Raw genomic sequence first — 72,089 nt, forward strand, 5'->3', positions numbered from 1 at the left:
AATTACTAAATATAAGAAAAAACATCTCGTTGCATCTCTGTATATAGTCGTATTTTTGCAAATGTACAGTGCAGTTAAATTTAGTGTGAGAACTTTTCTTCACTAGACTCACAGAACCCAGACTATCCAAAAGATATTGAGATATACTGTATTATTTCCTGCTATAGTTTGGATGTGGTTTTTCTCTGCTAAAACTCATGTTGAGATTTGATGCCCCTTGTAGTGGTGTTGGGAGGTGGGGCCTGGTGGGAAGTGTTTGGGTCATGGGGTAGATCCCTCATGAATAGATTAATATCCTCTCAGAAGGTTGAGTGAATTCTTACTCTTGTAGGAATGTATTAAAGATAGTATGGCTTCTTTGGTTTCTTTCTCTTGCCTTCTTGCTAGCCATGTGATCTCTGCACACTCCCGCTCCCCTTCCACTTTCTATTACGAGTGGAAGCAGCATGAGACCCTCACCAGATGCAGCTGCCCAGTCTTGGACTTTTCGACCATCAGAATTGTGAGCCAAATAAACGTCTTTTCTTTATAATACCTAGACTCAAATATTCTGTTATAGCACCTTAAAATGAACAATTACATTTCCATAATTATGAAGAACAACAACTGAGCTCCTAAGGAAGAAATGCACTGGGGTTCAAGTATTTTTGCTAGCCTCAACTCACTGCTAGCTTATACATAAGGTTACAGGAATGTGCCCCTGGATTTTCTCTACTGGCTCCTTCATTATCAATACAAAATCAGTCCCCTCGTGAATGACACTGCCATAAAATGTAACACAGAACTTACTCTTCATCAATTCACTATGTAAGCTTTATATTTCATCATAAATAGTATATCTAGGCCGGGCGCGGTGGCTCACGCTTGTAATCCCAGCACTTTGGGAGGCCGAGGCGGGCGGATCACGAGGTCAGGAGATTGAGACCACAGTGAAACCCTGTCTCTACTAAAAATACAAAAAAAATTAGCCAGGCGTGGTGGCGGGCGCCTGTAGTCCCAGCTACTCGGAGAGGCTGAGGTGGGAGAATGGCGTGAACCCAGGAGGCGGAGCTTGCAGTGAGCCGAGATTGTGCCACTGCACTCCAGCCTGGGTGACAGAGCAAGACTCCATCTCAAAAAAAAATAAAAAATAAATAGTATATCTATCGATATAAAATATTGTGTCCATATTATTCTAAGATCACATAACTGCCTGGTAGCCTGGTAAGGCATCCTGACACTTGGAGATATTTTTAAATGATATAATAATTTATCCTTAATACAAATACTAACATAAATAGTAACTCATATAAATCTCAGAATTTTTATTGATCATAAAGTAAATTCCATGTCTTTACTTGGTGAATTTAACCATTCCTAATGATTGGTCCTGTGGGAACACCATTCTTTTTTTATATTTTTTTGAGGCGGAGTCTGGCACTGACACCTGGACTGGAGAACAGTGGTACGATCTCAGTTCACTGCAACCTCCGCCTCCTGGGTTCAAGCGATTCTCCTGCCCCAGCCTCTCAAGTAACTGGGAGTACAGGCGTCCACCACCACGCTCAGCTAATTTTTTGTATTTTTAGTACAGACAGGATTTCACTATATTGGCCAGGCTGGTCTCAAACTCCCGACCTCATGATGCACCCACTTTGGCCTCCCAAAGTGCTGGGATTACAGGCGTGAGCCACCACGCCCTGCCGGGAACACCATTCTTTAAAGAGTTAACGAAGAAGATTGAGGAGTAGCCAGGAAGTTGAAAACTTTACTGCATACTTTACTGAAAATAGAAAAGCAGGGCATTTCTAGAAGAAGGTTGACCTACAGCATCCACCACTGATAAATCAATTAGGGCAATAAACCACAAGTTACTCATACATTTTGAGAACCATTCAACCTCTAACACTTCAGTATGTTTCTCTAAAAGTGATACATTCTAACCATGCAGAATTGAGTTAAAGTACCCACTGCTGAACAAGACCTAAACAGTCACAATTCATTCTTTCTTTGCTCATTGAAAACAAAATACCTAAAGACAGAAAAAAAAAAAAAACACAGTGTTTTTTGTTTCCCATTTAGTGTTCTTCTCACAACATAGCTCATTATCTTTGTGAAAATATTAATCGGTACCTTAATCTAAGTCTTACTTACTTTACCAACAGATGTGGAAAATAATATTTAAAATTATTTTTAAAGTCTTAAAATGTTGTTGTAAGGATTAAATCAGTGCAGTTTGACTGCTTAAGAGACTTTGAAACAGTGAGTACCATCGAATTGGATGTCGCTGCTGCTGTTGATGATAATGATGATTATAAAATAATACTTATTATAATAATGTTATTTCAATGTCATTATGAGGATGCAGTACATGTGTTGCTTCAGATTATTTTATTTTTCTTTTCTGAGGAGGCCAACAAGCCTCCTCATCAATTTAATGGATCATTTTAAGTAAATGCTGAAAAATGGAATAAGAAATCCTGAGAACATCACAGTTTTTTAAACAATGAAATATTAATATTTACATTGCTGAAAAGCCTTGCTTTAATTTTCCCATTGACCTTTTGTTGGAGCTTTCAGTAAATATATGTAATTTTGTACTCTAAATTTAATCAATTTTGACCTTAACAGTTCACTAGAAAAAGAAATTAAACTATTTTGGAAATTGGATTTATAATACTCTTAGAGCATGTCATCATTGGAAAGGAGGGAGGAAGGAAAATGGAGAGGGATTCTATTTTAATATGAGTAAAGAAAACAATTTATATTTGACCTATTATTCTGTGATTGGCAATACATTGAATGACTGTTAATCATGTATAATGTAACACATAAGCAGCAGTTTGGATTTAGAATTTTCAGAATCTAATTTTAGTAATGTAGCTAACAAGAAGAAATACTTTAAATTTGAAACTCAATATTTTAATGTTTTCATTTGAAATTAATGTTTGGACTATTTTAATACATATGTCTATTTGTAATTAACTATTTTCATCTCTTTTTTTTCCCTTACTAATATCTATTTCTTAAATAATGTCACACTCTGTCTATTCCACAATACCAACATTTTCATAAACTGGATGTAAATGGTTTCCCTTCAGTGATATAAAATAAATAGGCTTCTGTTTCCAGTAGAGGAATTCACTGCCCCTAAAGTGTTACTTTTCCTCCTAAATTTTTCACTTCTATAGCTTTAGCAGAATCTAAGTGACTAAAAGGACAATATTTTAGATCATTACACCTTCCTTTCAAATTGAAATGCCACCCTACTTTCCTTCTGATTGAATCACTAGTAGTTTGTGTCCAGTTAAAAGCTGAACACCAAGTGCAGAAAATGTACTGTATACTCCTTCTGTCTTCACCCTTACAAGAAAGCTATAACTTGCACAACAAGTTATACCATAAATCCTAACATCTAATCTCATTGAATAGCTGAATGTATCAAATGAAAATTGACTGCAACTATTTTCTGAGGGAATTCAATCTCAATACAGAGGAGCATTTCTGGTAAGCCAGACAATTGCAATATATTTAGTCTCTCAAGTTCATGCAGCATAAAAAAGTTTTTGATGTAAGGCTTTTATCTTTTAAATTTTTTCCTACCAATTTATCATGCATTAGCTTATAAAACATGTACCAATTATCACAAATGCAAAGCACTGGATTTAAAGTATCAGCACTCATTGAAATTCACTAAGATATTTGATATTTAATGTTGGTATACTTTTTGCTCAGTGTTCTTAAGAAACCAAGTGATTCCTTTTGAAACCTAATATCAAGATTTCCCACTTGTTAAATGAAATGGTTGCAGGTTATTTTCAGCTTTCTAATGTTAGAAATATGACATTTTAAAAAGTAAATATGACTTTACACAATAAATATGAAATGAAGAATATCATCATGATAAAGTAATACATAATAAATCAAAAGATTTGAAAATATTCCAAATTTTTCTGAAACAAACATTAAAAACTTCAAAGTCTTAATGTCAGGAAAAGGTCAGAACACTATAAAACACATGCCTTGACAATGTTCTCAAATAGAGATCAGGAACATTTTTTAAATTAGACTTTCTGCATTTCTTAAGACAATTACAAATTTGATTCTCTGCTTATGGTTTCTTTCATTTTGTTCTTTTCTTCTCCCACTCCTTCCTTCCTTCCTTCCTTCCTTCCTTCCTTCCTTCCTTTTTTTTTCTTTCCCAAGAGCCATGAATTCTATCTTGTCAGGACAAATTTTATCTAATTTTTACTAAGACCTTGTTCACAAAAAATTAAACTAACATTTATAAAGTGCTTAAGATGTGGCAACATTGTTTCAAGAATGTTAAACAGTAAATTTTAAAAAAGTAAACATAGAAGATTATCTCCACAACATAAAATTTAAAGCTAAAAGACAGACATTACAAGTGCTAATGAGAATACGCTGCAAATAGAATGCTCATTTACTTCTGGTGAGAGTTAATATTGGAGAAAACAATTGTGAACACCTTTATATTGCATCTAATAGAGGTAAATGCTAGCTGTTAGCCTAGAAATTTCACTGCTAAGTACATTCCATCAGGAATGTAAACATATGTTCCCTAAAAGAAATGCACAAATGTGTGTATACACATATTTCTCATAATAGCCCAAAACTAAAAATCAGTGCTAAACAACACTAGAAAAGGTAAGTAAGTTATCATATATTAACATAGTGGAATTTTTGTCAGCATTGAGAAAGAACAAATTACCACTTTGCAGGGATAATATTTTGCTTGTGCGAAAATATGATAGACTCTCACAAATATAATGTTAAGCAAAAGAAACCAGGTATTAAAAAGTGCATACTGTATGATAGTGATTTTTACAAAGTTTAAATATAGGCAAACAAATATATGATATTAGAAGTCAATTGGGGCTGGGCATGGTGACTCACGCCTGTAATCCCAGCACTTTGGGAGGCCTAGGTCGGGGGATCAATTGTGGTCAGCAGTTCCAGGCCAGCCTGGCCAGCATGGTGAAACCTTGCCTCTCTTAAAAATACAAAAATTAGCTGGGTATGGTGGTTGGCGCCTGTAATCCCAGCTACTCAGGAGGCTGATGCAGGAGAATCACTTGGACCCAGGAGGTGGAGGTTGCAGTGAGCCAAGATCATGCCACGGCACTCCAGCCTAGGCGACAGAGAGAAACTCCGTCCAAAAAAAAAAAAATCAATTGGCAGAAGAACTGGAAATCGATGACATGGACATATAGGAAAATTCTGGGATTCTGGGGTGCCAAAATAATATTTGGGAGCATTCTATTTATTGGTTTATTTTTATTATTATATAATAGTTGCACATATTTTGGGGGTACATAGAGTATTTTGATACATTCATACAATGTATAATGATCAAACCAAGGGAATTGAAACATCCATCACCCCAAATATTCACCCCTTCTTTATGCTGGGAACATTCCAAATCCTCTGATCCAGCAATTTCGCACTATACAATGAATTATTGTTAACTATAGTCACTTTTACTATGCTCTTGAGTGCTAGGTCTTATTCCTTCTATCTAATTTTATGTTTGTATTTATTAATCAACCTCTCCTCATTTCCCCCTCTTCCCTACCCTTGCCGGCTTCCAGTAATCATCAATCAGCTCTTTATAAGATCCACTTTATTCAGCTCCCAGATATAAGTGAGAATATGTGGTGTATGCCTTTTCCTGCCTGGCTTATTTCACTTAACGTAATAACCTCCAGTTCCATCCATGTTGTTGCAAATGTCAGATTTTTTTCTTTTTCATGGCTGAATGATATTCTGTTGTGCATATGTACTGCATTTTCTTTATTCATCCAACCATTGACGGACTTAGGTCGATTCCATATGTTGGCTATTGTGAGTAGTGTTGCAATAAACAGGGGAGTGCAGGTATCTCTTCAATACATGGATTTCCTTTCTTTCAGATGTATACCCAGGAGTGGGATTGCTGGATCATATGGTAGTTCTACTTTTAGTTTTCGAGAAACCTCCTTTCAGTTTGGGAACTTTTAGGGTTGTAAATAGTAGAGATTACAAGGTTCAAAGATATACTGGGAGCTGTTACTGTACCATAGGGTGATGTGAACATAGTCTATAGGAGCCAACTCGACGTTTGTGTGTCCAGATTGCCATGCTTAGTCCATCTGGTGGATTTTAATCCATGGAAGGGGACTCTAGTCCTGGGATATCATTAAAGTTCCACTTCCACTCTGCTGGCATGGATTATTTGCATTGAATATCAGCAATTGTGTGTGCCTGCTGCTTTGTTACTGGGCCTCTGACTTTAAGGGTACAGAGCCCACTCATAGTATTAGGGAATTCATGAGGAAACTTGATTTCCTAAAATTTTAATGGAGTCATCTTCTGCCTGTAGAGAAGCAAAATGCCAGACACTGCTTTAATCTTAGCATCACTTTACTACATGCCTCATGCTATTCTCTGCAGCACTTTGACTGAACCCTGCTGCTCTCTGGAAACTTATCAAAGAAAATGACTTTTTAAGAATGAGCTCAAGAATCTCATCATTAAATGAGATTTTGAAAGTAATCCTATTAGATTATACTTAGGTATTTTTTACTAACAATAATTAATTTACCTGTTGATATTTTAAAATTGTGTTATAATTTTATGTTTTAAAGCACCACTTTTCTACTTATTCTGCTTGATAACAAAAATGTCAGGTGTTTAAAATAGGATTTCCTAAAGGTTTCAAGGCATGACTTTAGTTAAGAAATATAAAGCAAATTGGAATAATATATTTAAGCTATTTTGAATGAGTCTTTACATTTTCTGTTATGTGTAATCTGACAGTAAATGTCAGCTGAGTTTCTGATGTTCAAAATATTAATTGGAAATTTATTTCAAACTTTCTTTATAAAAGTTTGGCTATGGCATTATTTTTAATCTTCAGATTTTATTGTCATTAAGGAAGTTATGAATATGATCTATAACATTGAATAAAGGTATCCTAGCACACATGAAACATTCCATAATTTCAAAACAACATGAAATGTATACAAAATGAAATAGTAAGCAAACATGCTGATTAAATATGCATCAACACAAAATGTAAAGCCTGCATATTATTTTCGTTACTTGGAAGGAACAAATTGACTTTTTAGTCTTGGAAAATAAGTATTCTCTCATATATTTGTTGAATAATAATCAATGTTAAATTCCTAAGTGTACTTTAGTCTCGTATGGTTAGATTTAGTATAAGGAAATAGAACATTGGAGAGGCATTTAGTAGACTAGAGGATAGTTAACAACACAGACTCTGGAGTTAAAATGTCAAAGATGAATCCTAGTTCTAGCATCACATTGGGTGCCTGAGTCTACAAATGAACAATTATTTCATAAAGCTTTTGTGAGGATTAAATAAATTAAAGTACAGAGTGATAACAGTGTGTCTAGGGTATAAGAAGTGGTTAGTTGGCATAACTGTTTAAAGAAACACTCTCCTACCCTTCTTAAACACTCTCCTCTATTATGACCCTTGGAAGATAATGGCTTAGTTCAAATTGATATTATATATAAAAAACTAATGAGTCTCTTGAAGCGAATTAAATGTGAAGTCAATATTCCATTTAAATAAATCTTAATGATGTATTTCAGAGAAGAAAAGATTCTGCTCTAATATCTCTAAGAAATCTGACCATTGACTCAATAGCTATTTTGTAATTTAGGCTATGCAGCAATGTTAATTTTTATAACTCTAGAAACATATGAGACTGTTAAAGCTTAATGAAATACTGCATTATAAGACTTCCATTTTAGCTGTTGAAGATTTCATAAGATTTTATAGGAGTGTTTTCTATTAAACTATAGAAATGCCTGTGTAAGTCTTCAATACATTTGAGTGTGAAGGAAGGAAATATATCATGAATGTCAACTATTAACATATTATGATAATTTTAACCTTTTTAAAGGATTTTTACTTTATTCTCCATTTACTAACATGTTTAATCATGTTTCGCTCTTTTATTATGGTCATTGTCACTATTGTCTATATTAATCTTCTTATAAATGTTCCCAGCAGCAGTATTCAAACATGGTTTGCCACTCACTCACAGAACATGATATTCATTAGGAATAATCAGTACTCATCCTGCATCTAACCTAGATAGTCTCTATTTATGAACATATATTAAATCTAAATATCATTTAATAAAGAAAATTGTCTCAATCCTGATCAAGATGGCCGAATACAAACCGCTCTGGTCTGCAGCTCCCAGCGAGATCCACGCAGAAGGCGGGTGATTTCTGCATTTCCAGCTGAGGTACCCAGTTCATCTCATTGGGACTGGTTGGACAGTGGGTGCAGCCCACGGAGGGTGAGCTGAAGCAGGGTCGGGAGTCGCCTCACCCAGAAAGTGCAAAAGGTCGCAGAATTTCCTCGCCTACCCAAGGGAAGCCATGAGGACTGAGCCTGAGGAACTGGGGACTCCAGCTCAGATACTGCGTTTTCCCCACAGTCTTCACAACCCTCAGACCAGAAGATTCCCTGTGGTGCCTACCCAACCAGGGCTCTGGGTTGCAAGCACAGAACTGCTTGCAACCCAGTTTTGTGCTTGCAACCCAGCACTGGGCAGCCGTTTGGGCAGACACCGAACTAGCTGCAGGAGTTTTTTTTTTTTCCATCCCTCATTGGCGTCTGGAATGCCAGTGAGACAGAACAGTTTACTCCCCTGGAAAGGTCCACTGCTCTCTTCAGAGCCGTCAGGCAGGGACGTTTAAACCTGCTGAAGCTGCACCCACAACTGCCCCTTCCCCAGGTGCTCTGTCCCAGGTAGATGGGGGTTTTATCTCTAAGTCCCTGACTGGGGCTGCTGCCTTTTTTTCAGAAATACCCTGCCCAAAGAGGAGAAATCTGGCAGTCTGGCCACAGCAGCCAGCAGAGTAGCAGTCTGAGATCGACCTGGGAAGGTGGAGCTTGGTAGGCGGAGGGGCGTCCACCATTGCTGAGGCTTGAGTAAGTGGTTTTATGCTCACAGTGTAAACAAAGCCACCAGGAGTTCAAACTGGGTGGAGCCCAATGCAGCTCAGCAAGGCTGCTGTGGCCAGACTGCCAGATTTCTCCTCTTTGGGCAGGGTATTTCTGAAAAAAAGGCAGCAGCCCCAGTCAGGGACTTAGAGATAAAACCCCCGTCTACCTGGGACAGAGCACCTGGGGAAGGGGCAGTTGTGGGTGCAGCTTCAGCAGGTTTAAACGTCCCTGCCTGACGGCTCTGAAGAGAGCAGTGGACCTCCCAGCACAGTGTTCAAGCTCTGCTAAGGGTCAAACTGCCTCCTCAAGTGGGTCCTTGACCCCTGTGTATCCTGATTGGGTGACACCTCCTAGTAGGGGCTGACAGACACATCATACAGGAAAGCTCAGACTGGCATCTGGCAGGTGCCCCTCTGGGACAAAGCTTCCAGAGGAAAGAAGAGGCAGCATTCTTTGCTGTTCTGCAGCCTCCACTGGTGATACCTAGGCAAATAGGGCCAGGAGTGGACATCCAGCAAACTCCAGCAGATCTGCAGCAGAGGGGCCTGTCAGAAGGAAAACTAACAAACAGAAGGAAATAACACATCCACTCAAAGACCCCATCCGAAAGTCACCAACATCAAAGACCAAAGGTAGATAAATCCACAAAGATGGAGAGAAACCAGCACAAACAGTCTGAAAATTGCAAAAACCAGAACGCCTCTTCTCCTCCAAAGGATCACAACTCCCTGCCAGCAAGAGAACAAAACTGAACAGAGAATGAGTTTGATGAATTGACAGAAGTAGGCTTCAGAAGGTGGGTAATAACAAACTCCTCCTAGCTAAAGGAGCATGTTCTAACCCAATGCAAGGAAGCTAAGAACCTTGAAAAAAGGTTGGACAAATTGCTAACTAGAATAACCAGTTTAGAGAAGAACATAAATGACCTGATGGAGCTGAAAAACACAGCACAAGAAATTTGTGAAGCATACACAAGTATCAATAGCCAAATTGATCAAGCAGAAGAAAGTATATCAGTGATTGAAGATCAACTGAATGAAATAAAGTGAAAAGACAAGATTAGAGAAAAAAGAATAAAAAGGAACAAACAAAGCCTCCAAGTAATATGGGACCGTGTGAAAAGAGCAAATCTATGTTTGGCTGGTGTACCTGAAAATGACAGGGAGAATGGAACCAAGTAGGAAAACATTCTTTAGGACATTATCCAGGAGAACTTCCCCAACCTAACAAGGCAGGCCAAGATTCAAATTCAGGAAATACAGAGAATGCCACAAAGATACTCCTTGAGAAGAGCAACCCCAACACACATAATCGTCAGATTCAGCAAGGTTGAACTGAAGGAAAAAATGTTAAGGGCAGCCAGAGAAAGGTCGGGTTACCCACAAAGAGAAGCCCATCAGAATAACAATGGATCTCTCTGCAGAAACCCTACAAACCAGAAGAGAGTGGGAGCCAATATTCAACATTCTTAAAGAAAAGAATTTTCAACCCAGAATTTCATATCCAGCCAAACTAAGCTTCATAAGTGAAGGAGAAATAAAATCCTTTACAGACAAGCAAATGCTGAGAGATTTTGTCACTACCAGGTCTGCCTTACAAGAGCTCTTGAAGGAAGCTCTAAACACAGAAAGGAACAACTGGTACTAGCCACTGCAAAAACATACCAAATTGTAAAGACCGTCAACACTATGAAGAAACTGCATCAACTAACAGGCAAAATAACAGCTAGCATTATAATGACAGGATCAAATTCAGATATAACAATATTAAATGTAAATGGGCTAAATGCCCCAGTTAAAAGACACAGACTGGCAAATTGGATAAAGAGTCAAGACCCATCGGTGTGCTGTATTCAGGAGACCCATCTAATGTTCAAAGATACACATAAGCTCAAAATAAATGGGTGGAGGAATATTTACCAAGCAAATGGAAAGCAAAACAAAAAAAAAGCAGGGCTTGCAAACCTAGTCTCTGATAAAACAGACTTTAAACCAACAAAGATCAAAACAGACGAAGAAGGGCATTACATAATGGTAAAGGGATCAATGCAACAAGAAGAGCTAACTATCCTAAATACATAGGCACCCAGTGCAGGAGCACCCAGATTCATAACGCAAGTTCTTAGAGACCTAAAAAGAGAATTAGACTTCCAGACAATAATAGTGGGAGACTTTAACACCCTACTGTCGATATTAGACAGATCAACAAGACAGAAAATTAACAAGCATATTCAGGACTTGAACTCAGCTCTGGACCAAGTGAACCTAGTAGACATCTACAGAACTCTCCACCACAAATCAACAGAATATACATTCTTCTCAGCACCACATCGCACTTATTCTAAAATTGACCTCATAATTGGAAGTAAAATGCTCCTCAGCAAATGTAAAAGAATGGAAATCATTACAAAGAGTCTCTCAGACCACAGTGCAAAAAAATTAGAACTTAGGATTAAGAAACTCACTCAAGGCCAGGCATGGTGGCTCGTGCCTGTAATCCCAGCACTTTGGGAGGCTGAAGCAGGTGGATCACGAGGTCAGGAGATCAAGACCATCCTGGCTGACACGGTGAAACCCTGTCTCCACTATAAATAGAAAAGTTAACTGGGCAAGGTGGCAGGCGCCTGTAGTCCCAGCTACTCGGGAGGCTGGGGCAGGAGAATGGCATGAACCTGGGGGGCGGAGCTTGCAGTGAGCTGAGATCACACCACTGCACTCCAGCCTGGGCAACAGAGCGAGACTCCATCGCTAAAAAAAAAAAAAGAAACTCACTCAAAACCGCACAACTATATGGAAACTGAGCAACCTGCTCCTGAATGACTACTGGGTAAATAATGAAATTAAGACAGAAATAAAGAAGTTTCTTGAAACCAATGAGAACAAAGACACATGTTCCAGAATCTCTGGGACACAGCTAAAGCAGTGTTTAGAGGGAAATTTATAGCACTAGATGCCCACAAGAGAAACCAGGAAAGATGTAAAACGACACCCTAAAATCAAAATTAAAAGAACTAGAGAAGCATCAGCAAACAAATTCAAAAGCTAGCGGAAGACAAGAAATAACTAAGATCAGAGAAGAACTGAAGGAGATAGAGACAAGAAAAACCCTTAAAAAAAATGAATTCAGGAGCTGGTTTTTTGAAAAGATCAACAAAATAGATACATCGCTAGTCAGACTAATAAAGAAGAAAAGAGAGAAGAATCAGATAGATGCAATAAAAAATTATATAGGGATATCACCACTGATCCCACAGAAATACAAACTACCATCAGAGAATACTATAAACACTTCTATGCAAATAAACTAGAAAATCTAGAAGAAATGGATAAATTCCTGGACACATACACCCTCCCAAGACTAAACCAGGAAGAAATCAAATCCCTAAATAGATCAATAACAAGTTCTGAAATTGAGGCAGTATTTAATAGCCTACCAATCAAAAAACATCCAGGCCCAGACAGATTTACAGCTGAACTCTACCAGAGGTACCAAGAGGAGCTGGTACCATTCCTTCTGAAAATATTCCAAACAATAGTAAAAGAGAGAATCCTCCCTAACTCATTCTATGAGGCCAGCATCATCCTGATACCAAAGCCTGGCAGAGACACAACAAAAAAAGAAAAATTCAGATAAATATCCCTGATGAACATAGATGCAAAAATCCTCAATAAAATACTGGTAAACCGAATCCAGCAGCACATCCAAAAGCGTATCCACCACAATCAACTCGGCTTCATCCCTGGGATGCAAGGCTGGCTCAACATATGCAAATCAATAAACATAATCCATCACATAAACAGAACCTACAACAAAAATCACATGATTATCTCAATAGATGCAGAAAAGTTCTTTGACAAAATTCAACGCCTCTTCATGTTAAAAACTCTCGATAAATTCAGTGTTGATGGAACATATCTCAAAATAATAAGAGCTATTTATGACAAACAAACAGCCAATATCATACTGAATGAGCAAAAACTGGAAGCATTCCCTTTGAAAACCAGCACAAGACAAGGATGCCCTCTATCACCACTCCTAGTCAACATAGTATTGGAAGTTCTGGCCAGAGCAATCAGGCAAGAGAAAGAAATAAAGGAGTATTCAAATAGGAAGAGAGGAAGTCAAGTTGTCTCTGTTTGCAGATGACATGATTGTATATTTAGAAAACCCCATCATCTCAGCCCAAAATCTCCTTAAACTGATAAGCAACTTCAGCAAAGTCTCAGATTACAAAATCAATGTGCAAAAATCACAAGCATTCTTGTATACCAAGAACAGACAGAAAGCCAAATCATGAATGAATTCCCATTCACAATTGCTACTAAAAAAATAAAATACCTAGGAATACAACTTACAAGGGATGTGAAGGACCTCTTCAAGGAGAACTACAAAACACTGCTCAAGGAAATAAGAGAGGACACAAACAAATGGAAAATCATTCCATGCTGATGGATAGGAAGAATCAATATCGTGAATATGCCCATACTGCCCAAAGTAATTTATAGATTTAATGCTATTCACCTAAAGCTACCACTGACTTTCTTCACAGAATTGGAAAAAACTACTTCATATGGAACCAAAAAAGAGCTAACATAGCCAAGACAATCTTAAGCAAAAAGAACAAAGCTGGAGGCATCATGCTACCTGACTTCAAACTATACTGCAAGGCTACAATAACCAAAACAGCATGGTACTGGTACCAAAACAGATATATAAACCAAGGGAATAGAACAGAGGTCTCAGAAATAACACCACACATCTACAACCATCTGATCTTTGACAAACCTGACACAAACAAGCAAAGGGGAAAAGATTCCCTACTTAATAAATGGTGTTGGGAAAACTGGCTAGCCCTATGCAGAAAACTGAAACTGGACCACATCCTTACACCTTATACAAAAATCAACTCAACATGGATTAAAAACTTATACATAAGACCTAAAACCATAAAAATCCTAGAAGAAAACCTGGGAAATACCATTCAGGACACAGGCATGGGCAAAGACTTCATGTCTAAAACACCAAAAGCAATGGCAACAAAAGCCAAAATAGACAAATGAGATCTAATTAAACTAAAGAGCTTCTGCACAGCAAAATAAACTATCATCAGAGTGAACAGGCAACCTACAGAATGGGAGGAAATTTTTGCAATCTATCCATCTGACAAAGGGCTAATACCCAGAATCTACAAAGAAGTTAAATTTACAAGAAAAAAACAACCCCATCAAAAAGTGGGTGAAGGATATGAACAGACACTTCTCAAAAGAAGACGTTTATGCAGCCAACAAACATAAAAATGCTCATCATCACTGGTCATTAGAGAAATGTAAATCAAAACCTCAATGAGATAACATCACATACCAGTTAGAATGGCAATCATTAAAAAGTCAGGAAACAACAGATGCTGGAGAGGATGTGGAGAAATAGAAATGCTTTTACACTGTTGGTGGGAGTGTAAATTAGTTCAACCATTGTGGAAGACCATTTGGTGATTCTTCAAGGATCTAGAACTAGAAATACCATTTGACCCAGCAATCCCATTACTGGGTATAAGGATTATAAATCATTCTACTATAAAGTCACATTCACACATATGTTTATTGTGGCACTATTCCCAATAGCAAAGACTTGGAATCAACCCAAATGTCCATCAATGATAGACTGCATAAAGAAAATGTGGCACATATACACCATGGAATACTATGCAGCCATAAAAATGGATGAGTTCATGTCCTTTCAGGGACATGGATGAAGCTGGAAACCATCATTCTCAGCAAACTCACAAGAACAGAAAACCAAACACCACATGTTCTCACTCATAAGTGGGAGTTGAACAATGAGAACACATGGACACAGGGAGGGGAACATCACACACCAGGGTCTGTCAGGGGTGGGTGGCCAGGGAAGGGATAGCATTAGGAGAAATACCTAATGTAGGTGATGGGTTGATGGGTGCAGCAAACCACCGTGGCATGTGTATACCTATGTAACAAAACTGCACTTTCTGCACATGTACCCCAGAACTTAAAGTTCAATAAATAAATAAATAAAAGTGTAAGGGGACCCAGATTAAAATATCGTTAGTATATTTCCTTTCACTAAGAAGCACACAATCAAAAATAAAAGAAGAAAGAGATTCTCCCTCTGTTAAAGCCAACAGCATTGGCAGCTAGGAAGCTTTGGTTTAGACTTTGACATTTTAGCAAATGTTCATCTTTACTAAAACTAGGCTCTGCCAAGAAGTTTAGCTTGAGATATAATCTCTGGTTTAGTGGTTGGGGATTCATTTCTTGACTGTGGGCAGTATTTTTGAATTTGCTACTCCTTTATGATTTAGGAAATATGCTTAAGTTCTATGGCCTGGAATTTATTATAAGTTATTCTCTTATATTTCCATACCAGAACTATAGAGAAATAACCACAGGATAAGTTTGGCAATCTATTGTACCCCCTGTGAGAAGAACTTGAGCTAAAAGTCCACTGAGCACCTGACCTTCTTAAGTCCCTATTCTCACTGATGGACCACAGTAGTGTTTTGGGCCTCCTGGAATAAGTCTTATGTCAGATTCTGTATATAACAATTTTCAAAAGTTTGATTATTTTTCTTTAATCTATGTAAAGTCACCCTGGCAAATGCCCATGGTTGTCTTCAGGGAAGGCTAGGAAAAGATTAACAGTAAAAAGTTCTGGCAGTATACTTCCTCAGGGATTTCTAGCTTGCCTTTCATTCAAAAGGTTCTGGGTCTCCAAAGTGGCTTAAATCTGAAAATTAATTGAGGGGTGTGATACTCAGTTTTTAAGCTACACTTTTGTTCACTTGACCTGGAATTCTTCTTCTCATATGCAGATCAAGTAAGGATTTAGGAGACAGCCCATCTGTTTTAATTCTAATTACACCATGATTAAGTAGAGAATTCCATAGACCTTTGTCTATTTGTCTATTAGACTATTTTGGTTACTGTTTTGACTCCCCTGTCCATTACAGTAACCATCTTCTTGTCTTTGGTGATTAATTGCCATTATTTGACACCTGCTACCTCAGTATCCAATATCCATATTGCCTTTAGAAATCTCAGCTTGGTGGCAGTCATCCCCACTGTAATTTCTGACCTACAGAGAAGAATGGCCACAAGGCTCTTGAAGAAATCCAGGGCTCCCTTCACAAATTTATTTCCCACAGGTATGGTAAAAGGTATATCCTCTGGATTGTCCCAGGGTGGGAGAGTAAGTCTTACATGATAAATCCACTCTAACATTCTAATATCCCTAAACCTTTGAATAACTTCCTCTACAGTATACAAACGCAGTTCTGATATTCCAACTTTATTTACTGTACACCATTTTTGGTCCATATTTTAGCTAACCAACCAAACCATTAGGACCCATTCTAACTCCTAAGGCTAAAATATTCAATCCAGAATCTTACCTTAGTTGGCCCATATCCATATATCAAGTTTGATACAACTTTATGTTTCTTCCCTCATTGTCTCACATATTTACTACCAGCTCTTATACATATTCCTATTGGAATAGACAGAAAAATCATGCATTTCTTTGGTGTGTGATGATTTGCTTTTCTTGTGAGCCATACTTGTATCTCACCTTCTGAGGCATACTGGGACTTGAGTCTAGTTATAGATCCAGAAGCAAAGAAGTGTGGTATAGGTGTGTCCTTAGAATAATCAGCAGTGCGTTTCAAGAAAACTCCATAATGGAGGCCATTATAGTTTCTGCAGGAAATGGCAGGGTAACCTCCTCAAACAGGAGGAGAGATGCTGCTTACACTAGCAAAGACTCAGCAAAATTTTGGGTTTTCCATGTTCCCAGCTTCCTAAACATCTTCCCCCACGTCCTCATTCTAATTTTCAGGATTACATTTCTTTCTAATCAAAGCCCTCCTTTAAACAGTAGTCAACACATAGGTTGGGAAGTCAATTTGTATTCTAACCCTGCCTCTTGCAAGATGAGACTCTAGGTATTGTTTTCAGAGATTTCAATCCTGTGGCTATAGGAAAGCAGGGTTTCTTTCAGGACAGACCTAGAAACTTTCAGGTTATTTATGTGGAGCTAGACACTGAGCTCATCCAATTATTCCTCTACTTCTCCAGTGCAGTTATGAGCACCCAATCTATCTTACTATATACTTTAGTTTGACTAAAATGTTCCAAGGTACAAATATATGCCACGCACATTTTATGAACTACAAATACATGTCATTCAAAACTTTTCCTTTTATGGATATTTGGTTAGGAATATCCAATGATGGTGAAATTTTGCACATATTTATTGCCACATTATGCCATGCACTGTCACTGGAAATGAAGTCATTAGTGCTTTAAGTCTAGGCACACTAGAGAACAAATCCAGAAAACATAGAACCAATTCAGAAAAATCATGTGTAAGATTCTATTCTTCTGGAACAATTGTTGGTATCAACATCTGTATCAGGCAAGGTTCCATTTGGGAAATAAAAACAGTAGGATATATATACATGTGTGTATGGAGAGAGAGAGAAAGAGAAGGGGAGAGAGAGAGAGACGTATTTAGCAGGCACAAACAGTAATAAAATTAAACTCCAGGAAGCTTAAATGATATCTGACCCTAAGATGGTGAATATCTTCTTAACCATGACAATCGGAAGTAAAGAGGAAAAAAAATTTAACATAAACATGTGTTTTTGTGTTTGCGTACATATATAGTATATATAGGTACATATACATATTGTATATGATATATACAATTTCATTTACATATACAGTTTTCTAAAGAAGCTTTAGATATAAATTGATATAAAAATCAATAACCAAATCTTTTAGTTAAAATATGTGACAGATGTATGACTAATATCTAAATTATATGAAAAATTTTTAAATATTGACTAAAAAAAACTCCAAAAGAAAAATATATAGAAAATTCATTGGACATCAGATTCAAATTTCTAATGTAAAAGGTATCCAAGGTCACAAAAGGTATTCAAGGTCACAAAATACTCATAGAAATAAGAATGAGACATCGGTCACATCCAAAAGGGCAGGAAAAGTTAAGATAGAAAAATATGACTATTAGTGACTTCGGGAATGCAGGATCATGGACACTGTTGCTATTGACGGAGGACTCTTAAATTGTTATACTTTTGCAAAAGTAATTTGGCAGCATCTCTTAAAACTAATTTTGAAAGTACACATATATTTATATAGCACAAATCCATTAATAGTCACTCATACAAACCCAAAGACTAGGATGTAAGTATATATGTTCAATGATATTTCATGTGCATTTTTGATAATGGTGAAAAATAAGTCAATGGAAAAAAATGAATGAGTGACTCTACCGAGGTACAACCACTTTATGAACTGTAGCTCTTACATTGAAAGTCTAATTTGATTCGTTGGGGTTTTGTAAGGTATGGATGAGTGAGAAAAACAAGATGAGAAGTGTCTAACCCCATGTTGATAATATTGCTGTAAAGCTAACACTGATGAAATTGTGTGTGTGTGTGTGTGTGTGTGTGTGTGTGTGTGTGTGTGTGTGATGAAAACATAAGACCATCTGTGAATTATATGTATGAAGTGTTTATGATATAGGCAGTAAGGGGCTTCCACAATCAGAGAAGCTGCCGCTTGATGACTTTTTGAGCCTGAATCATGAAGGTAGTGGTCCACAAAAGCTCAGGAAAAAGCAGCTGTGCAGTTTATGTCTTTCCACAGTCCCTTCTACACCTGCAGCGAAAGAATAAATGGCCCCTAAGAGCTTTTCTTCAATCTTCCAAATATCATGCCAGGGCCTCACATTGGCAGTTTCTCATCTAGAAATTATATGATAAATGTAGATCTCAGCTTCTCATCTGGAATCAGCTGTAACGTGTATAGAGCATGGGAGGATAAACACCATACCTATAGGGGATAGGGTAGGTGGTAATGGTGAATAAATGGTGAGTCAAAAAAAGAGGAAAAGGAGACAGATTAATATGAGGAGAGAAATGTTTGCTTTAAAATATACAGTGCATAGTTTCATAGTTCAATCCCATTTATCTAAACTTTTATGTATGTGTTGTGTATACAAACACAAGCACATATGCAGACTATATGGGTGTTTAGGCATGCATGTTGTTATCTAGTGTACTTTTTAATTAATAAAGAGGCATTCAAATATTAATATGTAGTATATATTGTCCAGTGAAACAAATGAATTTCAGACTACTGTCTAGATTAATTCTACTTTGCAAAAACAAAGATGTGTATGCTGTGGCCGTATAAACACATACATGTAACAGAGGAGAGAAGTGGAGATGTACTAAGGTATAAATCTTGTAAGAATACCTGCAATAAAAATTATGATTTTAGGGTACTATTTTAATGTCAATATTTCTCATCCGCAATAAAAGAGAATATTATACCTCTACCCTTGGATTTTTAGATATGTGTTCTAATCATCTGTAATATAATAAGAATTATTATTAAATATCAAAAGAAACTATAAATCTTACAATTTATAAACATATACATCATAATACAAAGGTTCTGGACATATCAATTTCTTTCCTTAATTAAGTTCTTATTAAGTGCTAGGCACCATGGCTTTAAGAACATAAGCTCATTTGTACTGAGAAGAATTCTGTTATAGATCAATCTAAAATTTTATCCAAGATGACTATCTGATACCTGAGAATGAAAAGAAAGATGAATTTCACAAACAGAGATGGCTGGTTTATTTTGATTTGGGAATTGATGATAGAATATCCAGTTAAAATATCCGGCTAAACAGATAAAGACTAAGCAGCTAAGCCAAATTTCTTTAAGTGCTATTACTATATCCGCAAAAGAAACGTGAATGAGCCCACCTATGGTAGCCATTACTGTTTACTCCAGTTTCAGAGACACAGTGATTTAATAGATGCTTCCTCAATTAAACCAGTTCTGGTATCGTATTCATGAATATGTTTTATTCATCTGAGAGCATTATAAATAAAATAACCTCAAGTAAACAAAATAAAGTAATATTGATATTGCATTGAATACAGTTGTGGTTCTGTAATGATAATCTATTTTTATCTATTATATGCATGTTTTGGTACATATTCATGTACATTATTTAAAAGATATATGCATGCTTTCAAATAGGTTATAAAAAAGTTTGTTTTATTGTCATAACAGTAATCAATGTCACTTTAGGTCAGACATTCATATATGTGGCAGTAAGTATGTATGTCTGTCTGCACACCTCTGTGCATGTGTGGTATAAATCCATTTATTTTTACGTATTATACATTAATATAATTTCTAAAATAACGAAGAAATACAATTTCTACATTATTGAAATTTTACAAAAATTGGTGCTGTATAAAGTTGGAATAGAGATAGTCCTTAAGTTGTTTGTAATCTTAATTACAATGTATCAGACACTTGAACTATGTTATTTTTATTATTTTTTATGTACATGCTGAAATCTGTTACAAAGTTTGCCTAAAATAAAAAAGTAATAATTAGTTATTACATTTTATCCAAAATGAATAAAATTGATAAATGTAAGGAATATAATATTGAGAACAAAATTTGAAAAAACGTAAAAAATTTTGAGCTGTTTACATGTTTATGGGTGAAAAAAAGAAAGGAAATCAACAGACTAACTGTGACCACAACCCTAAAACCAGGTGAAAGAACTCTTGGATTTTGGTTGTTGATTAAAATTACTATAAATGTTTTTAAGGTACAAATCTTTTATGTATAAAATGAAGACTCAGTTAAAATATCTAGATAAGGTGCTCCATGCATGGCAGTTAGAATAGTGCTTATCTCAATATTTTTATGGTAATTTGAGTTCAGATAGAGTTCAAAAGAAAATGATTTATGCTTATGAAAGGATATTTGCCTTGGAAAGATTTTAAATAAGTTTTCTAGCTTGGGGAAATGCTGTTTATTAGATTAATGGTGAGTTTTCTGACACTGAGTAAGCAAGCAAGGTGGACATTTACTTTTCTGGTTGACATTTAAAAAAATGATAGTCCCATGTGAAAACACTGAAACCAAGATGTAAACCATTCATTTTCTTTTGTGTAGTTTTTTCATTACTGTCACCTGCTCTCCCTCCTTTTATCTGTTTCCCTAGATCTCAAAATACTGCCAGTGTTCATGGTTTGTTAATAATTCTTATGTTATTGTAACAGTTTTAAAATGAATTCAGTCATTCATGTGCACATTACTTTATTGTACATTGATTAACATTTCAAAGTTGGCTTGATTTTCTGACATGACCTGAGAGCTGGAGTGTAGATACTGAATACAGCCGCAAAGAAAACTTTCTCAGAAATAGAAGCCTCATGCTGGCATTGTTGATCTATTTCAAAATAAAAAGCTGGATTTTTGAAGAAGCCAAGAAAAATACTTCTCCTTACATACGAACACTGTGGGAGAAATCAAGACGTCAGTCCAGGAAATAGACTTACAAAACTGGCTACTCATGAACAATTGACTATTATTATTATTATTCTCAGTGAAATTAAATTAGAATATTTTCTAGGCAACATCTCTAACACACATAAAGTCATTGTTCCACACTGGAATAATGTCTGAGTAAATACATCTTCATAAAAAACAACTATACACTGATTTTCGTAAATTGCACACATAAATATACACATACACACACAAACACACACACACACACATAGATATATATACATACACACACAGTTGATCATTGAACAGCTTGGGAGTTAGGGAAGCCAACGCCCTGTGTATTTGAAAATCTACATATAATTTTTGACTTCTTTAAAACTTAACTACTAATGGCTTACTGTTGACTTGAAGGCTTACGGATAACATAAACAGTCAACACAAATTTTGTATGTTATATGTATTATACATTATATTCTTACAATTAAGTAAGCTATAGAAAAGAAAATGTTATTAAGAAAATCATGAGATAATACATTTACAGTACTGCACTGTATTTGTCGATACCGTAAGTTTACATTGTCTCTTTATGAGACTGTTTGAAATGACAGGCAACCACAGCTGCAAACATCAATCTATGGTACAAATCAAGCAATTCAACTTTTCTCGTAATGTCACGACTTTTTTCTGCTTTTTGGGAGCACTTCCAGCATCACTAGTAGCACTTTGTAAGGGTTTCATGGTGTTATTCCAGGTATACGGTATTGTAATGAACAGGATGAAAAATATACCAGAAATAGGAGAGATCATTTTTTTTTACTTCAATATACAATTTACTGGAGAGATGAGCTGCTCATATGAAGAAGATTAGTGGCATAAGGCGTTTTAAGTGAATAGTCAAAAAACTTGAACTCACTGCAATAGCAAAGGGAGGTAGCTTTGAAATTATTACAGAAGAGTGTTTAGTTAATTTTACACAGTTATGATCTAATAATGTGTCTTTATATTCGTTTACATTTCTCTGGACTGTGAATGACACCATGTAGGATCTGTAAGTGTTTAGTAAGTTTTAATTAATATTTTTAGTGTTAACTAAGTATAAGTTTTAATTAATTTTAACTTTTTATAATAGATTTGTGATATTTTATGTTAGTAAATGATGAAATAGACTAGTATCTGCATATGTTTTATAAGTTCATGACACACCTAACTTTTTCTTAAATTTTCATTAATTCTAGACTACATGGCTCATCGATGAATTTTTTTCAAATTGTCCCAAATCTCTAAAATTTTTTCAAATATATTTATTTTTAAAAATTGACATATTAGTAGACCCATGACTAATAGTAGATCCATGTCCAACCTGTGTTGTTAAAAGGTAAACTATATGTGTGTGTGTATATATATATATTTATATTTATATTTTTACATAATTATACTTTATGAAGAAGAGGTGACAAAATCTCTATCCCTATCAAAAAGAGGTGGAGACATTTCAGCATGAAATTAATAAAACAGTAAATATTTTCATATACATATTCCAGCATCTTCTTCTGTATTACTGTGAGAACATCAGTCTTTTTTGATAATAAGTAACTTCTTTCACTAGACATTTCATCTCTTGCTTCTATCCCAATATCTTCTTAGCTTCTGGCTTCCTTTTCTTTTTTTAAATTAGTATTGTACTTTAAGTTTTAGGGTACATGTGCAAAATGTGCAGGTTTGTTACATATGTATCTATGTGCCATGTTGGTGTGCTGCACCCATTAGCTCATCATTTAGCATTAGGTGTATCTCCTAATGCTGTCCCTCCCCCCTCCCCCCACCCCACAACAGTCCCCAGAGTGTGATGTTCCCCTTCCTGTGTCCATGTGTTCTCATTGTTCAATGAGACAGAACAATGAGTGAGAACATGCGATGTTTGTTTTTTTGTCCTTGAGATAGTTTACTGAGAATGATGATTTCCAGTTTCATCCATGTCCCTACAAAGGACATGAACTCATCATTTTTTATGGCTGCATAGTATTCCATGGTGTATTATGTGCCACATTTTCTTTTTTTTTTATGTATTTGAGTATTACATATGCATTTATTTGAAGAAAATTCACAGGCTTTACAATAAGTTCTAATAACAATTCCCAGTTCCTTTTCACTGTGGAACTGTTAGTGACCCATTTGGTCATTTTAGGTGCACCATTAGGTGCATTAATATACCCTTGAGATAATCTCAGATCTACTGCTTATTAGTTGCATGACGTGGCCACATTATTTAACGTCTTTGCTTCGGTTTCCAAATCTGTGAAATAGAAATAGCAACAGCAATCACCTATGGGTTATCAGGAGGATTAAATGAGTTACTACATGTAAGGCACTTAGAGCCTGGCACTTGGTATGAACTCATCAAATAGTAACTTTTTTTTTCTTCCAGATCTGGGGACATTTTCATGTGTCCCTCATGAATTTTGTTCTTTTCCAACTGAGAGTAGTGGGAAGATGCCACTTCTTAATTCAGGGTCCTCATTGCTAAGTCTTTGGCCTTTTGTTATGTACTCGTTCAAAATACAGGCTTCAAGTTATGACTCTATTTCTATAATCTCCACTTAGACTGAGAGATTCCTAAGGACAGGAACTCGATCCTAAGGTTGTTTCTATGGCCCACCATGTCTAAGGCAGTGTCTCACATGGAGTAAGAGCTCCATATTTATTTTTGTTGATATTTTTTACTGTTCCTTCCTCTCTGGTTACCCAAGGCTGATTACAGCAGCATTCCACTCTTTCTCCTCTTCCACACCACGTGTAATTTTTTTTTTTATTATTATTATACTTTAGGTTTTAGGGTACATGTGCACAATGTGCAGGTTTGTTACATATGTATCCATGTGCGGTATTCGTTTGCTGCACCCATTAAATCGTCATTTAGCATTAGGTATATCTCCTAATGCTGTCCTTCCCCCCTCCCCCCAGCCCACAATAGTCCCCGGAGTGTGATATTCCCCTTCCTGTGTCCATGAGTTCTCATTGTTCAATTCCCACCTATGAGTGAGAACATGCGGTGTTTGGTTTTTTGTCCTTGCAATAGTTTACTGAGAATGATGTTTTCCAGTTTCATCCATGTCCCTACAAAGGACATGAACTCATCATTTTTTATGGCTGCATAGTATTCCATGGTGTATATGTGCCACATTTTCTTAATCCAGTCTATCATTGTGGGACATTTGGGTGGGTTCCAAGTCTTTGCTATTGTGAATAGTGCCGCAATAAACATATGTGTGCATGTGTCTTTATAGCAGCATGATTTATAGTCCTTTGGGTATATACCCAGTAATGGGATGGCTGGGTCAAATGGTATTTCTAGTTCTAGATCCCTGAGGAATCACCACACTGACTTCCACAATGGTTGAACTAGTTTACAGTCCCACCAACAGTGTAAAAGTGTTCCTATTTCTCCACATCCTCTCTAGCACCTGTTGTTTCCTGACTTTTTAATGATGGCCATTCTAACTGGTGTGAGATGGTATCTCACTGTGGTTTTGATTTGCATTTCTCTGATGGCCAGTGATGATGAGCATTTCTTCATGTGTTTTTTGGTTGCATAAATGTCTTCTTTTGAGAAGTTTCTGTTCATGTCCTTTGCCCACTTTTTGATGGGGTTGTTTGTTTTTTTCTTGTAAATTTGTTTGAGTTCATTGTAGATTCTGGATATTAGCCCTTTGTCAGATAAGTAGGTTGTGAAAATTTTCTCCCATTTTGTAGGTTGCCTGTTGATTGTGATGGTAGTTTCTTTTGCTGTGCAGAAGCTCTTTAGTTTAATTAGATTCCATTTGTCAATTTTGGCTTTTGTTGCCATTGCTTTTGGTGTTTTAGACATGAAGTCCTTGCCCATGCCTATGTCCTCAATGGTAATGCCCAGGTTTTCTTCTAGGATTTTTATGGTTTTAGGTCTAACATGTAAGTCTTTAATCCATCTTGAATTAATTTTTGTATAAGGTGTAAGGAAGGGATCCAGTTTCAGCTTTCTACATATGGCTAGCCAGTTTTCCTAGCACCATTTATTAAATAGGGAATCCTTTCCCCATTGCTTGTTTTTGTCAGGTTTGTCAAAGATCAGATAGTTGTAGATATGTGGCGTTATTTCTGAGGGCTCTGTTCTGTTCCATTGATCTTTATCTCTGTTTTGGTACCAGTACCATGCTGTTTTGGTTACTGTAGCCTTGTAGTATAATTTGAAGTCAGGTAGCGTGATGCCTTCAGCTTTGTCCTTTTGGCTTAGGATTGACTTGGTGATGCGGGCTCTTTTTTGGTTCCATATGAACTTTAAAGTAGTTTTTTCCAATTCTGTGAAGAAAGTTATTGGTAGCTTGATGGGGATGGCATTGAATCTATAAATTAACCTGGGCAGTATGGCCATTTTCATGATATTGAGTCTTCCAACCCATGAGCATGGAATGTTCTTCCATTTGTTTGTATCCTCTTTTATTTCATTGAGCAGTGGTTTGTAGTTCTCCTTGAAGAGGTCCTTCACGTCCCTTGTCAGTTGGATTCCTAGGTATTTTATTCTCTTTGAAGCAATTGTGAATGTTAGTTCACTCATGATTTTGCTCTCTGTTTGTTCGTTATTGGTGTATAAGAATGCTTGTGATTTTTGTACATTGATTTTGTATCCTGAGACTTTGCTCAAGTTGCTTATCAGCTTAAGTAGATTTTGGGCTGAGACAATGGGGTTTTCTAGATACACAATCATGTCATCTGCAAACAGGGACAATTTGACTTCCTCTTTTCCTAATTGAATACCTTTTAGTTTCTTCTCCTGCCAAATTGCCCTGGCCAGAACTTCCAACACTCTGTTGAATAGGAGTGGTGAGAGAGGGCATCCCTGTCTTGTTCCAGTTTTCAAAGGGAATGCTTCCAGTTTCTGCCCATTCAGTGTGATATTGGCTGTGGGTTTGTCATAAATAGCTCTTATTATTTTGAGATATGTCCCATCAATACCCAATTTATTGAGAGGTTTTAGCATGAAGTGTTGTTGAATTTTATCAAAGGCCTTTTCTGCATCTATTGAGATAATCATGTGGTTTTTGTCTTTGGTTCTGTTTATATGCTGGATTACATTTATTGATTTGCATATGTTGAACCAGCCTTGCATCCCAGGGATGAAGCCCATAACTCATTTTATGAGGCCAGCATCATCCTGATACCAAAGCCAGGCAGAGACACAACCAAAAAAGAGAATTTTAGACCAATATCCTTGATGAACATTGATGCAAAAATCCTCAATAAAATACTGGCAAACCGAATCCAGCAGCACATCAAAAAGCTTATCCTTTTCTCTCTAACACATTCTAATATAAAACAAGGCAAATCATGTGAAATAAGGCCAATGGGGTATGCATTTTCAGTGATCTTATTTGCAATCCAGGCTGCAGAGTTGAATGATTCTCTCACATCCTCTAGTATCATGGGTCACAGTTTATAACTGACATAAAATTTCAATCTACTAAACAGGCCACAGTGAATGCTTATGGAAGGAAGAGACAAATGGAGAAATTTAAGAAATAAGGGAGTGAATTACTTGATATTTTGGTCATAGATTTGGAATCCATATACCCAAAATAGAGCCATAAGTAATTTTTATAGGAATATTAAATATTCTCACTCTATATTTCACAGTTCCAAATTAGCAGACAACACCATGCAGTAAATTATGCTCATAAAGGTGTAACAATATGTCTTTTCCTGATTTTAGCTATAAATACTAAATGCTTGGCTAATTTTATAAGCTTAAAGCACATTAGTATAATATTTTACAATTTTTTCCTTTTTGCATTCCAAAATGCAGCAACAAAATACTGCAGCACATCTCAAATGCTATCCTTTCTTACCTCAATTTGATTTAATGTGACCATTCTCATTTCTAGGACAATAGAAAAGTATTAATGGAAGTGGCTTCAAGCTTCAAAATTCAAACACAATATATAAAGCTAAAAATAAAGAATTACTAGAAAACTTCATGGGGAAAAGTATATCGATAACTGGAAGAATGTAGATCCCCACTTTATTACTTACATTTAGAATAGACCCAGGTCCCCACAAATATATATACCTCCTATGTACACATAAAAATTTAAAAGCAAAAAGTAAAATAAAATAAAATAGATCCAAATGGATACAAGCTTTAACATAACCAATCAAAAACTTTCTGGAAGAAAAATTATGAATATTAAACAATAATAATTTTGAGGAGGAGAGAGCCTTTCCAAATTAGTCATAAAACTCATAAACCATTAAAGAAAAAAACATGATACATTTGACTCAATTATATTTTTACAAATAGAAAAAAATAAACAAACATATAAAATTAAAATGTAAAAGACAAACTAAAAATACATTCACAATACATGTGACTAATAAAAATCTATTTCCTTCATATATAAAGAAGTTTTGCAAAACAGCAAGCAAAAGAGATTGGCAAAAAAACAGTGAATAATTGGCTATAGACCTGATTAAATGCAAACTACAGCAGTTTCAGTTTATTAATACAGAATGAATAAAAATTTCTTCTTTATTATGATATATGTTAATATCCAATGACATTAGATACTATTCATTTTTATACATTTATAAGTTAATTTTTTTCATATTATGCCAATATCTCTCTACTATTCATTCATTCCTTCATTCAGTACACATTAATGGAGCATCCAAGTGCACAAGACACTCTACTGGCTATTGAGTATATTGCAGTAATTACAACACAATTTCTTTTCCTGAAAGCTGACATTTTAAATAGGAGAGAGAGTAGCAAAACTAACAGACAAACAAATGCACAAAGAAACACCGGAGAGAGATAAGTGCTTTAGAATATTGTATTACTATTTCACAATATTCAGAATATTGTTCACTATAATGTGAAAGGTTTTATTACAAAATATCTGAGAAAACTACTTTCCAGATATTTCCAAAACAGCAAGCAGAAAGTCCCTAAATTGATTGTTCATTTGGTAAATTGGAAGAACAATAAAGATGTAGGCTACACTGAAAGGGAATAAGTGAAGAAAATAGGATAGAAAATGACAATAGACAGGGCCCTAGAGGCAAATCCTATAGGAACACAAGGGATTATTTTCTAGCTTGTCAATAGATGATGAAATGCACTGGCCATCAGAGAAATGCAAATCAAAACCACAGTGAGATACCATCTCACACCAGTTAGAATGGCCATCATTAAAAAATCAGGAAACAACAGGTGCTGGAGAGGATGTGGAGAAATAGGAACACTTTTACACTGTTGGTGGGACTGTAAACTAGTTCAACCATTGTGGAAGACAGTGTGGCAATTCCTCAGGGATCTAGAACTAGAAATACCATTTGACCCAGCCATCCCATTACTGGGTATATACCCAAAGGACTATAAATCATGCTGCTATAAAGACACATGCACACATATGTTTATTGCGGCACTATTCACAATAGCAAAGACTTGGAACCAACCCAAATGTCCATCAATGATACACTGGATTAAGAAAATGTGGCACATATATACCACGGAATACTATGCAGCCATAAAAAGGATGAGTTAATGTCCTTTGTAGGGACATGGATGAAGCTGGAAACCATTATTCTGAGCAAACTATTCCAAAGACAGAAAACCAAACACCACATGTTCTCACTCATAGGTGGGAATTGAACAATGAGAACACTTGGACACAGGATGGGGAACATCTCACACCAGGTCCTGTCGTGGGGTGGGGGTAGCAGGGAGGGATAGCATTAGAAGATATACTTAATGTAAATGACGAGTTAATGGGTGCAGCACACCAACATGGCACATGTATACATATGTAACAAACCTGCACGTTGTGCACACGTACCCTAGAACTTAAAGTATAATAAAAAAAAGATTAATTAAAAAAATTAAATAAATAAATAAATGATGAAATGTGTGTGTATGTGTTTGTGTGTGTGTGTGACAGGGTGGGGGGGGGTGGGGAGAGAGAGAGAGAGAGACAGAGAGAGAGAGAGAGAGAGAGACAATTAGTTAAGTGTTACTCCAAGCACCATGGAACGATGATGTGAATTGCGAGTTAAAGTTCTTAGTAAGATATACAATGAAAGGGATGGAAAGGGCTTATGAAGAATAATAAAAAGTTTGACTGTAAACTAATTGATGTTTAATTGTTGGCATGTGAGCAGTGAATAAATACAAGATTTGGTGAGAACCAGTGTAATTGTGGTAGTCATTACTACATTAAGAATGCTTAGAGCGTGGAAGTGCAAGAGATCATATAGAGAATAGTGAAGTCCTAAAAGTACAGTCCTGAGTAGCTCAAATATTCAGAGGCAGTGAATTTCTTAAAAAGTAATAAAATTAACTGAGAAGGAGTGCCTAGTGAGGGAGCAGGTGAACTGGCAGTGTAGAGTGTCACAGCAGCCATGTGGAAGGGGGTAATCACCTCTGTCAGTACTGCTGTGTTTTAGTCTATAATATTTATAATTAATACTAATCAAATTAATTATAACAAAAAGTTTACTATGGACTTTTTTCCTAACAGCCTTCAGATAACTATGTATGCAAATATTTTAATCTTCAGAGAAAACATGATTTTTCTAGAGTTTACAACAACTAGTAAAGCTGGAGATGTTTCTGCCAGTGGGTTTTATAATTCTTATTTAATTGAATGGATGTTTAAAATATGTTACCTAGTTTAAAAAACGCTTTTGATAATAATTCAAAACCTAATACATTTAATTAAAATTATTGGTTATCGTCAGGTCTGATTCATGTACAACCAAGAAAACTTTTGCATACTTTGCAAATTTTATATTTCATTGTTTTCAGTTTGATAATTTTGCTTTTGAAAACTATATTTTCATCACTAAGTTTTTCTTTTATTAATTTTTAATAAGTAAAATATTATTTGAATATAATAAAATATTATTCCAAAGAGAAACTGATGAAAAACTGTACTTAGTAATAGAAAATAAAACTAAAAAGAATAAACTCACACCGTTGTACACTGACCTTTAAGTCTGACAAGTTTATACTATTGTTAGCTGTGATGACTCATATACTTTCAAAGTGCTGTGAAATATTTCATCCTAGAATGACCCTTGACATAATGTAGCAATTAATATTTTGGAAATTCACTATTGATTGTTAAATCTACATAGAACAATATTTTTCTCATGATTTCATATCAGCCTCACTTTCTTAATCAACCTATGGAACTAATTATAAATTATCAATGAAAATAATGTTTATTTTTCTTTAAAACTTGACAATAAATGTGATATGTAATATTATGAGGCAACTATTTACCTTTTAATATTAAGATATATCAAACTGAGGCAGCCTACAGTGCTTCCAAACACAGAGTTTAAACACTGACAACTTGTTATGGAATAATTTGGCAAAATGAATATAAAAACAAACAACAAAACCATGAACGCCGAAATTAAGAGCCAATATCATCACATCTTATTTAATTTTCCTCATAAACAAAAAAAAATGATCAATCTTTGACTGATGAGGAGCCAAGTATTTCTCTCTTGGAACTTTGTATTGTCTCATTTAATAATTCAAAATCACTGCATGCTTAATGTATTGTTAAGTAGTGGATAAGTACAAATAATACAACCTGGCTGCTCCTTGCTACTGCTCCCTACCAGTGCTACAAAAGAGTGGCCACAAAAGTTATTGGCACATGCTGGGGTGTGCTGTTACTGAATACAGCATAGACTTACCAGGGGATTTCAAAAGAAATTGAGGAACCACACTCAACTGTCAGCATGACAATAGGAAGCATGCTTGGATTTCAAAGACAATTTACTATCCTTCACCACTTCCAGTTGGGTGCATACCATTTAATAAGGCATGGACAAGCTTAGAACTATTTTTTCTTACTAAAGCATCCCAAAACAACCAGCTAAAAATAGTCTATATGCTAGCAAGGCATATTTGGCAACTAACTTGGCTACATTAGAGGCTGCGGTGGAGCTCATTAACAGAAAGTGCAGATAAAACATTTAAGTGTCTGAACTCAGCACAGATACAACAGGATGTTTTACAAATAGTACTTCTAATCTTGCCTTAAAGTCGTAAACTGGTTCATTCTTTTTCTGTTTAAAAGATTGAATAACAGACCAGTCAGGTTATTTTTTGAAGGAAATATTTTGGCAAGGGATAGATTTCTAAGGTATAGCTTGCTATTTTCCTAGTTTTTTTTTTTTTTTTTTCTTTTCAGTCCATTACCAAAAGATGCAGTGTTTGAATTTTTGATATCTTTCTCAGGTGCCTTCCAGGTGGCTTCAGCCATCCATTCATGGCCTTCACCAAGTTGCAGTGTCATGAATAAATTCGGAAAGATCAAGGTGTCCTGGGTTATGTTCTTCCATGAAAAGTCTAAATCCATTGACAAGTTTCTGGGGGTTTTCTCCTGGGACAGAGAAAGCTTTCACTATTGCTTTGAGCTCTAAGTTTTGTTCATGCAATAAAGGTGGTTAAAGGAGCAGAACCAGTTGATCTCAGGGACTAACTTTATAAGGTGTTTATCTAGTTTTCTCGACTTGGAAGATAACTGGAGTTATCTTGGAGTGGGAAGATAACTGAAAAATTAAAAGGAAATCCTAAGCTCTTCAAACTGACTGAATGCTCCCCTCTTGGCCAAGAAGATCCCTTAGAAACCTTGTAAACTGAGTTCTTGTCCATGACAGGATAGAAGATGGGACACATCTCATTATACCTATACCCTTGTTAACTGCTATTATTAGGCTTTCTTCTCTAAGAGCTAAACAGAAACTAGCCCTTTAGAAAGATTCTCTCAACCAACTACTGGAGGCTGACCCTCCCTTTCGCAATTTGAGCATTTTTGGATTTGGAATAATATTCCCTCCAGGCTCTGCTTCACCTTTTGATGTCAGAAGGCCGAAAACTTCACTGTTGAAGCAGGCTAATGCCGCCATTTTTTGAACCTGGGTCCAATGGAGAATCATGAAGTTTAATTGTATATGCATACTTCTTTCAAAATTATTTATGATTCCTTCATAGCTTTTTGAATATGTATATTTTGCCACTCCTTTCTGCATAAATCCTGGTGTTTTTCTTGCAGTCCTCCAAGTGTCCATTTCTGGCTTCTGGCTAGATACTATGCCTCCCAGCTTGTCAGAATGGCCACCCTGCAGGCTGCCACCCTTTATGAGAAATAAAGCTCTTCTTTCCAGGTTTATAAACCATGTCATTCTTCAGTTGATGTAACTTAGTGAAAAGGGTAGCAGATTCAGAGTAATTAGATGGAGGAGGATAGAGGGAAAGAAAGAAGGTGCAGTTGGAGTTAAGTTAGTCAACATTTAATTTTTTCTCACTAGTTACTTAAGATTTTCATTTACCTTTTCTGAGGAGTCTTTTGGACATGAAATTTTGACTCATTTAGTCTTTTAGCAGCCTCTGCATGCCAATAAAAAATACATCCCATTGTTTCTGAGGCTCTCAAAATCCCTTTTTCTTTTCAGTATGCCCCATAGATGAGCAATTTTTGTTTAGGTTAAAATCTCCCCATTGCAGCCACCAGAATTCTAAATTATTTGTGGTATGGTTAATCCATTTCTTTAGAAAAGGAAAGGTTCTGAGATGTAGAAGTCCCAGATGCCTTGGATTCAGATGAACTCATTACTCCCTTTCTTTTTGTAACTTTACCCAGAGTGGACCTTCCTACTGAACCCAGTCCAGTTTTTGTTTGACCCAGGCTAACACCTGAGACCTCTCTGTTGGAACCAATCTAGTTTCTGCCATGATTTCTGAACCCAGTTGAGATATAAAAATGCTCAAATAAACTCAGAGAACTCAACATACATTATGGAGCTCTTATTCAAGAGGCACCTATTAATGGTGACCTTCCAATATTCAGTGCAAGAGGCTCAGAGGGGTACCTACACCTATTTTCTCATTGCTCCTAGTCATCACTGAGGGTCTACTTCAGATGATCACCTCTCCCATCATAACTGTCAAAAGAAAAGCTTTAGATATAATAAATTGTCAGAGTTTATTTGAGCAAAAAAAAAAAAGACTGTTATGAATCAGGCAGGGCTCAGAAACAGAAGAGGTTTCAAGAGTTCTGCTGCAGCACACGGGTAGCTAGCTTTCATAGGCTGATGTGGAAGGAAGACAAAAAAAATATATCTGATTTGTTACAGTGGAAATTCCCAGTTAGAGGTTAGTTGATGTGAGAGGTGGGTAGATGGTTTCTGATTGGTAAAATGTCTAATTCTGTTTTATGATTTACATTGAGCTTTAGTTTGCTTATGAAGAAACTACAGGGCTACAGATGCCCCAGTCCAATGACCCCCCAGTTAAAATTTGATTTAATAAAACATAAGTTTAATTTTTCCACTGTTTGAGAATTTCTATTCTGGTCTTTTAATTGAAGCTAGTTAAACATGCTTGCAAACATTCTCTTTACATTTTTGAAAAATGAATTTGCTGTTTTAACAAAAGGAAATGTCCTTTTTATATAGTTTTCCTCTTGAATTAAAATCTCTACTATATCTGTTATTAAATAACTACATTAACTTTCTTTTTTGAAGTGTGAGCATGGTCTATATTTTTCAATGAAGTTACTTCCTGGGGATTTATATTTAAGGAGAGTTTCTTCTGAACTGAATATAGTGCATTTTCTTCATTTTATTTTAGAATAAACATAGATATTTAATTGGATTTTTGTGTGTTTATATACAACATGATTTCTGATATATTTTTATTTCAACCTATGATCTTATTATGTGTTTTCTTTGTCCCATAACTTTTTCGCTTCATTTATAATTTATTTTGAATGAATTTATTTTTTGTACATTCTATATAATTCATTTTAATTTCTATAGCACTTTCTTGTACATTAAGTAGCTATTTTTGGTTTTTTTTGAATTATTCAAAAGGAGGTGAAAACATGGCACTATAATTTTCCTTTAAAAAGTTATATGCAATCTGAAGTTACCTCAGGGGCTAATCAGAAGGCATTTTCCTTTCATTTTTTTCTGTTTTTCTTTTTTTTATTCCTCCTCCTTCTCCTTCTTTTTTTTTTTTATAGAAGGAACTCTCCCTATGTTAAGCAACAAGTTGTAGTGTTAGATACCCCTGCTACACTGACCTATGAAATAATTAAAGCATATTTTACTGAAGATTTTAAAATATCCAAATATAGAAAATTATTCAATGTCTGATCATTTTAAAAGATACTGTAAAGAAAACATTTACCCTTCTTGGGAGAAAAACAGAAATATATAAAGAATCTGCTTTTCCATCTGCAATTATTTACCTTATTTATACCCTCATTATCTCATTAGAGCTGGCTTTTTTCTCCCTCTAGTAGTCTGTTCTCTACTCTGTCTATCCACTACTTTTGGGGGAAACAATCAAATATATTAATGTTAATTCTCTTCTTAAGACTCTACTGTGGAACTTCACTCTCTGTAGCAAAAATCCAAAATCATTAGCAGGCCTGCCAAAACCCTTCACAATTTGGTTTCAGTCTAACTCAGCTAGTACTCTGCAGCTCAAAATCTCTAGCTTTCTGTGCAACAATGGCCTGATCGTATCTTACTGCAGCCTCGAACTCCTGGGCTCATGTGATCCTCCTGTCTCAGCCACCTGAAGAACTAAGATTACAGGTGCACTGCACCACACACGGCTAATGTTGTTGCTATTGTTGTAGAGACGAGGTCTCACCAGGTTGCCCAGTCTGATCTCAAACTCCTGACCTGAAGCAATCCTCTCATCTTGGCCTCCCAAAGCACTGGATTATAGGTGTGAGCCTCCGTAACTGGCCTTGGCTTCCAATTTTTGTATGAGGTATAGTTTTCTTTGTTTGGAAATGCTTTCCATGTTATTTACTACTAGAAAAGAAAGACAATACAAAAGACTTTACCCAGTTATTTTAATATATGTGTCACATATTACCATTTCATTTTAGTGTTTCTTGACATCAGTCTAACTTATAGCTTTCCTTGATGCCTAAAAATGGACATTAAGGTGACAATCAATTGAGAAAGGGACAAATGAGGCCCCCATCAGGAGAATTCTAGCTCAGTGATTATAATGTTTGCATGTATTAATAGCTAACTCAACCCTGCACTTACTCATAGAGAAAAAAAAGTCTGTTACTTTTGCTCTATTATATTGGACATAAATCCCTTCTTTAGGAAATTTGTTATTAATGCATCATAATACTGGCCATTTGTTTCACCCTAAATTGTTAAAAATGACATTTTGATTAATGTTATTAAGACCACATAATCATTTCACCTTCATTTGGAACCTATTATAGGTATAGAATTTTAGAGTTTTATAATCTGTTGGTAGATGATAAATAAACCAAGTATATAGCTAACAATAAGTTGAAGAATAATAAGGCATTTAATATTAGCAGCATTTGGGAATGCCATATAAGCATGGAACCCAAAAGAGTTGAGAAAGATTCTCAAACCAAACTGACATTTTAAAATATTTATTTAAAGATTTAATTTAAAAACGTTATAGTCAATAATAATCTTGCAAAAGATTAATAATTTAAGTGCACAATATTCAAATTTCATTTAGATACCTAAAAATCAATCATATTTAATAAACATAATTTTAATCCTTGTCATACTTTATAATGTTTCATATAGATTAGCTTATTTTGTTAAAGTTACATTATTTAAATATTAAAATATATACATTTAAAATAAAGTTTCATCAATACTAGAATCAGGAAATTACATTTAGTGTAATTTCAATGTTTAAGTAAAATAACATATATAAACTTTCCAGTCTGGGATTACGTTCTTGATTTAGTCATTTTTTATGCAAGTTAGGACTGTACTTCATGTGCAATCATTTGGATTTTTTCTTGTGAAAATAACCATTAACAAAGATATGATGATAAATTTCAACTAGACTCCTATTCATGAAAATTCATGTAGCCATTACCTTAAATAATTTTGTTTCTCAAGGATTCCTAAAATTAATGGAATATATTTCACATGAATAGCCTGCTCCATATTTTTGAGGTAAACATGATATACCCTGACATGATAGCTATATTTCATCTTCTTTGCTAAGGAACTGAACAGACACTAATGGTCTTGTCCCAGGTTCCCTCTTATCACATCCATGTATTTTTAATGATTCTCTTTTTATTTTAAATTCTGTTTGAAAATATGTGGAAGGGTTTTGGCATGACCCAGAACAGAGTTATCTTTTAAAATCAGGATCTAGCAATTCATTTAAAATTGAAATATGGCATACCTGTGCAACAAAAAAGATTTCAAAATATCTCTGTAAGAATTTTTATTAAATAATAGCCATTTGATCTACAGTCAATTCTTGTGTATATTGTCTTTTCAAAATAAGGATGCAGGTTTTTAGGTCAATATATACCAAATTATTTATTATTATAATTGCATACCACTAAATTCAAAATTACTGATATCCTTTAAGTAGAACATAAAGAGATTCCAAAAGGGAAATATATAGAGGGTATAGTGCCTCATTTTCTCTGCCTAGGACTTGAGTAGAAGACTAAGATATTAAAACCTAGTTAACTTGATGTGAAGTCAGAATAAGAGAGAATGGTGGGTACATGTACCTTTTTTATCTGGGACTATCCATGCATAGCTTGATGTGATTTTACATGGGAGATAAAGAGTAGAGAAGCAAGAGGCAATGTTGAGTGAAGTGCCTGGACTGATGGGCCAGTGTAACCTGACAGACTCGTGAATCTCTAATTTAAGACAAATGAAACCAGTGCCCAGATAGCCATTAATGATTAGGAAGTGAGTAATTGACATTTCTCTAAGCGCTTATTAACTATAACCTTTAGCTGTTTGTTTAACCATTGATAGCTGTGCTGCTTATTTGTAAGTGTCACATAGCCTATTGGTAGTTTCTGCAATGTTCCTATAGATAACATCTCACTATGATGGATCAAAAGATGTTGCCTAAGTTGTTTGTCAGGAAATGAAGACTCAGCCTTGAACCTAGCTCAAACCAGTTGAGACCACCAACCCTTCAAGTAGGTTTGCATTAGTGTCTAATGGTTGACTTTTTGATGTTAAGAAGAAGTCAAAACTGCACCCCTGGAACCAAATAAAAGTAAAAACAAAAACAGAAGCAAAAGACCCTCAATGACTAGGACCGTATTCTTGTGGATCTGTTTCTGAAGTGAAAGGTGACCCAGATAGTTGCGCTCTGGTACGTAATCCATGGTCCCTGGAGTTTCCTCCATCCCAGCCAATCAACAGATGGCCCCTCATAACCCAATTCCCAACCCCTCAGTCCAATCCCTAAAATACTCCTGCTTATGACCCATAAATGAGGTGGATTTGAGAATTGCTTTCTCATCTCCTCACTTGGGTGCCTCACAAATAAATCCTTGCTTTGCTGCAAATCTTGATGTCTCAGTGATTGTCTTGCTGCACACATTGGATAAATGAGCCTGGTGTTTGTAACACAAACAAAAAACACCAAAAATCCTTGGGAACTCAAAATTATTGAGCTCCTAAATCTGAGAGCACTGGAATTTTGAGCTAGGGAAGTTTTAGAGGAGGAAATGTAAAGAACCAAAGGTGACTACAATGTTATTGTTTATCCTAGTGTGAGCATATATTCTAAAAGGAATCTTCCAATCAGTCTTGTAGCAATGAGTAAAGTGAAGATAGATCTCAATGACAGGGAATAAAATGGGTGATGCACTTCAGCCAGAAGATAAGTAATGCCAAAGAATGAAATGGGATAAGATCGTCAAAAAAAGTTCTGAAAACAGTAGGTGTTTACCCATAAGTGACAAAGTACTTGACTGTTGTTCTAATTTTTGAATTTGGCTGAAAAAATCTTAATTGGAATAAATTACAATTTAGTGATGCTACAAGTTTCTGTTCCACATGTGCTGGATATTTAAAATGACGTTTGAGTTAAAAATATTTTAGAATTTAAAATTTTGGGCCAGGCGTGTGGCTCACGTCTGTAATCCCAGCTCTTTGGGAGGCCAAGGTGGGCGGATCACAAGGTCAAGAGATTGAGACCATCCTGGCCAACATGGTGAAATCCTGTCTCTACTAAAAATACAAAAATTAGCTGGGCATAGTGGCACGTGCCTGTAGTCCCAGCTACTTGGGAGGCTAAGGCAGGAGAATCCCTTGAACTAGGGAGGTGGAGGTTGCAGTGAGCTGAGATCACACTACTGCAATCCAGCCTGGGAACAGAGCGAGTCTCGGTCTCAAAAAAGAATTTACAATTTTGAACAGACTATTAAATCACTAATTATATTTCTAAAATTTACAAATAATCTCTTGCCTTCTTGAATTTTTATGGCTAAATAGTATTCCACTGTGTAGATATATAATGTTTTCTTTATCCATTCATCTGTTGATGGACATTTAGGTGGATTTCATATCTTTGCTATTGTAAATAGTGCTGCAATAAACATGGGTGCAGGAGGAAGGTATCCCTTTGATACACTGATTTCTTTTCCTTTAGATAAATATCCAGTAGTGGGATTGATGAATTGCCTGGTAGTTCTATTTGCAATTTTTGGAGAAATCTCTATACTGTTTTCCATAGTGACTGTATTAGTGTACATTCCCACTAGCAGTTTAAAATTTCCCTTTTATCTGTCATCCTTGCCAGCATCTGTTATTTTTTGTCTTTTTAGTAATAGCCATTCTAACTGGCTATATTGTCAACTCCTTAAGCTTGGTCTATACTGTAAACTCCTTAAGGTTGTCATTCCAGAGTGTAGGTTTAATCATTATCAACAAATAATGTTAGAATTTTTATAGTCACATTCCTTAAGTGGTGTTATATATAAATAAAAATTCTGAGATCACATAATAGGCTGCACTAAAATATGAAGAGTTGTTGAGCTGAAGACAATTAAAAAGTAACAGAGACAGAAAAGTTCTCTGCCCTCCCTCTATTTGCCTAAGAGCAGGACACAGACTTACAAAGACAAGAAGTATTCTGTGCCCATTCGCCTACTACCACAGAGAACAAAGGCTAATTACTGAAGGCAACTTTAGAGCTTTATCAGCCTGGAGAGGGTCAGAGGAATCTGTATTAACAGGCTTTGCTAACATTTATCTGCCATTTATTTGCCTTTCCACAAGTTGCTCCCTCCAGAGACTCAAAGCCTTTTTTCTGTGTCTTGTCACTTCTCTAAAAATGTACTGTTTTTGTTGAAGACGCTATATAAACTCAAATTCAAACGACTTGTTTGAGAATTTTTCATTCCCTGGGTGTGTTCCATGTATACATGAAATCTGCATGCTAATGAACTTCTGTTTGTTCTTCTCTTGTTAATCTGTTTTTTGTAACAGGGATGTGTTTCAACAAAGAATATATGGGATTTACTCTTTCTTCCCTTGTAGAATCTTGTGGACATAGAGTAATATTGAGATGATGATTCTTAAGTAGGGAAACCACTAATTTCAGAATTCTATCCTAAACAGTTAACTTGTTTGAGTTTGTTAAACGTTAAATATATATATTCCTTTGCTTTTGAAATTCTTTTCTCATATAAATAAGTATTTGTTCTTCAGTAAGGTTGGCAGAGAGATACTGTAGATAGAAAAAAGAGAAAACATTCATGAGTATTAAAGTTACAAAAATAAGGATCACAAATCCTATAAATCAGTAGGGAAGGAAGGAAGGAGGGAGGGAGGGAGGGAAGGAAGGATGGAAGGAAGGGAGGAAGGGAAAGGAATTTACTTGCAGGTATGTTTTAAGAGTGGTTTTGACAGCAGAATGCTAAATTTCCTAGGTATTTTGGAAAATTCAAGAAAATCAGATTATGAAGTGTAGGAGGCTGATAAAGTGTAGGCCCTGTGGATCCGTTATCTCAGGATAAGCCATCACAAAACCGAACAAACTTTTACAAAAAGGAATTCAGATATATATAGAAGGCAGTAAATAAAACAGAGGCAGCTGCTTGTTTATATCCTGGTGTACTTTCACACTCTGAAGCCACTGACACACAGAGGTGCTGACAAAGATCAGAAGGACAGTGAACAAACACAACACCAAAACAAACTCTGCTATGCCCTTTCTTGACAGCAGGACCCAGAGCAGAGTCCCTCCGACTTCCCCAAGCTCCTCTGGTTCCTGAGAAATGTAGCTATGATAACTCTCTTTTCATAACTCAGACATAAACAATCTAAGGTGAAAAAAATATCAAAGCTGTGTGCTTCCTTAGAAAGCAAGCATGTTCAAATCACATCATGTCATTATTTCTCAACTTACAGACTGATTTTAAGTTCAGACCAAACAGTTAATAATGGGGTTAAATAAAACAGAAATTTATACCCTCTGAAGGTGTTATATTAAGCAATAAAATTCAATGATGTCATGCAAACAATTGGGCTTTCAAATATTAATCTTTATTACCAAGAAAAATAAGGACAGGTCTCCAAATAACAACAAAACCTCACTGTCAACCATATTCCAAATAAACGAAATCACACAATCACAGGAAAAATAAAAAAACAAATAAAACTCTAGCAATAAACATGAGCATGCATAGGCATTCTTCCGATGTGAGGACCACACTTAAGAGACTCGGTTAAATGCTGAGCTGGATCTCTTATTCACAAACTTTCTGAAATGTTACATTATGATGTTACATTTAGTAAGCCTTATACAGTATCATTTTGATAAATGATTTTAAAGAGATTTAGGATATATCACTCCGATATATACCATCCTGGCATCTTGATTATTTTGAATAAAAACAAATTGCAATCAACCAACACAGAAATAGTTCTTCATCTTCCACTCAACTGCCTAAAATAATGAATAAAGTTCCCTTTTGTGAAGAAGATTTATATTGATACAAGATTTTTTCTTTTTTTTTAGTAAAGGTATCTGTAACAGGAAGCGAGCTGGTCCCAGACAACTTTTATTACCTAAGAGAGTTTTGTCTGCATAACGAGGCAACCATTGTTCACCATACATTTCTTCTCCTCATGCTCTGATAATTTGACTCTACCACCTCTCAGGAGCCTCAAGCCCCTGTTTCTTTCTATAGCTCAGGATGTGATATAGACTTTCATCATCTGGCCCTTCTTTGACTCTAATATTTTTGTGGGACTCTTGTGTACAGAACCAAACAAATTTACAGAAAGGAATTCAGAGATATACAGAAGGCAGTAAAGAAAATAGAGGCAGCTGCTTCTTTTTATCTTGGAGTACTTTCACAATTTGGAGCCACTGACACACAAAGGTGCTGGCAAAAATCAGGATGGTGAACAAAGCCACAAACACTGAAGCAAACCCTGCCATTTTCCTTTTTTAGTGGCTTATCTTGCCTGGTTATTTGATGAGAGTCCTGGGTTGGGGGGGGTGGGTGGTGCATGTTAATGTAATTGCATTTCTTTTGAACATAAGTTTCCTTAGTCCAATAAGGAAATTCCAGATGTTGCAGAATTTTGCTCCTTAGTTCTACTAAAACTGGGTTCTAGTCACACAACCAGGAAAAATTGGGCACACATACGCACTGAATGGAATGTATTGGGTGAAAAGAAAAGAAAATAAAAAAAAGAATTATCAGCAAAGCAAGGGGATTCCTGCTAACAGGCCCCCATCTCACAGATGGATTCCAGGTCGCATACATGAGCTGAGGAGAGCAGGCTCCTCCCCTGTGTAAGACTCAAATTCTCCATGGCTCCACCCACTTCCGCCAGTGCTTGTTTCAGGCTCCAGGCCGCTGGGTGAAGTGCCCAGACCAGCCCTGGGAAGCTTCTCTCATCTGCACAAAAGCATCTCTTGTAAACACTTGTGGGGCAGGTTGGAGATTCTCTAGGGATCCCGTTTTATCTGCCTAGGCGTGTGGCTGTCTCACAGAGACAGTCCCTCCCAGTACTAGCGGGTAAGGAGAAACAAGAGAAGGGTAGAAAGTTAGGCTGCTTTTTAGACCTCGCGATTTCTTTTAATTCAAAGTACTAAGCATGCCAAACTCCATACTTCGGAGTATTGTTCTCTGCACCCAACAGGTGCATAGCAATCTAGAAGGAAAACCTCAAGATTCGGCTTCATTCTCTGCACTAGTAGTGAGAGACAAATAAATTTCTCTTTTGAGCCATTGTCACTTTGAGTATCTTTGTTACGGGAGCATGGACTATACCCTAACTAATACTAGTGGCATCATTCTCATGTATTCCATTGCTTGCCTTTTAATTCTATATTATATTGTGAGATTCATCCATGTCTATGCATCTACCTATAATTTATTCATTTTTCCTGCTTCATACTGGTATTATGTTGTACATTATAAAACACAAATGTATAAAAAGGAAAATCATGTCTTCCAAGTAACTCATGAGTTAAAGATGGAGTCATGGTGAAACGTATAAAATACTTGTGTGAGAGTAGGCAGATAGCTAGACATGAGGAGGAGGGGGAGCCTGAGAAAAGAGAGGTCTGGAAAATCCCGCACTCCAGGGACCACCTGAAACCTGCATGTTAGATATGGGCAAGGAGGAGGGGGAATTTCTAGGCAGAAAGAATGCCCATTAAGATGCCAAGTAATCATTCACTCTGCAGTTAACCTGTCAGAATGCATGTAGATGCATGTTGTAAGGGGAAGAAGGCAAAGAAGAAATGCCTAAGAGATTCACAGGCACAAGCACAACCCCTGTACAACCTTCCCGGGGGCAGGGTGCGGTAATGACAAATGCAACCATTAAGTAAAATTTATATCCAACACCAGGCCCATGCATGTGCACCAACTAATAGGAAGGGGTGGGTCCCACAAGCCTGGGGTGGGAATTAGAGTGGGAAAGGAGAGGATTTAAAAAGTAGGAGCGGGAAAACCAGACAAAGAAAAATGGCGGAGACTTAAGACATTGATGGGTAGGAACCTCAAGAAAAAATCCAGCTTCATAAAAACCCAGCGCAGAGCTTTCAGACTGCTGCTGGATCACTCCCTTGCAGTAACCTGCTCTGCCTCATCTTTCAGAGTATACTGTCTCTCTAAATAAACTCTCTGCTCTCTATTTTCCTTCAATAAAGTCTCTCTTTTAAGCTAAATGAATTCGTTAGCAGCATTCTTTCTCCAAGTAAGACTAAGAACCTAGGATTACTGCACTGCCTAGTAACATTTATAGTTGAAATCAACACAAATTTAAAAACTTCTGAGATGCAAAGAAAGCGTTACTTAGGAAATACCTATAACCTTAAAGTGCACATTTTAAAAATACTGAAAATGGCCATGTGCGGTGGCAAACGCCTGTAATCCCAGAACTTAGGGAGAGCGAGGCAGGCGGATCACGAGGTCAGGAGATCGAGATCATCCTGGTAACATGGTGAAACACTGTCTCTACTAAAAATACAAAAAGATTAGCTGAGTGTGGTGGGGGATGCCTGTAATCCCAGCTACGCGGGAGGCTGAGGCAAGAGAATGGCGTGAACCCAGGAGGCGGAGCTTGCAGTGAGCCGAGATCGTGCCACCGCACTCCAGCCTGGGCGACAGAGCGAGACTCCGTCTCTAAAAAAAAAAAAAGAAAAAAGCAAACAAAAAAACCTGAAAATGAATTAAGTCTTCATTTCAAGAAGCAAGGAAAAGATAAATAAATTTTAAGAATAAAAGAAAATATTAAAGGTAATGAAAGAAGAAAAAAATCACCAATTACCCACAAAACCCTTAAAAGCATAAATTAATATTATTGCAAGGGCCGGGTGTGGTGGCTCAGGCCTGTAATCCCAGGACTTTGGGAGGCGGAGGCAGTCAGATCACAAGGTCAGGAGTTTGAGACCAGCCCAACCAACATGGTGAAACCCCATCTTTACTAAAAATACAAAATTAGCTGGGCATGGTAGCACATGCCTGTAATCCCAGTTACTCGGGGGGCTGAGGCACGAGAATCACTTGAACCCGGGAGACAGAGGTTGCAGAGAGCTGAGATTGTGCCATTGCACTCCACCCTGGGCAAGTAGAGGGAAACTCTGTCTCAAAAATGATAATAATAATAATATTGTGGGATGTCTAGTTGGGGAAACAAAGTATGCTTGTGTGTGTGTGTGAGGGAGAGAAGGAGAATTTGATGTTTTATATAAAAACCCTTGAGAATACTAAAAGTATTGAAAAATAATTATACTGTCCTTCAAATTAATGCATAGAACTAGGCTAAGATAAAGTTTATTCAATGCCTATATTTTAAATTCATTAATCGTTAACAATATATAAGTAGCAATATTAGGATAAAAATATTTCCCTATGTTTTAATTAGCGTGATTTTTATAGAATGACAGTCTAACATAAAGCAAGTGCTCAGTAAATTCACCTAGAAAAAATAATTACATGCAAGATGGAGTAATAAACCTTCAAAGATTTTGAGTTAAATCTTGCACAAAAGTAACTGGAATTTTTTATGATTGCTATTGGTATATTTTAATCCAGATAATATTATATTAAATGCATCCATATATTTTTAATGTTGTTCATCTCATTTTTTCTGTTCTATTTCTCACTCAATGCCTCACTGTTCTATTTCAGCTGCTCTAATAATGAATAAAACACAGTGAAAGTTAGCCCTTGGGGGTTTGGCAACCTTAAAATATTAAATAAGCAATAAATATTAGGAAGCTGTAATTTTGAAATTCACCCAGTAACATTTTTGTTTACAGATGTAACAGACAAACCCACAGGCAACTGAATTTTTTTTTCATCACTTTTCACTCATATGTATGTGAAGATGCATCTTATTCTGAAAGTTGCCAATTTTGTCAAAACACTCTTAACTCATGCATGTTTTTATTCCTAAACCCTATTTTCCTTGCTTTTTTTGTAATGGTATATCTATTTGACTACTTCGTATTTATATCTTCTTCTTAAAAAAAAGATAAGGCTTATAGAGACCGAGGTGGGTGGATCACGAGGTCAGGAGATCAAGACCATCCTGGCTAACACGGTGAAACCCTGTCTCTACTAAAAATACAAAAAATTAGCTGGGCGTGGGGGCGGGCGCTTGTAGTCCCAGCTACTTGGGAGGCTGAGGCAGGAGAATGGCGTGAACCTGGTAGGCGGAGCTTGCAGTGAGCCGAGATCACGCCACTGCATTCCAGCCTGGGAGACAGAGCGAGACTCTGTCTCAAAAAAAAAGAAGCAGAAAAAAAAGATAAGACTTGTAAAACGAGCTATGGTAGGGGGAATGAAACTAGCTAATGCAAAGGTGAGGGAAGAAAAATAGTCAAAGGAGATAACACTTAGGTGATACAATAGAGCATATAGAATTTATTCAATTACAAGGCAATTCCACTTAAGCCTGCGGAGGAGAACATAGTTCAATTGTTTTCAAATCACCACAAAGTAAATTTTAATATTAAAGGTCGAATCTCTTTGCTTTGCACCTTAATGTGTGCAAATCAGTTTAATTTCTATATTAATTTGCTCTAAAGGTAAAACTAAATTGCGTGTCAGTAGGAGGATATTTGTATTTCCTAATGGACAGAATGAAGAGTCACAATAAATGGGAATTAAAATGTAAGTTCAAAGTAAGTTACAAAATCTCCTTTCAAAAGGTCACATTTCTGGCAAGTCAGTGGAAGAATTAGTTGTTTGCTATTACTAAAAAAAAATAGACATATATATGTCTATTCTGTAACTACTATCCAGTAGTTATTCATCATTACCGGAATTTTTTTTTTCCTACAAAAGTGTAGACATTCTTAAAGAAGATAATACATCTACTTCAGAGCTAGTTTTGATGATAATTTTTAAAAATATCTTTTTTCAATTTAAAAATGATAATTAAAAAAATTAAAGTAGCTGGCGGTTCAGGATCCATGCATGATTCTCAAGAATTCTGTGAAATCTTTGAAATTGCATGCACCTTTTTATGTGTGTACAGTTGATTCTGGAGCATTGTAGGCTTGAACTGTGCTGGTTTACTTATATGGCAAATTTTTTCAGTAAGTACAATCCATACCTGTGGATCCTGTATCCACCACCAACGGATGGCTGGAAAATACAGTATTCATAGGATGTTTATACTGTATGTGGAGCAAGAGTTGGTAAGAGGCAGGCAGACAAACTTGAAACCAATTCCCCACATACTGGGGGACAACTATATATGTCCTTGTGTATTTTGGGACAGATAATCTGACACTACCTTTATATTTTCTGTAATCCAAAGTAGTTGACCAATCATAGAACCATTGTATTCCCTAAAAATGTAAACAGATAATAAAAGATTTAGATTAAGCAAAATGAAGAGTCACAATGAATTTTCTTTAATGTAGCATGGTCACAAATACCAATTGCCGTAGAAAATTATTGCTGGTGTATTTTATGCATTCAAAAATATTCTATTGATCTATGATTTGTTTTATTATGTTAATGAAAACATAAAAGTGTAGGCATATTGCATGCGTTGGCTGGTCATTTGGTAGCTATGTTTCAAATAAACAAAAGGAGTTCATTTCAAACAGATCAAATAACATGTATTCTTTCCTAGTATACTAATAGAGAGGAGACAATCAGAGAAATATCTTCAGTTACTACAGAATTGTCAATCTTAGTTTTTTTTTTCCTTTCAACAAGCCAACAATTGAACAATTGGAGATTTCTTTTGACCTTTAAAATATCCGTCCATTTCACAGTAGGAGGCAAGAAGAAAGATATTAAGCAGCTTAAGGATATACACATATACACACACATATACACATTTGTGTATACACATTACACACATACACATGCTCCCCACACATGATTGTTCTAATCTAAAAAGCAGTTTTTTTTCCTATTAAAGTGCAGTGTTCTTTTTCTTTCTCTTTTCTAGGACTGATTACAAGAACAGAAATTAGCATTTAACAATGGGACAAGTGAAAAGGGAAAATAAATATGTACTCATTTTGTTTTTTGCTCTTAGGCATAAGTGCCTTTTCCCCAACTTATTTTGTATTGCTGACTCTTGCTTGCTTGCTTTAAGCTACAGCAAAAGGCTATTTATTTTTAAATTGACCCATGGTAAAGTTTGGTAACTACTGTCAAACAAACTTGGTAAGGAAACACACTTAGTGGCTATATTCATCATTCTGTCTCTCTGCTTCCATTTGCCCTGGAAAGGGAAAGCAAGAAAGATGTTATTGATGCAAATAACAAGTGCATAGTAAGAAATCATTGACAAAAAGTTACAATCAGAATATGCAATTCTCAATCTTCAGAAAAATGTTTCTGCCCTGGCCTGAATTTTAAGAAGGAAAAGAATGTGATTATTTATAGTTAATACTTTTGTGTCAATAGTATTCTATTCTAATATTAAATATCTAATTTTTAAAAATTTTTTATCTACATCCATAATACTCTTTACTTTTGACTTACCTAATGAGTCAAATTAACTTTTTGAGAAAGATATATTCTTTCTTTTTTAAAAACTTAGGATAATTTTTTTCTAGAAGATAGAATGTGGACTATGAGAGAATGAGGTTCTTGTATGTCACATATGTTTTATTGAACATTAATGAATTAAAAAACCAGCTTTTTCCAATATTACATGTATAAGAAAAAATGTATTAATCAGTTTACCAACAGTTGTAGTGATTCAAAATGACTGCTGACAATATTAGATTTTTTTCCCTGCAATAATTATGTTACATTAAAATAAGCCAACCGGTGTAATGCTGCTATTAAGCAGAAAATATATTCATAAAATTTGAAGTAGACATATAAATACAATTATAATGTCCAGAGGCACTAAATGGTAATGCAAATTATACTTTTAAGTTTCGGACATAAACATTTAACACAAAGATGATTAATCTTGCCAAGTCTAGCAAAATTACTTTATTTCTCATTTGGAAAAGTGCTGATTTATATGGCAAAACCATTTGTTCAAAATTTTTGTAGTAGGCTTTTAAGCAATTTCTTTTTTTATTTAAGCATTCTATACAATGGTAAATATGTATCCAATACACTTTGGAAAAGCATGAAACAAAAGTTTTGGGGTTTCTCTTTACTTTAAAAGGATTAATGTAACCATTTTCAAATAAGCATATTCATAATCATAGCAATGAACAAAACAGCAAATCCAAAAGGGCTCTTTTGCTTAGGAATAGATGTACTGAAACTGAATCAAATTTGTTCAATGTGTCAGAATAGAACTCCTAAGCACTTGTGGTAGATTATTGTTTGCTAGATGAAATTTAAGGACTCCATCTGTGGAGCTTTATTTGCAAATTTTATAACTCAAATTTTGGATGTAATAATGTGAAATATAATAGATGTAGCTGCAAATCATATTATTGCAAATGAAGACAGACTATGTGACATGTTTAAAATGTAAGATATTTTTATTTCATAACAATACACTCTAAATAGTATGTTACTGCTTGAAAGATACCATGCCTCATTCATTTTATACACCGTAACAGAGTGTACCACACATAGACACAAATACTTTTGATGATGTAAAAAATATGTATAGAAATTAATAAAATATTTTTTCATTTGTTCAACACTATCACTATTTACAGAAAAATTGATAGAATAATACACGTAATTGATTATAATGTTGGTTTGGCAACTGTGTATCTATATCTATCTACATAAGAAAAACAGATATATAGACAGATTAATGTTTTATCTGAATCATCTAGCTCCACGTGTCCACAGCTCTTAGACAAGTAAGGTAATACATTTTACTGGTTGTTCAGAAGATGCCAAAACACATCATAACAGTGATTAAAATAAGCATACTTAATGCTCACACATTACAGTGATATATAATGGAACATATTACAATATTATGCCACTTCTTTAGGGAGGACTTTTTGGTCTGATTACTTCTATAGGGCCCTCTCATAGACCCTTACAGATCCTTTTTCATATCCTTCTTAATTCTTTAAACTGCTTCATCAATATCAGCCTTTCCCACCTTTCCTTAGTTCCCATGGTAATTATCACAATATATTTCTCATCAGTTAATGCTCGGATAATTACAATTATCTCCTGTAATTACACTAGAGCATCATGTAAATATAGACCAAGTGTAGTGGAAGCATATAATTAACACAGGAAACATGCTAAGATTTGAAGGATTAAAGTCAGTTGTGTACAGACTATTATGGACTAGTTTAAATAAATATTCAAAAAGAGTAAAGACTGAGTTTGCAGTTTTATTTTCTTGTCTTATGCTTTTTAATTTTTGCTGACTGATTGGTAGACATGTTGCATCTTGTAATAGAATTTGAGGTATATAGGCTTAGAGTGTGAGAATTTATGGTAAGTTGAATAGGAGTTGGACTGTTTTGATGTTGGTTGTAGGTAGAGCTTCCAATTCCTCTGCTTGCTTTTGTCCCTCCTCTTGTTTTTGGATTTCCTATAAGCTGCTCCTCAGAAGGATTCTATGTCTTGTCTTTAACCTATAATCCAATGTTATTATACTAGTGGTAAGGTGTGGGAGAAGAACATTCTGTAACTTTCCAAGTAAATTTCAATCGGTTACTGTGGTTTTCCCAATCTATTTATTTGAACCTCAGTCCTCTGTTGAACATGTTTTTACACCCTTACATGTGACAGGTAGGTTGGAGGAGTTCAGTGGGAAGGAATCCCCTTTCCCTTGTTGGTACAAGTTTTCTGAAAAGGTTCTTTAGCCTGGAAGGTAGGAATTCTCTATGGAGAAATTACTCTTCACCAGCCAGACCCATGAGGAGATTTTTCTTGAATTCTAACAGTGCAAAGTTTCTAGAAAGCCCTTAAAAGTGTAGAGGGAGGAGACACTAAGTCTGTGCCATCTCAGGAGTTTCTCATTTTCACACTTGTCCACACTCAGCTTCCAGCAATTCTAATGTTCCTAATAGTTTATAATTTCAAACGTTTTTGCTCCAGGTAGTCAGATCTCAGCTGTGAATCTGGGTTTATCTGCTGTCCAGATTTAGGGCTGATGGTTTGCCCTACAACCTCAGCTCTCTAATGGGCCAAGAAAATACTGAAAATGGGCCAAGCTCTCTAATGGGCCAAGAAAAGGTAACAGAATTTTAGTTTGTCCACCTATTTCTTGTCATAAGGACAGGAGTGATAATATATTTCTGTGTCAGAGCTGCCACTAGTACTCTCTGACAGTATATTTTAAATTACTTCTTCATTTTTTCCTTAGAGAAAAACATATTTTTATAAAGTTAATGGATGTTCACTATAAGGTACAATCTTAGTTGTCAAGGGAGGGATGAAATTCTACATTCTATTTTACCTCTACACCTGATACATATTTAAGTTAGAGAACAGGAACGCTTTGTGGGCAGCTACTCTGATTGCTAAAAAGGGATCCTGTTACGTATTGTGACTTTGACATATCAGAACAAACGTAACACCAAGATTGTAAAGAAAGGAAAAAGCGATAAAAATACATCTCTCTGCATACCCCAATTATCTGTTATCCTGCTGAGGGTAGTTGCATTTTGCATTTCACATGACCATTATTTGGCCCAGAAGAGCTGGTTTTATACTGTGAAACTTGTCTGGGTTATAGTGTTCTTAGGAAAAAACGGAAAGAGAGGAATTTTTTAAAGTTCCATTTCCTCCAAGCTATTAAAATCAATATATATCTTTTTGGATAACTTGCCCCAGTGCCTGTGTACTAGTACTGGGAGTGATAGGAAGGAGAGAGTTCTGTGTTTGAAAGGTTATTTAAATTAAGGTGCAGTCATACATTATATGATGTTTTCAATGATTTAAATGTTGTTATTGCTCCTAGGAATAAAATATATTTTTTCCATAGAAAAGTAAAACTTCTGATGAAAGTATAAAGCAAGCTTTCTTTAAACATTAAAGATCTTGAATTAAATTAAAAAGATTATGTGAAAAAATCAGTCTGTATTCTATATCAACACACGTTGTGAATTTGTTAGTACATTTTTAAATAATACATGGTAAATATGGTTTTGAAATGGAATCTAAAAAGGGCTCCCCAGAAAATATTTAGTGTTTGTATACATATCCTCATATATATTGTGTATGTATACATGTGTGACTGTATGTGTGTTGTGTCAGCAAAGTGAAATATCAAGATTTAAGTATGTAAATCACAGGTCATCACAAATAGAGGTAACATTTGTGATTATTTAAAGCTGCTGCTTGAAGTGATGTAGCATTGAATGACCACTAAATGTGGACATAGCTACTCGGAGAGGCTGAGGCAGGAGAATGGCATGAGCCCGGGGGGCGGAGATCTAATAGTGACCCGATATTACCCCCGCGCACCCGACTCGGGGCCAGAGCGAGACTCCGTCTCAAAAAAAAAAAAAAAAAATGTGGACATAGGGCGAGGATGCCAATGAGCAGCCCAGGGGCAAAATGTGCCTTATGAACAATTAGTTTTTCAAAGCTGTTAATCAGTTTTCCAAACATAAATATCAAAACATTTTAGATAAATAATTCAATGTCCATAATCACCTGTGAAGTAGAAGTTCTGACAAAAGTACATGCAAATGATTAACTGGACCTGCTTTGTAACTAGCTTTAAAATGGGGAATGTATTCTCCAGGGTATTACCATAATTCCTGTTTTACACATCCATTAGGTTTTGCAATCTCCTCTAAATAAGCAAATTGGTGTACTTTCATGTGGAGTGTGCCCACGCACATTGAAACATCAAGAAGTTTGAACAGATTAAAAGAGGTACCATAGTTTTGCTTCATAGGCACTTAATTTATGTCACTAGGTAATGATATAAATAGTTGAACATAGAAGATCATATACAATAGACCTTTGAAGTTTTCTTTTACTACCTAGCATTTATCGTTGTAATGTCATTACATTATAGTGTATTATATAATAGTGTATTTTTGCTATTAGGAGCCACATTATTCTTCCCTATTTTACTGTACTACAGCATTCATGACTTATATGCCACACCATATCAAAGTTGCCCTATATTTCTGACAAAATGAATGACTTGCTGCTCCTTCTCTGAATATACTGTTCTTACCAACTGGACTACTCAAGCATTCATCTTCTCCATAGCTGTAAAAACGCTACCCATCAATCAAGGGTTAACCCAAATGTTATATTTTTTGGAAGCTTTCACAGAAACACTTATTACATTAATTATATCATCTTAAACCTATATTAATTGTATTTTATTTTAATTGCTTGGATAATTAACAAAATAAATGATTGCATTACATATTTAAAATGTATCAATGATACAAAAGAAAGATCAGAGGAAGAGGAATTAAGACATTGGGCCTGGTAGGGAAGGCTGTAATATCGAACAGTATTGTCAAGATTGAGAGAGTGAAATTTGAACAAGGACTTAAAAGTGTGCAGCAATTAGCTATGCAGATCTGTGGGAAAAGAGTATTCGGGGCAAAAAGAAGAGATAGAGCAAATGCACTAAAGTGGGCTTGAGCCTAGTGTATTCCAAATACACTAAATAATTGAGCTAAGTAATTGAGAAGAAAAGAATATTAGGAAGCGGCCTTTTCCACGTGGTTTGTCATGATACGCAGAACTTATCAACATGCTAAGCTCTCACTAAAATATTTACTTGATTAATGCTTTAAGCAACAGTGGACAAGACTGGTGACATTGTGAGCTGTAAAGATTTTAGTTTCAGACTTCCTGGATGAAAGCACAACAGCGTGGTTAGAGGTTCTACCATACCAGCACTCCTTAGCTTGTTTTTGCAAATAAACTTTTAATTTTAATATTGCAAAGCAAATCCTAACATCAAAAAGTCATTATCAAATATTTGTATTAATATTAGGAAAGGAAATAGTCTCAAATAGAAAACATATGATAAAAGAGTGAATTGTGGTATGTGATACAGATACATTTACTGGTTGAAAAAAGTTAAATAGCAACATTGTTTAATTTAAGGGCAATAAACATTTCACTTTATGCAAGCATGCTTATTTCAAGCATCTATAGATTCACTTTTAAGAATATATCATATGACAGTTATTAAACATCTCTTTTTATATTAAATCAGTATATTTAACTCTTAAAAGTGCAGATATTTCACATATAGACATATACTGGCTTATGAAAATCTAAATTTCAAAAAGAATTTCACCATTTGTATTAGTTATCTATTGCCATGAAAAAGTTACTCACAAACTCAAATAGCTTAAAATAACAAACATTTATTAACTCACACTTCCTGTGGGTTTGGTGTCTGGGAATGGCTTTGCTGGGCTTTCTGGCTCTCATTTTCTCACAAAGTATCAGCTGGGTAGCAGTCTCATTCTAAGGTTCAACTGGGATAGGATCCACTTCCAAGGTCACTCAACAGGCTGTTGGCATGATTCAGTCCCTCGTGGGTGGTTGGCCTGGAGCCTCATTTCCTCACCTGCTCTTGGTTGAAAGCCTCTCTCAATCTTTTGACACAAGCTTCACCAGAATGCAGCTCACAACATGGTATCTGTCTTCCCACAGAGTGAAAGTGAGACAGAGAGAAGATGTGTGTTCCAGACAAAAGTCATAATCTTTTTGTAAGCATATATTGACAGTAGGTCATCACTTGAATTGTAAGTAACCAGTTTCAACCCACGTCGAAGGGGAGGAGACTGAACCAAGGCATGAATAAATAGGAAGGGAGGTTAACTGGAGACCTTCTCAGAGGCGGCTGCTCATACCGTACAAAGGAATTCTATGTTCATTCATTTTGAGCTTACTTGCAAGTGTTCAAGCTTTACAATTGCAACACATTAACATGGTAACCTATATAAAAATGTTGCATACAACACACGTGTACATCACATTTTCTGACCATCCATAAGCCCCTTGCAGTCTGATTTTTGTTCTTATCAATTAATTGATTGAAATCACCTCATTGCATATTACCAAAGCTACAGTAATGCCAAACATAATACTGTTTCCTTAGTAATCAATGCTTATTTCTTGATTTATTTTCCTTTGTCATATCTTCTTTAAAAGTGCTTTTACCTTTTATTCTAGATGCTTTTGTTCTCTTGTTTTCTTTGCAACCTCTGTAATATCATGGTCTTTGTAATATCACACACTGAACAATAAATAGAAAACATAAATCATTATTACTTCACACAAATCAGCACCATGTGTATGATATTTTCAATTCTGGTTAATTTTCCTTTCAATCACCCAGGCTTGAAACTCAGTCATTCATAATTCTCTTTCTTACCCCTATATATGATCTAGGTATAAATGTAATAATTTGTGTTCAATCATTTCCTACATATTTACATGATATACTACAATATTTACGAGATATATTTTTTCCTCCTATACATTTCTCATACCAGTGACTTTTGTAAATTAAACTTCCAGAAAAACCCACCTCTGACTATGAAAAAACTATGAAAAATTTTTCTCATTGGTTCATAATTTCTACAGAATGAAGCCTAGAATTCCAAGATGTCATTAACTATCTACAGGATCTAGCTCTGAGATAGAATTTTTTAAGTTTTCCCAACTCTACTGTCTTATGTGTCCACATACCCATTTAATCAAGAGTTCTCAACGATTTTTTAACTAATAATCTTTATGTTTTGGAGTAGTTTAGGTTCACAGCAAAATTTAGGGGAGATACCACGAGTTCCCATGTGTCCTTTGTCCTCACAGGTACAAAACCTCCCCTAATTCCACACTACAGTGGTACATTTGTTACAATCCATGCACCCACTTCGACACATCATTATTACTTACAGTCTGCAATTCATGTTAAGGTTCATTCTTGGTGTTGTGTATTCTAGGGTTTTGGCAAATGTGTTATGACATGTGTCTGCCGTTGTAGAATCATACAGAATAGTTTCACTGCATTAAAAATCCTCTGCTCTACCTATTCATTCTTCCCTCCTCACACCAAGCCCTTGCTACCACTCATCTTAGTACTGTCTCCATTGTTTTCCTTGTCTAGAATGCAATATAGTTATTTAGGTTGGTGCAAAAGTAATAGCTGTTTTGCCATTACTTTTGCACCAACCTAATATAATCATCCATTATGAAGTCTTTCCACAAGGATTCTTTCACTTAATCATATTCATTTACATTTCCTCCATGTCTTTACATGGCTCGATAGCTCATTTCTTTTTAGTGCTGAATAATGTTCCTTTGTCTGGACATACCAGACTTTATTTATTCATTTATTTACTGAAGGACATCAAAGTTGCTTCCAGTTTTGAAAGTTATGAAAAAAGCAGCTATAAACATTCTTGTGCAGGTTTTTATGTGGCCATAAGTTTTCAGTTTATTTGGGTAGGTACTAAGGAGTGTGATTGCTGCACTGCATCATAAAAACATGTTTTCTTTTCTAAGAAATTGCCAAATTGCCCTCCAGAATGGCTATACCATTTTGCATTTCCACCAGCAATAAATGACAGTATCTGTTGCTAAACATTCTTGAAATCATTTGGTGGTGTCAGTATTTTGGATTTGGGCCATTCTAATGGGTGTAAGGTGGTATTTCATTGTTGTTTTAATTTACAATTCCTTAATGACATATGATGTTGAACAACTTTTCAAAGGCCTATTTGCTATCATTGTACTTTCTTTAGTGAAGTTTGTGTTTAATTTTTCCATTTTTAAGTTGGATTATTCATCTTCTTATGCTTGAGTTTCAAGAGTTCATTGTATATTTTGAATAACAATGTATGTTGTTATTCAGATGTGTCTTTAGCAAATATTTTATCAGATGTGTTTTTTCTGTGGTTTGTCTTCTCATTCTCTTGATACTATCTTTATCAAAACAATTTTAAAAAATTTAAATGAAGTTCAGCTTAATAATTGTTTATTTTATGGATTGTGCCTTTTGATATTCTAAAAATCATCTCCAAACCCAAAGTCCTCTAGGATTTCTCTTATGATATCTTCTAGGAGTTTTATAGTTTTGCATCTTCAATTTAGATCTATTATACACTTTGAGTCATATTTTGTGAAGAATGTAGGATTTATGTCTATGTTCACTTTTTGAATACTAATATCTAGTTGTGCCAGCACTGTTTGTGGGAAAAACTTTTTCTCCATTGTATTGCGTTTCTCTTTTGTCAAAATTCATTTGTCTACATTTATGTAGGTCTAATTCTGTTTTGTTCCATTGATTTGTCTATTTTTTTTTTTACCCAAACCACGCTGTCTAGATTACCTTAGCTTTATATTGTCTTCAAGTTGGTTAGTATCAGTCTTCCAACTTTCTTCTACAATATGAAATTGATTATCCTGGGTCTTTTGCCTCTCTATGTAAACTTTAAGAAGCAGTTGGTCAACATCCACAAATTAACTTGCTAGGATTTTGATTTGGATTGAATTGGAACTACAGATCAAGTTGAGAAGAACTGATATATTGACAATATTGAATTTTTCTATCCATAAATATGGAATATTTCTCAGTTTACTTAGTTCTTCGATATCTTTCATTAGTTTCAAGTTGTTTTCATATAGGTCTTGTATATATTTTGTCAGATTTTTACCTAAGGTTTCATTTGTTGGGTGCTAATGTAAATAGTAATGTATTTATAATTTTGACTTTCATGTATTCATTGCTGGTACAAAAGAAAGTGATTAGATTTTGTATATTAACTTCGTTCCCTGAAATTTTGCTATAATTGCTTATTAGTTCCAGCAGATTGTTTACATACTTTTTAGATTTTCTACATAGATAATTATGTCCTCTGTGAACAAAACAGTTTTATTTCTTCCTTCCCAATGTGTATACCTTTCATTTTTATTTCGTATCTATTGCATTTACTAGGACTTCCACTACAATCTTGAAATGCAGTAGTGAGGGGGCATCCTTGTCTTCTTCCTGATCTCAGCAAGAAAGCTTCAAATTTCTCACCATTAAGTAGAACGTTAGCTGTAGGATTTTTGGTAGATGTTCCTCATCAAGCTTAGGCAGTTCCTCTCTATTCCAACTTTGCTGAGAATTTCTATCATAAATAGGTGTATTTTGTTAAGTGTTTTTACTGTGTCTGCTGATATGATTTTTTTCCCTTCAGGTGCGTAATGTGATGTTTATATTAATTACTTTACAAATATTGAATCAGACTTGCATATTTGGGATAAATCACACTTGATTGTGGCTATAATTATTTGATACACTGTTGGATATAACTTGCCAATATTTTGTTGAGAATTGTTACATGTATATTCATGAGACATATTTTGCTGTTTTTTTTTTTTCTGTAATCTGTTTGTCTGGTTTTGGTATCAGGGTAATGCTCTCTTCATAGAATGAATTAGGAAGTACTTCCTCTGCTTCTATCTGGTGGAATAAATTGCAGAGAATTGGTATGATTTCTTTTGTAAAATATTTGGTAGAATTTACCAGTGAACTCTTCTGGGGCTGGTGCTTTGTGTTTTGGAAGGTTATTTTTTGTCAATTTCTTTAATAGATATAGGCCTATTAGATGGTCTATTTCTTTTTGTATGAGTTTTGCAGATTGTGTCTTTGAAGGAATTGTTTTATCTAAGTTATTAAATTTGTGGGCATAGTTGTTCATAGTATTCTTTAATTATCTTTTGGTGTCCATGGACTTTGTGATGATGTTTATTATTTTGTTAATGGTATTAATAATTTGCACTTCTCTCTTTTCTTATCATGACCAAAAGTTTATTGATTGTATTGATCTTTTCAGAGAACTAGCTTTTGGTTTTCCTCATTTTCTTCATTAATTTCTAGTTTCTGATTTCATTGATTTCTACTCTAATTCTTATTATTTTTATCGTAAATGAGTGCATTTTGTCAAATGCTTTTGCTGTGTCTGCTGATATGATTTTTCTTCCTTCCTTTTCCTCCTCCCCTTTTCCCCTTCCTCCTTCTCCTTCTCCTTTTCTCCTCCTTCTTTTCCTTCTCCTTCTCCCTCTTCTTTCTCCTCCTCCTCCTCTTCCTTCTCCTCCTCCTCTTCCTTCTCTTCCTCCTCTTCCTTCTCTTCCTCCTCTTCCTTCTCCTCCTCCTCTTCCTTCTCCTCCTCCTCTTCCTTCTACTCCTCCTCCTCCTCATGTTTGGTTGGATTTAATTTGCTCTTCTTTTTCTATTTCCCTAAGGCAAAAGCTTAGAATTAATTGTAGATCTTTCTGGCAGGGCACGGTGGCTCACACCTATAATCCCAGAGCTTTGGGAGGCCAAGGTTGACGGATCACCTGAGGTCAGGGGTTCGAGACCAGCCTGACCAATATGGTGAAACCATGTTTCTACTAAAAATAAAAAAACCAGCCAGGCATGGTGGTGGGTGCCTGTAGTCCCAGGTACTTGGGAGGCTGAGACAGGAGAATCGCTTGAACTGGGGAGGCAGAGGTTGCAGTGAGTGGAGATTATGCCACTGCACTCTAGTCTGGGCAATACAGCAAGACTCTGTCTCAAAACAAATAAATAAGTAAATAAAAATAAATAATTTAGTTTTTTTCTAATATATGCATTAAATGCTATAAATTACCTTCTAAGCATTGCTTTTGCTCTATTCCATAAATTTTAATCAGTTGTATTTTCATTTAAAATATTTTAAAATTTATCTTGCAATTCTTCTTTGACCTATGTGTTACTTATAATGTGCTGTTTATTCTCCAGGTATTTGGGAATTTCTCAGCTGTCTCTTGGTTATTGATTTCTATTTTAATTTCATTGTGGTTTGAGAGCAGACACGTATGTTTTCTATTAAATTAAATTTGTTAAGGTATGTTTCATGGCCCAGAACATGGTTTGCTGAATATTCCATGTGAGCTTGAGAAAAATATGAAATGTGCTATTTTTAATGAAGTATTCTGAATATACATTACAGTCAATTATGTCCTTAATGATTTTTTTGACTGCTTGAATCTGTCTACTTCTGATATAATAAAGTGTATGTTTGGCTTTATAGGTAAAGTAGGTTTTTTGTAAACAACATGTAATTTTATCTTGCTTTTTTTATCTACTCTGACATCCTCTTTTAATTGATGAATTGAAACCATTAATATTTGAAGTGATTATTGACATACTTGGATTAATATCTACAATATTTGTTAATGTTTTCTATTTGTTGACTTTTTTTGTCCTTATTTTAATCTCTAGACTCTGTAATTTGTGGTTTTAATTAATCATTTTATACAATTCAATTGTTTTCCTTTCTTAGGATATCATCAATTTTTTTTTACTTTGTTCAGTAGTTGCCCTTTGAATTTGCAATGTAGATTTACTAATCTAAGTCCACTTTCAAATAACAAATAATATACTACTTCACAGGTAGTGCAAGTATTTTACGATAAAATATTCCGTTGGAGGGGGGTGATGTCAACAAGATAGTAGAATAGAAAGCCCTACATTCTACTTACGCCATGGAAACACCAATTCCACAACAATACACTAACCTTACCTTTGTGAGTATCCAAAAACCTTCGTGAGTATCCAAAAACCAATTTAGAGGCTCCCACATCCCAGGAATGCACAAATCCAGCCATGTCAAAGCCTGCAGGAAATTTTGTGGTCCTCACTCACCAGATATACCACAGCAAAATGGATGGAAACTCCTAATCCTTAGCTTTTCACCAGGAGGTAAAGGAAAGGTTACAACATATGTCTAATCTTCAGACTTTTAAGGGGCTACTAAGAAACTGGTTTCTGTTTTGCCTGAATCTAAGTGCTGACTGGAAAGGCATCAAGTTGGGGGCTGCTGAGAGCAAAGGCAATAGTTGGAACTAGCACACAGCCAGTCACAGGAGAACTATATTGTGTGATTCCACTAATAACAGTTATATAAATTAGTCATTTCATAGGAGCAGAAAGTAGAATGTTGGTTGCCATGGAATAAAAGATAGGGGAGATAATGGGGAAATTCAGTGCATTGAATATCGAAATTCAGTCCTAGAAGATGGAAAAGTTCTAGAGATCTGCTGTATGAAAAGCATTTTAAGTCACTTTTTATAACAATTTTCATAATTATTTTTCAATAATTGTACCTTGATTATGTTTATGAGATAATGAAGTATGTGAAGTCAAATATCAAGTACAATTTTTATCCCCCATAGTCTCAGCAATTTGCCTTCTGTTCAATATTTATGCAATTAAAAATAAATTTATTCACAAATGAATAAAGGAAAAACAACGAGTGAGCTATATTATAACATTATTTGAAATTATATATTTTACAATCTATAGAATAAAGCACTGTAGCTTAATTTATACTTGTGGAAAATGTATTATTGGTTTTAAAAATTATTTAGAAACCGTTTTTGCCATTCATTATTTCATATGTGTGATATGTGTGATTCAGATAATTGTTTTAAATTCTGTTTTTTGATAAATCTATGTTTGAACATAATCTGTTACATACAAACCAATAACTAAATGTAACACTATTGGTATAAACAATTTTTATGGCCAATGACAGTAAAATAGGCCGAAACTTGTAAAGCTCATTGCACAAGACAATAGTTACACTGAATATTAATGAGAAATACTATTTTCATTTAGCTTCAATGCATAGTATAAATTGACATTTTCATTTGTAGAATATTGTTGCTCATTACTTTTTTTTTTTTTAGATGGAGTCTCACTCTATTGCCCAGGCTGGAGTGCAGTGGCGCAATCTCGGCTCACTGCAAGCTCCGCCTCCTGGGTTCATGCCATTCTCCTGCCTCAGCCTCCCGAGTAGCTGGGACTACAGGCACCCACCACCACACTTGGCTAATTTTTTGTATTTTTAGTAGAGACGGGGTTTCACTATGTTAGCCAGGATGGTCACGATCTCCTGACCTCGTGATCCGCCTGCCTCGGCCTCCCAAAGTGCTGTGGCGTGAGCCACAGGGCCCGGCCTGCTCATTACATTTTCATATATAAAAAAGCTTATTAGTAGTTATAGTTCCAAACTTCATATTTTTAGTATTCTTGTAGATTGGATGTAGCAAGCATATCAGAGTTCATTTAGTCAAATTATAACATGGTAGAATGTTATTACATCTCAGGGGAATTGATGGAAATTAAATGAACTCAAGGTTCCAAGGTACAACACAAATTATGATGGTATTTGCCAAGGTCTTAGGAGGAGGGAGAAACAAAAAAATTGCTGTTCAATGGGTATAGAGTTTCAGTAGTGCAAGACAGAAAAGTTTTAGATATTTGCTGTACAACATTGTTTTTATAGTTAATAAAACCGTGCTATACACTTTCAACATTTTGTTAACAGGGTAGATCTCATGTTCTCCACAATGAGAAAAATAAAAAAAAAATAAGGAACTGATTTCTAAGAAATATAAAAGTGCCACAGGATTGGGTTGTGGTTTTATTTTTATTTTTTGTAGTTAATGAAAAGACAATGTCTAGGAAAATAACAGAAGCCTTTAATCTCTTTCTGCAAGAAAATATAAATATTTATTTGTATTTATAAGAGTAAAGAATAACTTTCATTTTGTCCCATAGACAGATAATTTACTGATAGCTAATATTTATTGAATGATTGCTATATGATAGACCCTGATCTAAATACTTTACATTTATTAATTTATTACACATCAGTTAGTAATATTATTTACAATTTAACAAAGTAAAAACTCATGCTCAGAGAGGTGAAAAGCCTTGCTGAAGGTCACACTAGTTACAACTGGTTGAAGTCTACTTCTAGAAAATACACGTTTAGGGATTTCACTATCTCAAAATCTCTTATTTTTAAACAATTTATACTAGATGGAAGAAAAAATCATGTTAATCTGATCAAAACATACCATGGGAATGCACTGTTGTACTTCACCAGAGTTGACAGAAATTAAATGGTATATTAGCGTGCTAAAGATGGCAGTCTGAAAATACTACTACACTCCTAGCATTCTGTAATACAAAGAAAGGAGAATTAAGGAATTTTAGGAAATTATGCTATGCGATATTTGCAAATAAACACATGTATAGTCTTTATCTCTACATTTTGCCTTTTTTATTTAAAAATAACTTTATTGATATAACTCACATGTAGAATAATTAATGTGTTTAAAATGTACAATTTAATCTGCTGTGTGCAGTGGGTCACACCTATAATCCCAGCTACTCAGGAGGCTGAGGTGAGAGGATTGTGTGAGGCCAGGAGTTTGAGACTAGCCTGGGCAACAAAGCAAGACTCCTTTCTAAAATACAAAAATAAAATAATGTGTCCAACTTAATGGTTTTTAGTATATTTGCAAATATATGCAACCATCCCAATTTTGGAACATTTTCATTACCTCCTAAAGCAACTCTATATAATTAAAAGATCAGCTTCCTCTTTTCCCAGCCTGTCACCATTAATTTACTTTTTGTCTCTATAGATTTTTCTATTCTTGACTTTTATATAAAATACTCTTCAGTTTTCATGTTATATAAACTTTCGTGAGTGACTGTTTTTTCACTTAGCATAACATTTCTGAGGCTCATCAAAGTCATGGCATGTATCAGTGTTTTATTTATTTTCAAGGTTGAATAATATGACATTGTATGAATAAACCAGATTTTGTTTATCTATTCATCCTTTGATGGATATTTGGATTGTCTCTATATTTTGGAAATTATGAATAATACTACAAAAATTCTTGTGTAAGTTTTTTCTGTGACATATATTTTTATTTATCTTGGGTATATAATTAATAGTCAAATTGCTAGCTCATATAGTTACTGTATGTTTAATTGTTTGAGGACAAGCCTAACTGTTTTCCAAAGTGGTTGCACCATTTCACATTCCTACCTGCAGTGTATGACAATTTCAATGTTTTCACGCCCTCATCAAACCTTGTTATTTTATGCCTCTTCAATTCTAGCCATCCTAGTGGGTATGAAATGGTATCTCATTGTGTTATTTTCATTTACTTGATAATTTATGATGTTGAGCATCTTTTCATGTGCTTATTGGCCATTTGTTTTTCTTCTTTGGGAAAATATTCATTCAGATTCTTTGTCTTTAAAAAAATGGATTGTCTTTTCATTGTTATACATGTCCTTTATGCATTCTAAATACAAATCCTCATCAGATATGTGACTTGAAAATATTTACTCCCAATCTGTGATTTTGCCTTTCACTGTCTGTATGTTGCCCTTTGAAACACAAAGTTCAATTATTTTATGAAGTTTAATATATCTATTTTTGATTTTCTTTTGTTGCTCATGCTTTTGGTATAATAGCTAAGAATCTCTTGCCAAATTCAAGGCCATAGATATTTAGCCTTATATTTTCTTTTAGGAGTTTAGTTTTGTAGTTTTATTTCTAACTTATAGCTCTTTCATTTCAAGTTAAATTTTGTATATGATTAGGTACAAGTTCACCTTCATTCTTTTGCATGTGGCTGTCCAGATGTCCTAGCACCACTTACTGTAAAGACTATTCTCTCTCCAGTTGAACAATCTTGACACTCTTGTAGAAAATCAGTTGATAATATATCTGGTGGCTTTTTCCTGTACTCTCAATTTTATTGATCTATACTTACATACTTTTCCAGTATCACACTTTCATATTTCCTCTTTTAACATAATATCACAAGATAGAGAAGAAAAAGCTTTCTGATAGAGCATAAATTTTGACCTATGTGCCACCAATTTAAATGTAACTTTTATCACATATATTAGCTGAAAATTATTGAAATTAACTGGATTGATAAAAGCAAAAAAGTGCAAAATTAACTGATTTTCCATAATCGTATTTTATAATGATCTTTGTTCCTTCAATTTAATGTCTTATATGTCAAATAACATGTAAATTTATATTTTTAATCATGAAAATAGCTACTTAATATTTAAGGAGCCCATACCTAGCTCTAGATGTGTTACTATTCAGATTAAGTTCTAAAATCCTTCATTTTACAGGACATTATTATCTTCTTCAGTATTTCCCATTGACACTTTTCCAGCTTTTTAAATATCTTGTGTTTTTCTTTCTTCTACAGAAGAAAAAGGTTTCTTAAAGATATTACTCTTTCAAATGTCCTTTATATTTTTAATGTATTATCTCAGTTATCCTTGATTTTAACAGACAATTTTTATATTTTGTCCCAGTCATCTTACAAAATATAAAATCACAAATACAAAATAAATATGTAGATAAAACCTACCTTTATACGTACTTTTATAATCCTAACTCTTCAGTCTATTCTAAGAGCATATTACTTGTGTCTGCATTGTTTAGGGAGAATAAGTAAGTAGAGGTACATGATATATACTGGCCCTTTTACATGAGATTATTTGCTTCATATCTTGTGGCAAGAGGATCCAGAGTTTGTTTTGATACAGAATTTTTTTGTCTCTATTGCATCAGACTTTGTAGCAAAGATATATACCCAAGGAAAATACCCAAACAACTTAGTCTTTGCCACTTTATTTAGATAATTCAAAATGCATTTTAAGATTTACGGAAGAAGAACCTCCTTTTTTCAGCCCCAGTGAAATTCTGTTCACATTATAGAGAGTAAAATAATTTTTCTGTCCTGTAAAAAGGTATGTATCTTATAATAGGAACAAACAATTATTGAGAGCCCCAGTGTTTAGCAGTCAATGTAAATAGCCCACATGTAGAAACTGAGGAAGGTACTACTATTAATTTTACAGATGAGGAAATTGAAGCATGGAGCATTTGAAGAAATTCTTCAATAATACACATCTCAGAAATGGAGGAAGGAAGATTGTTGTCCAAGCTGTGTGGCTGTTTCAGCTTTATAAACTTTTTTGCTGTATTATCAAATTATTATAAGAAGATATGCTAGAGCATAATATTTCTTATTTCACAACTCTGTGTGAACATAACTGCAAATCAAAAGGCAGATAAACAAGATAAAAAATTTAAAGAGCGATATGAGGAAGAAATTGTAATAGATATTTGTGAATTATTTATTTAAACCTTAAAATAATTATAATAACATAATAATACCAGGTCCTTATTCATGAGGCCCTGAGTGTAGCAGACACTCTGAAAGTAATTCTGTATATATGAAAAATGTATTCAACCTCTGCATTAATCTATATAAGCAATAATGCATAAGTAAAGGCCACTTGGACTACATGAATGCCCCAGGGATTCTTTCTTTATAGGAAATATAATTTCTAAATAATTAGAGTTGACAATAACTCATTAATAAATACGGGGAGAGAGTACACTAAACTGTAGAAAACCATAATGTTGAGGATTATGGTTGGTCTGCATGTCCTTTTTTATGGAATTTCATACATTTGTTATATTAATATTTCAAAAACCTCAGCATAAAATAGCAAACAAGTATAGCAACGCATTTATCTCAACTGGTAAACACATTAAATTCCAATCAATTTAAGTTTTTATTGCACATTTCTTATTTCAACTTATAAATCTTTTTTTTTAATTTTATTGTTATACTTTAGGTTTTAGGGTACATGTGTACAATGTGCAGGTTTGTTACATATGTATCCATGTGCCATGTTGGTTTGCTGCACCCATTAACTCGTCATTTAGCATTAGGTATATCTCCTAATGCTGTCCCTCCGCCCTACCCCCACCCCACAACAGTCCCCAGAGTGTGATGTTCCCCTTCCTGTGTCCATGAGTTCTCATTGTTCAATTCCCACCTATGAGTGAGAACATGCGGTGTTTGGTTTTTTGTCCTTGCGATAGTTTACTGAGAATGTTATAATACCAATTTGTTGCACTGAAATTTTTGTTTAATTGACAAAACTTTTCAATGCATAGTGACAATTAAGAAAGTTTATATTTATAGTACAAAATATATTAATATGACATAAAAATACATCGAAAACACATTATATACATAGAATTATTTATACTGACATATTTATAATGATACGCCATACATGATTATTATAATTCATATAGTTTTATACATACACTTAACCACTTTGAGCACATGTTTTTCCACACAAAAGAAACATATCCATATAAAATTACTTACAATTAAAGAATTGCCATTCTCTTACCCATTGGATTAGGAACATACTTTTAGATTTGAAGATTTCAATTAACTGAATGTTATGTTTCCCCAGAATTTTTATAGGAATTGCATTGAAGCTACACCTCTGCCTTCTAAGGTTTCTGCTGAGAAGTCTGCTGTTAGTCTGACAGGTTTTCTTTTATATGTAACCTGATGCTTTTGTCACACTGCTCTTACAATTCTTCCTACACATTGACTTTAGATAGCCTTTTGACTCTCTCTCTTGTGATATACTTCTTGCAATACATTTTCCAGGGGTTCTTTGAGCTCTTGTATTTTGATGTCTAAATCTCTAGCAAGGCCAGGGAATTTTTTCTGAATTATTCCCTCAAATATGTTTTCCACACTTTTTACTTTTTCTTCTCACTCAGGAACACCTCTGATTCTTAGCTTTGGAAGTTTTACATAATCCCATATTTCTTGAAGACTTTGTTTATTTCTTTTAATTTTTTTTCATTATTTTTGTCTTATTGGGTTAATTTGAAAGCCCCATCTTAGAACACTAAAATTCTTTCTTCTACTTTTTTTAGTCTATTGTTTAAATTTTCCACTGCATTTTTAGTTCTCTAAATGTGGCTTTCATCTCCAGAAGTTATGACTGGTTTTTCTTTAAAATATATTTCTCTTTATAAAATTTTTCATTCATATTACAAATTGTTTCAAACTTTCTTTGTGTTGGTTTTCACCTTTCTCGTGTATCTCCTTGATTAAATTAACCAACCTTTTGCATTCTCTATCTAATATTTTAAAGATTTCTTCTTGGTTTGGATCCACTACTGGAGAGTTACTGTATTATTTTGGGGGTTTTATAGAACCCTGTTTTTTTCATACTGCCAGAATTATTTTTCTGGTTTCTTTTTATTTGGGTAGACTATTTTTTTTCCTATTTGTTTTTGAATTTATTTTTTATTTGACTTGGGTTTTTTTGTTTGTTTGTTTGTTTGATTTTTCTCTTTTTTTCTCCTGAGGATGTGACTTTCATGTTTGTAGTTTATTGTTACCGAGCTTTGGCTGTTGGTCCTTTCAGCAGCAAAGACTCTGTATGAGTTTTCTAGTTATAGAGAACGTTTGTGTGATGGCTTTCTCAGAGGCTGGTTGTAATAGCAATGTGCTGGACGTGTGAGTAGGTTCACAGTCTCTTGTGGGGTGTTTTCCTCATGTTTCACAGTTTAGGCTGCTGCTTCTTTTAAAGCGTCTGTGGTTTATTGCAGTTTTTCTGTTAAGTTCCCATGTTGCTTCTTGGAAAAATTTCACAGCATGAAGCTCTACACACTATTTTATCTTTACAAGTAAAAGAGGCAAATGCCCCCAACCCACCATCTTGGAAAAAAATATTTAATTATTTAAAAATACATATCAAAATCTCATTACTTTCTACTTATTTTACTATATTTTAATATTACACAAACTCTTGAGGTTATTCACAGCTGTTGTGCCTGTGTGCTGAAAACAGACTGGTATGTCTCAACATCTCCCTTCACAAGTCAGCAGTCAATGATGTCCAACTGGCAGCTTAAAATCAAACATGATGAAAGTATGTACACCAGAGAAATCAGAAAACTCTGATAATCAGGGCTTATTGTTTTTTGTTGTCTAGACTTAGTACAGTGGTAGATAAAATAATAATAAAAATTTAAGATGTGTGGGGTCTATGAATACTACTTTTTAATAGCTAAAAAACAGAAAAGTTTTCTAGTATTCAAAAAGTATTATAAAATGTAGCAAATAAGTCATTTGTGTCACTGGAGAATAATTAACGTTACGAAATGTTCTTCATTGTTTTACTTTTATCTTTCTTATTAATGTAAATAAAAATAGCAATTAACTTTATGTTTGAACTACACTATTTCATCTATTCATTCATCTATTGGCTAGAGATGAAAGATTAGGCAAAATGAATTCAGGCAGTTTATGAGGATTGCTGAGCTATATGGCATTTATAATAAACAACATTGTATATTTATTATTTAAAAATGGTATATTCCATATGCCATACCATATGTCCTGTATATCAGTAAAGTTTGTAATAAATTCACATGCTTATATACAACTAGTTTATTTTATTCCAGAGAACTAGTGTTTAAACATTACCAGAATATTAGTAGATATAGCTCTGTACATATTCTGGCTGATGATTGATTCCTCCCCAATGATTGATTCCTCCTAAAACTCCTAGGGATCCAATTTGTCTGTACTAAGACCTACAGACTAAGAAAACCAAGTAAGAAATGCCAGGTCTCTGTGAAAGTTGTTATCTGGTTCACTGGAAATATTCATGGATACTTTACACCAAAAAATATCAAGAATGGAAATATAATTCATGGTTATATGCCAGCACATTTACCTTTACTGTTATCATTAAAGCAGTTAAGCTGCATATCTCTTAAGCTTTAAGTTATATAAGGTAGGAATCAGAAACCAGCCATTTCTGTACCTGATAGAAAATGAGTCACATATTATATACCCCAAGTATTCTCCAGAAAGTCTCTCTCACTAAATTGAGACCAATATAAAACATTATATTATCTATATTTCAAATAACTCAACCCAAACCGAAATGAGATATAAAGTATTTTTTCCCAGCAGAATAAACTTCCAGTGTGATAACTGGCAATATATTGTGTTGTCTCTAAGAAAAAGCTATGCTACATGAAACAGGTGCTGTAGATAAAGATGGGAATAGCATAGTATTAAGTTCCAAGAAGTATTTGGTGTATTAAAAAGTTGTCTGTAGATGACATATCATTGAAATTTGATTTCTAATGAAACTACAATCTCCAGCTGCTAAAATTTCCTGGACATTTACTATCTCCCACATGTTACACATATTACCACACTGCACATACTACATACATGTATACTACATTCTACTACACTAAGCAATGTATCAACTCTATATGAAAAAAATCGTTTGTATATAGATACATACGAATACATATGTTAACAAATATATACATACATATATAAAATACACACAGTTTCAAGATCACATACTTAGTAAGAATGTGAATTAGGATTTGAACCAAATTTTTGTAAACAGTAAGGTTAATTTTTGAAAGAGTATTTCATAAAAGTAACTAATAATTTCATCTTCAATGAATTTCATATCCAGGGGAGGGGATATATAGATACACCCAGACATACAATAAATTGAAATAGATTTTGAAGAGTTAAAAACAGATTTTGAAGAGCTAAGAATAACTTTGGAGCTTATTAAATTACATCCTTCATTTTAGAGATTAATAAGTAAAGAACAAAAAGTCAGAATTTGGCTTAGTTCTAAGTAGCAGAACCAGAACTCTAGTTTTTAATGTATTTTCAAAAGCTTAACTTAAAATACAATATTAATGTCATATTTTTACATCAATTCAATATAATTTAGTTACACGTGAGCAGAAAAATTACGACTTTTCTTTATAACTTCTCTTATTGAAGTATGTTTATATTTATTTAATTTTTAATATAGCATCTCCTCTTACTCAAAAGGATAATAAATAAATACTGACTCTCTTTTCAAAAATTGCATTGTTCATAACCTCAGTAAAACTATTATGAATATGAACTGTGGTATTTTATTTAAAATTATTACCCTCAAAGGGTGTTAGAGGGCAGATTTACAGATTACACCAATTCTTTTGTATCCAAATTCAAACTAATGACTAGAATTCACATAGAAAAATGTGGAATTACACATTTGAGTAGGAAATGGCCTCTTAGGCTTTTTAGCCTGTCTCTCTGCAAGTAGGAGAACCAATTTAATCAAACAATGTGAAGAGACTGACAGATGAAAAGCACATCAATCCCAGTAGGTCTGGCATGACTTGAAAGACAAAATCTATCACAATGAATTAAAAGCAAAACGTAAAAGAAAAACAGAGAGAAAGACTTGATTTATATGCCCGCTCTATCAGAGCAAGGATAATGATTGTGGAAGCCATCTACTGGAAGCACACCCTAGCTGTAGAGGAAGAGTGTCAGATCAGCACAGCCTCCAACTGACAAAGCAACATAAACTCTACATCTAACTTAGCCATTAGTTGAATCATTTAGACTTTAGAACAACTTACAAAACATTCAACATAATGAAAAGTTTAGACACTGCACTTTAAAGTTGTTGAGATTTTTGCATGTTCTGGGTAACTTGAAATTCCATTAGAAAACACTTGGAAAACAAATCATTGGAGTGTACAAATTTGAGAAAGGACATATTAAATATTGACATGTCAGCGAATTAACTCACTGGCTATACTTTGAATCTTCGTAATATTGGTGAGGGACATTTATCACCAGAAATAACATCTAAATTTTAGGTAATCATCTACACAAAACATCGAGGAAATAATGCAGATCAATTCTTTACATTTTCCCATAAAGTCTTTATCAACTCCATCTCCCTTTGTGTAGTGTCTCTATTTCTGTTCTGCTCTTTCAATTTTGACTCATTGTTTTTTTCTGTTTTTTTGTTTTCTTTTTTTTTTTTGCGTATTCCATCCTGACTCCACATTTCTTCTTCCTCCTTCTAAATTACATAGCCTTAGAGTTAGTTATTTTAATGCAGGGTTGATTAAGGATCTTCATGTCCTCTGCTCAGAGGACAGAAATGAATAAAAATAAAATATTCCAACTGATATTCAGACTAGAACATCTGAAATAAAGAACAATTTTCTATTGATAATACTGCAGTTGATTAATCTGTGATTAAATTTTCTAGTCATCATTTAAAAACGCTTGTCTATTTTTTAGTAATTCTTAAGGTTTTTTTCAATTATTTTAATTTGATAGGGTAAATAATTTCAATGGACGTGTTTGGCCTTGAAATGTTGACGGGATGGATGGGATATAGAGTTTTTTCTTCTACTAGCAATATGATATCTCATTGTGGAAGATCTCACATATGTGTTTTTTGTATTTCTTGAATAATTATAAATTTAAATATATTCACACAGATCTTTTGATAATTGGGCGAGGAAAGAAGTGAGAGTGTCTTTTGTAAAATCTACGTATGGGTATGGTTGCTTGACTATCTTTGCCAATTTATTGTTATAATAACTAAAATATATTAAAGAATAGATATTTGCAAACTAATTTTATATTTAACTTATTGCTATGACTTGAATGTGTCTCTTAAAGTTCATGTATTGAAAATTTAATCCCCAGTGCCACAGTGTTGAAAGGTAGAAGCTTTAAGACATGATTAGGTCATGAGGGCTCTCCTCTCATGACTGGATTAATACTGTTATCACAGAAGTGGGCTATTTATTATAACAGTGGGTCCTTCATTAAAAAAATGAGTTTGGTTACCTCTTCCCCTCCATTCTCTTCACCTGCTTCATGTCTACTCCCTTGCCCTTTTGCCTTTTGCTCCAGGATAACTTAGCAAAAACGTCCTCACCAGATGCAGACTCCTTGACCTTGGGCTTCCCAGCCTTCAGAACTGTAAGATATAAATTTATCTTCCTTATAAATTAGCCAGGCTCATTTATTCTGTTATAGAGGCACAAAAATGGACTAAGATGCATATAAAGAATAATAAACAGGGCCAGGCATGGTGGCTCATACCTGTAATTCCAGCACTTTGGGAGGCCAAGGATTGTTTGAGGCCACGAGTTTGAGACCATCCTGGTCAACATAGTGACAGCCTGTATCTACAAATAATTTTAAAAAGCTGGGTGTGGTGGTGCACACCTGTAGTCTCAGCTATTCGAGTGGCTGAAGTGGAAGGAGAGCTTGAGCCTAGGAAGTTAAGGGCAGTGAGCCATGTTTGTGTCACTCCACTTCAGTCTGAGGGACAGAGCAAGATCCCATCTCAAAAATTAAAAAAAAAAGAATAATAAACAATAAAAGTTTGTAGATTTTCATTTGACTTTCAACATTGTTAGTTATTCCCTACAA

This window comes from Hylobates moloch, unplaced genomic scaffold, assembly GCF_009828535.3.
Source record: "Hylobates moloch isolate HMO894 unplaced genomic scaffold, HMol_V3 SCAFFOLD_4, whole genome shotgun sequence".
In the NCBI taxonomy this organism is placed as follows: domain Eukaryota; kingdom Metazoa; phylum Chordata; class Mammalia; order Primates; family Hylobatidae; genus Hylobates; species Hylobates moloch.